We start from the raw sequence: 72,089 nt of genomic DNA on the forward strand, positions 1-72,089 counted from the left end.
TTCCACTCTAATACATAAATGTAAACAGAAAAAGTCGATTTTCTTGAAACTATGTTTCATGGACTTGTTTCCTTCTGCCTTTACACGGCAGAATAGCTTTGACCCCCCGCGGGTTAGGGGGAAGAATTTACCCGATGCTCCACAGCATGTGTGTGTGTGTGTGTCAGTGTGTGTGTGTGTCAGTGTGTGTGTGTGTGTATGTGTGTGTGTGGTGTTATAGTGTGTGTGTGCGTATGTGTGTGTGTTTGCGCGCGCGCGCGCGCGTGTGTGTGTGTGTGTGTGTGTGTGTGTGTGTGCGTGTGTGCAATGCCATTTCCGAAAATCTCAGATCTTCATACAACTTTACATACAAATTCCTCCAGATATTCCCAGATAATCTTTTCATTTCGGCCAACCTATGATTTACAAGTCAATGCAATGTGTTCAGGTTTATTCTGTAAGGACCACAGATTGACTGAATGTATTGATTTTACTGTACATGCAACTTGTTTGGGTTCATACTCGGCGGGAATATTTGTTGCTCTGCCATTCCATAGTCAATGGTTATACTGACCTTACATCATTTCATTACATTCACACAGAGAGTTCCGACCATTCTCCGTTATGAAAGATGATTGATTGATTAATTGGTTGGAATATTAGCCCGTGAACACCGAGCAGGTCCGTTGCAACCACAGGTAGTGAGACATTGCTCTTTCCTACAGTCTGCTCTTGTAAGTCAGAAAACATTCTATCTGTTTGTCTATCCGTCTGTCTATCTGTCTGTCTGTCTGTCTCTCGCTTTGTCTCGCTGTCTGTCTGTTGCCCCTCTCTCGCTCTGTCTCGCTCTCTGTCTGTCACTGTAGCTGTCTGTGTCTGTCTGTCAGTCTGTCTGTCTGTCTGTCTGTCTGTCTGTCTGTTTGTCTGTCTGTCTGTCTGTCTGTTTGTCTGTCTGTCTGTCTGTCGCTCTGTCTTTCTGTCTGTCTGGCTGGCTGTCTGTCGCTCTGTCTGTCGCTCTGTCTTTCTGTCTGTCTGTCTGTCTGGCTGTCTGTCTGTCGCTCTGTCTGTCTGTCTGTCTGTCTCTCTCTCTCTTTCCCCCTCTCCCCCCCTCTCTCTCTCTCTCTTTCTCTTTCTCTCCCCGCCCTCTCTCTCACTTTCACGATGAAAATTAGGATATGTAGGCCGCGTAGCATAGCATTAATCAAAGCCAACGCTGACATAATAGCAGACCTTATCTTCCCGAATGAAAGTGGGGATGAAAGTCTTTGCATTCTCTTGATCATAAAAGTAACAGAGAAGAATAATGTTTCCAACTGAAGTTTGCCAGATAAATTAAATATCCCTGCGTTTCTCTCAGTAGTTTCACCTTCGTCGTTAAAATTCGTATTTATTCCTATTTTATAGTCTTTACGACTTGGCTTATGAAGATCAGAAAGTTGGGTTAGACGCCATTAATAAGCCGCATTTTCATTTTCGTTTTCGGTCAAAACTAAAGTTTCTAAGCATGGAAAGACAAGACATTTATTTCAGTATACCTCACCAGTTGTGCTTCTTTGGCGTGAATCACTCTTGCTCGTTAAAATTAAGAATACAGAAAGAAAATACTTTTCGACACTCCAGTACCTGAAGTTTTCTCTTGCGTGAGTAGAAAAGAAACCGTTTTAAGATTGATCGTATTTTCTTGTCGAACAGGCCCTTCCCTTAAATAGCTTGCTTCTAGCTCTGTGAAAAAAATCATTTCCCGCCTGTCTGAACCTCGATCGATTTTTCACCTGAAAAAAAAAGCTTTTCATCTAAGTTGACCACAGCGACAACAATAGGTGTGAAAGAACCTAGGAAAAGTGCCTTTCTATTAGTCTGCAAATTGTAAAGCAGTATGCATTGTTAGAGGATTTTTTTAGTAGCAGTGTTTAAATGTCGAAGCTGCTTTTCCCAGTTTTACCTAAGAGACCGACTGTATATTGTGTTATTGTATTTGTCAGACTTGATTGTACCAAGTCTCTACACATGTTGTAATGCGCTTAGAGCCAAATATTTTTGTTTTTTGTAAGGGATAGGCGCAATATAAATACACTTTATTATTATTTATTATTACAACCCATGCTTTGAAGGACATTTAATTTGGCACAATCTTTAAACAAAATGTATTCAGAAAATATAGAGTGGCATATAGTGCAATAGAAACAATCGGGACCACACAACAAGCTAGTCTTTGATCATAACGGAATGGTTGTTCATATACTATGCATTGCTTTCTCTTCTTTCTTTGCTGAAGTAATGTCGTAACTAACAATATTGCCAATATATGCCAAATTCATTCTGCCAAAAAAACAACAAATCCCTCTCTACAAAAAAAGCAACCAGACTGTGTTGTTGTAGTTGGTATGTGTGTTAATTGAAGAATGCTTTTTTTCCTATGTCGGTTGTTGGTTTTTAACGTCCCTTCATCCCATTAGGCTATACGGGGAAGTTTTTCCTATGTATAATCCTGGGACAATATAGTGTTTATTAAACCTTTGACAGGAAGAAAGATACCTTAAAGCGTAAGGTCGGTCTGTGGCCTTTTCTTCACCCCTGCATTTTACATTTTTCTACTTCATGCATAAATATGCCAAGATCATTTCCGCATACATAATACGCGTAACATTAATTTCACCATGCAATGTCGTAAATTCGGAGCTAAATGAAGCACACTAGTGCATCTATATATATAAGACTTGTGTCTGTCTGTGTGTGTGTGTGTGTGTGTGTGTCCGCGATGCACGGCCAAGGTTCTCGGTGGATCTTTTTCAAATTTGGAGACCGTATTCAGCTACACCCCGGACACAACCTCATCGATGAGATATTTCAACACGTGCGCTCAGCGCGCAGCGCTGAACCGATTTTGGGTTTTCTCTGGATCCATTCCCAGTAACTCTTTCTTATCTTCTCCAGTGTTTTCAGCCGCGTTTATCTCCCTTCCTCCGTGCGGGTATTCATCTAGTGTTCAAATATGCAGAACTAGTACTGGCGCGAATTTAAAGCTAGCAGATAATGAATCAAATCATTTATTTGGCAAATACACAACCACACACGGCAAAGAAACTTCACTGTGGACAAAAACACACATAAACATACATGGTTGACAGAATCCAAAGTCAAGCCTATTGCTTATGGGCAGAATATACCTGCGCAGTTTCAGCGGCATAGACGACGCACTGCCTGTTATTTATGCCGACGAGTATATCACCCCCTAATAGGAACATTTTCTGTGAGGACGTAAAGGATCCCCTAGTTAGTTTATGACGAGTACTTGGCCTGTTTTCCTTTCGTGCAACGTGTAGCGGGCTGGGATAATATGCAGTGCGTCGTCGGTCTTGCAGAACTTACATATGTGAGCGGAGCCCCTTAGCCTACTTGAGCATATCCCATGACCTCCCTTCTTTGTCTCTGTTACTTCAGTATGGGTATATATGTTGTATTTTTATAGCTCAATAAATACATCATGGACTCAAAAAAATATATGATAGTGCAGATTCCGATTTGGGCGAAGAACTACTTTGCTCCCGACCTTTGACCTCGCGCCGAACAATGTGACACATTTGTATGAAGTTCCAAAATCGTATTGCACGGCTCAGAAAACCATATCAGTTGCACGCAAAAATGAATCTCAGAACTGATCTGATATATGAGATGCAATAAGCAAACGTTTCTTTCATTATGAAAGCAATGCAGGTGGGAAAAAACGAACATTCAACTTACAAGATAATCAGATGCTAGCGAACCAAAACAAAAACACGAGTACCCTCCCCTTGCTTCGTTAGCAGACGACTTTTGAGAATCTGTCAGACCGTCCTTACCTGGCACGGTTGGGCTTCGCTATCATCAGCTGTTTCACGTGTTTTGCGAGCAAGTCTACTCTTTTGCCTGGCTCTGCAGTAAGTCCACATTGGCGATGAAGGTATCTAAGAACTTAACATGTGTGTATTTTTCCGTAATCCAGTCATATTCTTTCAAAATGCAATCAAGCGGCGGTGACAGACTTGGGTCCTGTTTTCCTCGCACCCATACCAGTTTAGGTTCATGCAAACACACTCGCAAAACAGTTTATCATGTAGATACATTTCAAATAGGGAGCAAATGGTTAAATCTACATATGTGTTCCCTAAAATTTGCTTCTCTGTCAATAAGACTAATTGTATAATAATGCGTTCGAAAAAAACAACGTGGAATCGATTCTGAATCGAGTCGAGTAAGCCAAATGGGGGCCAAACCGGTTTCCCCGTTCCGCCGACCTGAAACGCAAAAGAATTGTGCGCTTCAACTAAATGGATTTCTATACGACTTCATTACTTTCTTGCAACTTATGAACCTTTACTTAAAGCTTTTAAATGGTCTGAAAGTAGTGTTACCGCGTACTTATAGATGCACTCATTCGTTTTATTTTTTCAGCGACGGTCACTTAGTTTAAGGTTGCAAAAAGGCCAAGTCTCGCTGAAAACACTGTTTCACACTCCACAGATCGCAACAGTGCCGCTAGTAGTCTACACTTTGTGTTTGATGGTAGAATGGGATATACAGATTACAACACTCGTGGTTTTTTATATGGCTTGTATTTCAGTCAAGACCCAGCGGGAATATCAATCGAGAGCCACTCGCCAAAGGCTCGTGTCTCCCGATGATATTCATCCGCTGGGTCTTGACTGAAATACAAGCCATATAAAAAACCACTCGTGTTGTAACCTATACATACGCAGACTTTTCTTACAGTTTCGCTGTTATTCACATGTCTATACAGTAGCACGTAAACCACAGAAGAACAAAAAGTGGCAGGTAAAAAAGCCTCTTCGATTTTCCCACCAGACGAACGTGACCGCCAATAAATCAAACTCAGCAGGTAAAAAGATCGATTATTAGTCTAAGTTACGAATGGCTGTATTGTTCGCGTTAACCACAGGTACTTGGCAGTGCTACATTTCAGGTTCGTTTGTCACTGGCGCATGCAAAATGTATTGCAAAATATGTATGATATATATTTATCGAAAGTATAAACCGTAATGCAGCACATAGAACAACGACAACTAAACACCCTCGACCCATTGTCCATTGCATAACCTACAGTCCGAAATCAATGAGCAGCCGTATCGTTCTAGCGTGCAAATTCCCCGGCTACGCGTGGTCCGTCCGCAGTCGACCTGTACTGCATTCACTATCGGATTATGGTAGGATGTGGTTGACGTCTTTTTTACATTTAGTCAAGTTTTGACTAAATGTTTTAACGTAGAGGGGGGAATCGAGACGAGGGTCGTGGTGTATGTGCGTGTGTGTGTCTGTCTGTGTGTGTGTGTGTGTGTGTGTGTGTAGAGCGATTCAGACTAAACTACTGGACCGATCTGACCATAGTGGCAGCTGTCCTTGGTCGGTAAGGGAACGGGACCTAGAACGGATGTGTGGAATGCGGGTATGACAACTCAGTGTGTGAGAGCGCTACCGTTGCGTTACCGTTGTTTTAAGTTCCTTTAACGATCCAAGCGTTCCGTTACCGACCCTACCGTTCAAAGCAGTTCCGTTAACGATCAGTTACGTTCATTGCGGTTCTGTCCCGATCCCTCCCGTGCCCGCACCGTTCCTTGGTCGGTATAGTACGGGAACGGGACCTAGAACGGTTGTGTGGAAAGGGGGTATAAGACTCGACCACTTGGCTTATGGTGGAGACAGCTGGAAGATCTCTGGATATAATTGAAGAGGAGTAGTCTTCCTTTTAGAAAATGTGTACTCTGCCTTGCAGATCACAAAATTGTGCTGTCGGGGCTGGGGAAAGGGAGTGGAGGGTAAGGGGGGTGGGGTGGGTGGGTAAGCGAGGGGTAAGAGAGACGAAAGAGAAAACTGGACAGGGAAAAGTCACTGCCTGAAGTATTCAATAAAGCCACACACACACAAAATAAATTACCACATATGCAGGTTTTCAATTCATATTTTTGCAAAGTATCTGCACAAGCATGGGTGCCTCTGTGAGTATGTTCGTGGGTGCCTGTATCCTCAGGAATTTGAGGATTTCTTTTATCTCTCTTTTTCTGACACCGTTGATTTAACGTCATTTTTACAGGACAGTTTTTTTTTCCTTTCAGTTATAAGTTGTAGTAGTTTGACCTTATTGTTTTAGGACAAGTAGAGCTCGTTCACCAGTAGCAAAGATTCACTCAGTCCGTCAGTGTGCCTGAGTGTGTGTGATGGGGGGGGGGGGGGGGGGCTCTCCCGTGACCGGCCACCTGCAATGTACGGACAGGTGTCCGTTCATGAGAGGGACTGCTGTAACAGCAAAACTAGTGTGAAACATAAGTAATCAATTTATCGACTTGACTATATTCACAACAGGGACTTATCACTCTTCTTTGCATGTTTTTATACCTACGGATTTTCAAATACTCTGCAACACATGTAACCCAAATTCAACATGTGCCTGTACAATACCGCTTCTTTTATGAAAACATGGCTTCGGCCATGTTGATTTTAATCAAGCAATTTTCTTGTGTCGGTATTATTTGGACACAATATGTGTGACCCCAAACACGAATTCATGGTTGTGAGTAAACCTTCTTAATAATATGTCTGGTTGCGCAAAGTTAACAGCTTGTACATAAAGGACATATCTTTCACAGATATCCTTTTCAATGCAATTACTCTTTTAAATCCATGTTATTGTTCTCACACATTTCGTATATCTTGTTGTTTAGGGGTTTACCAGATGTCATTGACATGGTTGCTAGCCCTGAGGAGGTGCACATTTTAAATCAACGGGATTTGTATTAATCAATCAATCAATCAATGACGCTTATATCGCGCATATTCCGTGGGTACAGTTCTAGGCGCTCTGCAGTGATGCCGTGTGAGATGAAATTTTATACGGCCAGTAGATTGCAGCCATTTCGGCGCATATTTACCTTTCACGGCCTATTATTCCAAGTCACACGGGTATAGGTAGACAATTATTAACTGTGCCTAAGCAATTTTGCCAGGAAAGACCCTTTTGTCAATCGTGGGATCTTTAACGTGCACACCCAATGTAGTGTACACGGGGGGAGGGTTCGGACACCGAAGAGAGTCTGCACACAAAGTTGACTCTGAAATAAATTTCCGCCGAACCTGGGATCGAACTCACGCTGACAGCGGCCAACTGAATACAAATCCAGCGCGCTACCAACTGAGCTATATCCCCGCCCCTGTATTAGTAACAGAGCTGCGTTTATGTTTGTTTATTAATCATTATTCACACGATCTGTATGCTTTGTAAATGTCATATTTCACTAGCTTGTCCATAGTTGTCTTTTTTTTTCTTTTTTTTTTCTCTTTTTTTTCTCAGTTGCATGCAGGCTGCTTCAACCCTTTCTTTTTTGCCTTTTTGTTTTTTTTGTTTTTTTGTTGTTGTTGTTGTTGTTGTTGGCGGGGAGCATCCTTCTTCATTGATTTTTTTTTTTTATATTTTTTTTTTTAAGTAATGTTTTTTCTTTTACATTAACATTACTATATCTAAATGTATTTTAAGTAACTTTTCTATATAACAATTCCCTCTCAAAAATGCATACAATATCCAGAGGGGAGCCATATCTATAAATACCAACACACATTTTGGCTATCACAATCAAATAATTCACATAACTTATTAGTGCCTTGGAACTTTGTGAATTTTCAAATACGCCCCAAAAAACTTCCTTTACGGTAATTTTAATAATCATATTATATTTACAATTCACTTTATCCTCAACGCATTTCCAAATGGACATAATTTTCGGGCAAAAGTAAAAAAAATGTTCAATATAATCAATTTCGTTCTCACAGTGAGTACAGCAATTACTCACGGAAATGCCTATTTTATACAATAAAATATTTGTGGGGTAAATATTGTGCAATATTTTCCAATGCAACATTCGCAATCTTGTTTCAGTGGTTACTTTGTTTACCATTAACCATTGCTCTTTTCCCGGCCTGAAATCAAATTTATGTTCCCAAAATTTAACTACAACCGGCTCCACATATTTTTCCTTTATAATTAATTTGCGAAATTGACAAGGCTTACTCAGGTTCTTTAAATCGTTGAATCCACATACATTTCCATTTGCAGAGCGTAGTGTTGCTGCTTTAACTGCTGTACAAATCACCCTATATTCAAAGAATCTTGTGGGCTTACATCCAACCTTCTGCTGCATAATATTAAAGGGCACAATCTCATTACCAACATATACATCCTTTACTCGACAAACGCCTGCTTTAATCCAGTCGCTAAAAAACAGGGTTTGGCCGCAATAGATTATATCCTTGCTGTTCCATAAACACGTATCTCTTAATAACATGTCTCCACCTACTGCTCTCTGAATCATGTCCTTATTTTTCAACCAACAAATTAAAACTTGTTTCCAAAATACATTTTTAATTAATCCCAATCCTTTAAATTTTTTTACCGTGGTGTTAGATTGGAAGCAACACAACCTTTCACCAAGCTTCGAGAACATATGTATCGGTATTTGTTTCCAACTTTCCTGCTTTTCGTTCAATAAATTTGCCGCCCAGGACAACAAACAAGAGGACTGCATATCAATGACATCAATCATTTTTAAACCCCCATCAGGAAACTCTTGACACATCACTTTTCTTTTAACTTTCTCAAATGCCTTAGTGTTTGAAAATCGTTTTTTCCAAATAAATCTGTAAAACATAGTATTTATCTCAGTCAATACCTTTTCGGGTATTACCAGTGCTTGCAACGGATAAATAATCTGCGATAACAAAAGAGATTTCACAATGCATATTTTCCCCATGATACTACAATTTCGTTTAAACCATTTTACAATGTTGCGTCGTATATTTTCAATACGGCTTGTCCAGTTTTCTTCAATCTCAGAGACCGATGAGGAGCTACTGAAATAAATTCCCAAAATCTTCACTTTTGTAGTCCACCTTAACCCGCACTCATTTTCATTACCATATTTATTACTGCCCAAGGCCATGATTTCAGTTTTTTGTCTATTCATTGCCAAACCAGAGAATTTGGAAAAATAGGTAACAAGGGTTAATGCGTTTTTTAACTCATCCATATCGTTCAGAAATAGGGTCACATCATCAGCATATAATAATATCTTAAAGAACATATCATAATTATCATTAGTTTCTTTTGGCAGAGGCAGACCCTTAATTGAACCATCATTTCGAATTTTCAAGGCCAACAATTCTAATGCAAGGATGAAGGCCATCGGTGAAAAAGAACAGCCCTGTCTGATACCTGCGTTTAATTCAATACATTCCGATAACCAGCCCATAAAATTGATACAACTTTCCGATTTATACAATAGAATCTCTACCCATCTTACAAAGACGGCACCAAAATTAAATCGTTTAAATGCATACACAATATACTCTTTGGAAATCGTGTCAAATGCAGCTTTATAGTCCAGTGCTACAAGGAACCCAGGTTTATTATATTCGTTTACATACGATACTAAATCGTCTATTTGCCGGATCGCTGAACTAATGGTTCGACCCTTCAAAAAACCATACTGATCTCCATAGTTGTCTTGTGTGTCGTCCTATTTTCTATTTTTTTGGCTTTTTGTGCTAAAAGCATACGCCCAAGAGCATTTACTTGCATTATTAATGAATTCTATGCGGGCGTTATATGAAGCCCGAATATGTTGGTCTTTGCTATAACACATCTTAGGACTAATTTGCATTCGTACAAAGTGTTCATTTCAAAGTCCACACAAAAAGAATATCGCAGACTAGGTGTCTCACTCGAATCGCTCTTTCTGAAAGTAATGTGAAAAGAAATAATCTTACCTGTCATAACCTAATACTGAATAGCTCTTACAGAAAGTAATGTGAAAAGTTATAATCTTACCTTTCATGCCTAATACTGAATAGCTCTTACTGAAAGGAATCTAACAAGTTATAATTTTACCTTTCATGCCTAATAGTAATACTGAATAGCATTAACGCCAAGTAATGTATTGCACTGCATAAGGAATCAATCTGTCTTTGAATTGACATTTGTGTAAGGGCGGCAGTGGCAAGAGCCAAGGCCGAGACAATTAACGTTCAAATCTCCGGTACAGTTTTTGTAGACTTATAATAATAATAATAATAATAATACGAGAATTTATAACTCGCACATATCTCACCACAAGGCGCACTTATGCTTTTGCTTGTATTCCAAGCTCTGTTTCTTTTCTTGTTTGTTTCTATAAAAACGTCGGTTGTTTGTGTTTATGTGAAATACATTATTCTTAACAGATGAACAGCGTACGTTCATTCCCTCCTACGCGTTCGGTGAGAATTTGCATAACTCAATACTGTGAATATTACATTTTGTTTTGTCACAAATTAAACGTTTGAATTGCATATATAACATTCTTTTTTATGTTTAATACTTTGACAGACGCCACTGGAAAGAAATAGTGTTCTCGTTGTTTGATGTTATCAAAGCTAGGTGACGGCCGCAGTGGCGTGGTGGTAAGACGTCGGCCTCCTAATCGGGAGGTCGTGAGTTCGAATCCCGGTCGCTGCCGCCTGGTGGGTTAAGAGAGGAGATTTGTCCGATCTCCCAGGTCAACTTATGTGCAGACCTGCTAGTGACCTAACCCCCTTCGTGTGTACACGCAAGCACAAGACCAAGTGCGCACGGAAAAGATCCTGTAATCCATGTCGGAGTTCGGTGGGTTATGGAAACACGAAAATACCCAGCATGCCTACTCAACGAAAGCAGAGTGAGCTGCCAACGCTCTCAGAGTATAGTGTGGGGAACCCAAATGGGCAAACGAGCTCACACGTAACCAGAAAATTGTGGAACGCTGAAGAAGAAGAAGAAAGCTAGGTACACGGCTTCTCGTGAAAACTGTTTGGCTCACCATTTCAGGTCTGGCCAGGTTTTTACATGGGATAAGACCACCCCTCCACTTGAACAAACACCAACAAAGAATAGCCTGGGTGGGGGGGGGGGGGTCCTGATTTGGCCTATATGGTCCGCTGGACCCAAAACGCAACAACTAACTAACTAACTAATTAACTAACTAACTAACTAACTAACTAACTAACTAACTAACTAACTAACTAACTAACTAACTAACTAACTAACTAACTAACTAACTAACTAACAGCCTGGGTGCTCTCTGTTCACTGTGGTATTTTGAGGGATGACCTAATTTCAATTAGATCAACTTTATAAAAATGCATAATAAAATAAGTTTAAATTAATGTTCTATTTTAAAATGATATAGTCGGTTGTTGTTTTGTTTCCGCCATGTAATTGCCAAATGTATATGGGCAGAACTCGTGCATATCTTCTTTAAAAAAAAAGAAAGAAGGAACTCCTTATTTATTTCACCGGACTACAGACCTGTAAGTTAATTTGTATTTTTGAAACAATTTGCGTTTCTTTCCTTTTGTTGCCAATGTGTGTGTGTATGTGTATGTGTGTGTATGTGTGTGTGTGTCTGTGTGTGTGTTGTGTGTGTGTGTGTTTGTGTGTGTGTTTGTGTGTGTGTGTGTGTGTGTGTGTGTATTTTTCATGTGTGTGTGTGTGTGTGTGTGTGTGTGTGTGAGTTTCTGTCTGTCTCGGCATGGGCGGGGTAGGATGGTGCGTGCGTGTGCGTACGTGTGAGTGTGTGTGTGTGTGTGTGCGCGCGCGCATGTGTGTGTCTGCGTGTGTGTGTGTGTGTCTGCGTGTGTGTGTGTGTGTGTGTGTGTCTGTCTGTCTTTGTGCGCGCGTGTCTTTGAGCCCTTGTTGGTGTGTTTACGCCCCGTTCTGAGAGTTTTGTGCGTCTGAGCCCGTGTGATAAGTGTCACCGTTTGCAGGTGTGTTTAGTTCAATTCTCCAGCTCTCTGTCACTTCGATCCTTTGAAGTCGCTGGCAAGAACACAAACGTCAAAGGAAGATAGTGATTTCATGACTCGCTGCGTGTAAAGAAACCTTCAAAGCCAATGAGTCCCTTTGTGTTGAAAAGATCGTTGGGTGGACTTCTCTTTTCTAGGCGCCAATTTTAGGCGGCGTGGGTTTGCGGACAAGACATTTAGATCTTTTCTTCCATGTGGGTTACGAGGTGGGGGTGGAGATCGTTCGATCGAGGTAATCGTCCAATAGTTTACTGCCAGGAATGCCCATGTAGCGAGTATCAGGGCCTATTTAGTGGGGGTTAAATTGCATCTAGAACGCAAACAGAGAACCTTGGACGTAATTAATTGAGAAAAAAACCCAAACACAGTCTTTATTTATTTTAATCTTTTTAATTTTTATTATTATGATTAATTTTGTTGTTGTTAGGGGGCTGTCTTTCTTTCGTTCTTCCGTTCTTTCAGTATTTCTTTGCACTCACCAGATATACTCGCTAGGTCAGACAGTAGCCCTAGCAATCGCTGTCTTTTGACGTACGTGCTGTCAAACGTATTCGAAACCCAGCTGCAGCAGCATATTTAGATACAACTTTGTGCCGCAGAATGATCTCGTACCTTGTCCGTAAAGATAGTACCCGACACTTAAATCAATAATGATTAATATAAATTGCGACCTTTTGGCAGAAATCCCTTGAGAGTGTGTTTACCCCAAACAGCAACGAAGACTCGAAAGCCACCCCACTCATCCTATCTCCGAATAAAGAAAGTCTTTTTCCCCAGTATAATTGACGTCATGATTTGTGTAAGGCAAACTGTGAATTCTCACAGGTGAAAAGACCACTTTAGCGAAGCACATTTGAAGTGCCACTTTCAATAGTTGCGATACCATGCCTAGTTTAATCTATTTGTTGAAAGCTTACTGAACAAATGGCTATAATGTTTTTTGTGGAAGGTGCTTCCGTGGCAGTGTTTCGGTTTGACGTCTTGTTATTATGTATTCACGCCTGAAAAAGACGACGACGACGACGAAGAAGAAGCCAAAGAAGACATATACAGAAATCGGCTGATATGCTCCTTGTGTCATGGATTGCAATGATATTGTCCAAGCTACAAAATTGAACTACTTGCCTTCACTGGGCGAAAAGTGGCGTTTTGTATCTTACAAAACTACTCAAAATCCCAACAAAACTTCAAGTTTCAATGGGTTTATTAGATTTTGGTGTTTACGACAACGCCAGATTTTGATTGGATTTTGTTGAAGTTATCGCTGCGAAATTGCCTGGAATTTCAGCGCGTTTTGCGATAGTCAAAACATCATGTTAAACCATGTTACAGCATGTCTGTAACATGCAAAAATGCCAAGTTTTGATGGCATTAAAGCTTTGGTTTAACGCCAAGTAACATCATGTTATCGTAGACTTAACTTGCAAAACTGCTTGTTTTGGTGGTGTTACAGCTTGCTTGTAACGTGATTAACATCATGTTATTGCTGGTTTAACATGCAAAACCCCATGTTATGTTGGTGTTAAAGATTGCCCAAATGACTATTAACTCCATGTTATGTTGGTGTTAAAGCTTGCTCAAATGCCTATTAACACCATGTTAGTTGATGTTTGGCTTGATTATTAATGTAAAAAAACACCATGTTATGACGTTCACATAATTGTTTTCACCTGGATGGAATTTTGTGGAAAAGAAAGCATGTTGTTTGGGAATTGTGTGCGGGTTTCATGCTTGGATATTGCACTTTGCTGACTTGTCACAGGTCAATTTACATTTAACAATATTAGTTTTCAAATGCATCATCCTTCACACATTATGTAAACATCTTTAACATTAACACTTTGGTTGTAAAAGTATTGCACTTTATTCAAACAGAACAAAAACAAAAATGCTGATTCACAATGTACAATAGCAAAGGACTATTTTGAGTGGAGACAGTGTTCATCCACACTATAATTGGATAAGCTGAAATAAATTATTTAAATCGGTGAAGGCCACACGAAATGAAAACACACTATCAGTAAATTACTTCCCTTGTGAGTGAGAGGGTCATACCCATAAAAGCCATGTCAGTTTTAGCCCATGTGAGTGTGTGTGGTGAGGGGGGGGGAGGGGGGGGGCAGATGCCCTGTGAAAACATTGGCCATAGATATATATGTGAATTACTTCCCTTGGGTATGAACATTTATGAATGATTTAAATGGGTGAAGAAAGGCTAAACAAAATGAAAATCAGTAGCTTACCGCGAGAGTTAAAAAAATGTAGGTAAAACAAAATATTAAGATATTGTCATTTGTACGGAGGAACCACTCACAAACTTCGCAGATGAAAGATTCTTGAAAGCAGTTTCTCTGATGAAATTAATCCACAAACAAACAAACAAACAAACAAACAAACAAACAAACAAACAAATAAACAAACAAACCCACAAGGAACAACAACCAAGAAAAAGAAAAAAAAAGTACACTAGATAGAACAACAATAACAATAACAATAACAGCACTTTATTGTCCATTAAAATATTACATAAAAATGGAAATTTTTCTTCGGCACACCCTGCCTGCCTGTAAACAAGAGCGATTTTAAACGTCAATACCCCAAGGATAAAAAGCAACCACTATCACAAAAAGCACATTTTGAAAGGCAATTCATATCAGTGTAACCTCCAGCTAAACAAGGCCTGTTCTTTTGTAACACAATCCTGACAGCTCAAATCTCTTCACCACAAATCGATTTCCTAACCCTCTGGAGATCGAGAACTTACACGTATCCCTCACACAGAAAATCACACCTACAATTGTAGGTTGTCGATTGTATCTATATACATCTACCTGAGATCTTTCCCCTGTCCATTTTAATTCCACCTGTGCTATTCACACTCAGTCTAAACAGACCGCGAAAAGTATGCTAATGGTTCAGATCGCACGGAGATAGCAAGTCTTTGACTTTTTGCTCTCTGTGGCGCTCGCATGCATGCCTGGCAGGAGGGCTTGGCAGCTATTGACGACAATTGTTAAAGTTGTCGCCCTTCCAGCGATCACAATTAGACATACCACCACAGACCTGCCAAGGTTTTCACGTGGAATAAGCGTATTTTTTCACATGGACATAATTATACAACAAATCAAAGGTGTGGTTGAACTCTGTTTACGGAGTGGGACATATTTGCTGAATTGATTTTGCAGATTTACATTTAGGTGTAACTTTCCAAATTAATGATATACGATACCGATTCGTGCACATCCTGGCGGTGACCTTGCAAGTAATTTTCTAATGCTGCTATGAAAAAGTCACCGAGACATACTTTGTTCTCGAGATTCTTTGTCATTCTTCCTTTGACATTCAAAAGAAGTGCCAGAGAATGTTAAAGTGACGCCATTCTTCGCATTATGACGTCTTCTCGAGCTTTGTTTATAGAACACTTTTGACATCAGAGATTTTATTTTGGGTTAGATGGTCAAGAAGAGACGCCTTAGTATAGGTTGTTTAGTCGATGTTGTTTCTCATTAATTCAGAAAAAAATGCGAATATGGAAGGAGCCAGGCTGTTATTTTGTGGCATGTTTTTTAAGTTCAAGGATGTCTGTATTCCGTGTAAAAGCCTGAAAAAATGTGTGTTGATGAAAACGATCGCTTACACAAGAAAGTGTGTGCCTTTAAGCTAACGGTAAGGTTAGTCTGCTGTCAAGGCACTCTCAGTTCAAACACACTGTGCCACTGCGTTGACAGTGATACTATGTATTTAAATAGACCATTTATCCTGGATCGCCAACTAGCTCTCTCTCCGCTCTTTCTCTCTATTACGAGGTAGCGGCCTCTCGCATTTAGGAACCTACGCTTACATGGCCTTTCAGAAATCAGGGGGATGTCATATCCGGTGTCGATTGTAAACATGGACGAAGTTGCCGAGGTAAGTTCTGAAAATGCTAAAATAAACTCAGCTAAAGTGCATATGGAACATGTTTTTCGATGAGTTTTGTTAAGTTTAGTTTGGAGTTTTGGAAAATCCAGTTCATTGTCACCTCCCATTGTCACAAATAACTGGAGCGTGCTTTCTTTTCACTGTCTTCGAATCGCTGGCCTTTCAAACCGGACGCTAAGCGCCCCTGAAAGTCGAGCGTCGTAACCTCGAAGGGTCACGTGACGAGAGTTGGCGGTCCAGGCTATTTGGTCTGTGGTATTTACTACATTATGTGAAAGTCACTGAACAGTGAAGTGTCTGTTGTGCTCCGTGTGAAGGTCTGTGTTTTGTTTTGGTTACAGTTTTGTTCCTTTAGTTATTTGTCTGCCTGACCGTTCCGTCCTTCTTTTTGTCTTTGTTCATCTTATTGTTGTTGTTCTTTCTATAATATTTTTTTGTAGGTTGTAAATAGTGTACTTCCAATGTAAATGCTCTGACAACTCATTATTGATTTATTTCTTAAAGGCATATGTACGCGCTCCCGTGTTTACAAAGTGTAGTTTGCCCATAATCGATGTCAAACGCACCATAAGACCATGTAATGACGATATGTCGCCATGCGCGGACCATATACATGCATTACAGCTTGTTTTAGAGTCTCAAAAACTTTGGATGTAAACAAAGACGCGGAGTTATTTCCCTTGCGTCAACGCTACCTCTGTTGGCAAATCTATAAATAGGACGATCCAGATCAAAATGAAAATTAACATATCTCAACATTGAAGGGGTCCTAGACCACAATATTTTGCAGGGAACTTAATTTAGCATGTCTCCAGCTGTTGGAAAAGCAATTAGCGTGTATAGTCATCGAGTACATGTGGCTTTAAATTTCTTCACATTTTTGTTGTTATTTTCCTTCGTTTTTACATTTAGTCAAGTTTTGACTGAATGTTTTAACATAGAGGGGGAATCGAGATGAGGGTCGTGGTGTGTGTGTGTCTGTGTGTGTGTGTGTGTGTGTGTGTGTGTGTGTGTGTGTGTGTGTGTGTGCAGCAATTCAGAGAAAACTACCGGACCGATTTTCATAAAACTGTACATGAGAGTTCCTGAGTATAATATCCCCACGTGTTTTTTCCTTTGTTTGATAAATGTCTTTGATGACGTAATATCCAGCTTTTTGTAAATGTGTGTGTGTGTGTGTGTGTGTGTGTGTGTGTGTGTACGTGCGTGCGTGCGTGTGTGTTTGAGTGTGCACGCGCGTGCGTGCGTTCGTGAGTTCATGCGTGCGTGCGTGCGTGCTAGCCTACGTGCGTTTGGGCGCGCATGCGTTAATAGAGCTGTGCGTTGTTAGCAATGACGCAGTGTGAAAAGTGACACCGACCGACAACAGATTTGTCAGGGATTACAGTCCAACAATTCCATCTAGGCCGTATGTCAAGCTAGCAACAAACGCTGTGAGCTAACGTGCAAACAAGCGCCAAACCCAGTGGTGACATGCAATGTGAAATACATTGAACGATTTCACAGAGCCTGTTTGCGTGCAATTGTTAGCCCACACGTCACTGGGAAAGTTTGTTTTGTGTCATAACGCCATGCTCAATTTACAGTTTGGAGCATTGCACTGTCGGTCTTCTAGACCAAAGGTTTATTATTACATTTATTTATTTATTTCGTGTGTGAAAAAAATAGCACTAAGTTCAAAGTTCAAAGTTGCAGGCACCCAGATGTATGAAGGTTGAAACAATGATCGAGCTCACGTGTCTCTGAATTCCTTATTTCTTAAAAAATAAAACCCCACACAAGTCGCGTGAAGCAAAATTACTACATTTCGTCAATCCGTCGAACTCACAGAATGAAATGAACGCACTGCATTTGTTGCACCAAGACAGTAATAGCTGTGACGACTCCCCGAGACCATGAGCCAAGAAAACTCGTTCAAGAAAAAAGCGTGCAGAAAGTAACAAGCCAGAACACAGGAATAGCGCTGTTTTATCTTCATGAGTTTGTTTTTAATCCAAACATATCATATCTGTATGTTTTTGGACTCAGGAAATGTTAAAGAATAAGATGATTTTTTTTTCTCGATCGATTACTAAACTTTTAATTTTGATTACAATTTTCAGATTTGTAATGACCATACTTATCAATGTTTGATTAATTGCTTTTTAAGCTTCCAAGCTGAAATGCAATCCAATAGTTCGGGCTTCGCCGTCAACCATTTTGATAATCATGTTTTTTTGTTCGTGGGCTGAAACTCCCACACACACCACACACACACACACACACACATGCACTACACACACACACACACACACACACGCACCTGTGCTTGCGTGTACACACGGGGGTGTTCGGACACCGAGGAGAGTCTGCACACAAAGTTGACTCTGAGAAATAAATCTCTCGCCGAACGTGGGGACGAACTCACGCTGACAGCGGCCAACTGGATACAAATCCAACGCGCTACCTACTGAGCTACATCCCCGCCCCGATAATTATGTTAAAACTTGAGTAAAAGTTTTAAGCAGCGTTCTGCCCCCAATATTATACTTGCAACAAACAACACATAAACACACGCACGCACGCACGCACGCACGCACGCACACACACACACACACACACACACACACACACACACGCGCGCACGCGCGATCACACACACACACAAACACACACACACACACACACACACACACACACACACACACACACACACACACGCACCCATGCTCAAATTAATATGCATCTACTTTTACTTTCTGGTACTTGTTTGAAAGATACAGATTTGTTTTGAAACTGCTTTTCACGAATTATCGGTAATCTAAAACTGTTATGTAACTGGGTTGCATTAGGTTTGAGTGCAACAGGCCATGCACATGTGTCGTTTATTATTCACCTGAGAGGAACGTAACACCACCACCACCACCACCACCACAAAGTCCGGCCTTCGTCGAAGATTGCTTGGCCAAAATTTCAATCAATTTGACAGTGCTAGTGCCGCCTCAACTTTTACAAAAAGCCGGGTATGACGCCATCAAAGATATCCAAAAACTGAAAAACACATCTGGGGATATTATAGCCAGGAAGTCTCATGTAAAATTTCATAAAGATCGGTCCAGTAGTTTAGTCTGAATCGCTCTACACACACACACACACACACACACGCACACACACACACACACACACACACACACACACACACACACACACACACACACACACATACACACACACACACACATACACCACGACCCTCGTCTCGATTCCCCGTCGATGTTAAAACATTTAGTCAAAACTTGACTAAATGTAAAAACAACAAACAACAGTATGTTTAAATCAAGGGGTCTGGACGAATGGGCAGATGTTTGCAGTTGCCATCTCTGACGGATTACGCGGTAGATTAAAAGTCCATGTCCTATATAAAACTATATAACACTGTATAGTTGGGTGGCTGGTGTATCATTCTTTTGTGTTGTCTATCATAAGATATCTATATCGCCCGCACAATGGATAATGAACTACTTATCATTTGATCCCCGCGTCCTATTCTCTTCGGGAACAATGGACCACAAAGCTAACACAACTCATAAAAGATTACCGACTTTACTACCTATGTTCAAAGCAAGCGTGAACAGTCCCAAATGTATCATCCATGTCGCTCTTGTAATTGTCTGTGAAACACTTCGATTGCAGACTGAATTAGTGAAGGATGGCATACACTATGGCGGAGAGATTCGCTAATCTAGAGTGACAGCCCAATAGCGGTGAAAGTCAGACAGCGCCGATGTACACAAGAATACCACCAGACAGACATAGTTGAAAACACACACACACACACACGGACGCACGGACGCTCGTACGCACGCACGAACGCACGCACGCTCGCACGCACGCACGCACGCACGCACACAATCGCCTGCTCGACCACCCGTCCGCCAGACCACACACACACACACACACACACACTCCAGGATGTAGCTTACTCTTAGTGCGTCAATCAACGCGAAGTCGGTCAAAGAGTCCCAGAAACAAAAGAGAATGGCAAAGGAGAGATTGTAGGGTCAACAGCCTACCACAACTTAAGACGATCCGATGCGATTACTCTGATAGCACGTCTCGCGAACAAGTGCGCAAACCAAATGTCTTCGATCAATATTGTATTTTCCTTCTTGTCATTGCTAGTGTTTTGCTGGCTCGACAATATGCGAATGAATGCATTCCATGATGGTGTAGAGACATAGGAACTCGGATGACACGTGCACAGGTGAGCAGGAGACAGTGCCTTATACCGCTATACGCATGTAAAGTGTTTCAGAACAAAGTATAAAATCATATTTTTTCGAAGACTGCTGTCTAACAATTTCATCGTCTGATTTCAAGCATTTTCTAAAACGTTTTACCGTCTTTTCTAAAATATCTATTATGAAGCAATTTTTGAGACACTGATGCCAAGCCTTTCAAAAGCCTTTTCTAAATCACTACTGTCAAGCCTATTTCTGAATAAAAATACTAATGTCAAGCATCTTCTAAAATATCACTGCCAAACCTTTTCTGAAAATACCACTGTAAATCCTTTTCCAAAAAGACAACTGACAACAGCCGTTTTTAAAAAGACTACTTTAAGGCCTTGTCTGTCAAGACTATTGCTTTTTGTAAAAAGACTATTGTTAACCATTTTCGAAAAGACTGCGAATACACTACTGCCAAGCCTTTTCCATAAACAAATATTGTCCAGTTTTTTTCTCATCTAAAACAACCACTGCCAGGCCGCTTCTGAAAAGACTATACTCTCGAGCTGTTTCTAAAAAGACTACCATCAAGTCTTTTGGGGGGAGAAAATACAACAGCTACTGTCAAGAATTATTTTAAACCGCTGATGTGAAGCCTTTTCAAAACTAACGACTGTCAAGCATTTTCTGAAAATAATACATCCGTGGTTTTCGCACAGAAATAGCCTACATTGAATAGATGATTTGCACAAACGTTGTTTGAGTGCTCAGTTTATGTGTCTTTCTGTTCCAGCGCTATGCTGAAACAATGCCGACTCGGCTGACAGAATGCTGCTCCGTTTGACATAGACATTTTCAATGCACAGCTCCAGCGCACCATAACACCTTACCTCCTGTTCTCCACTCCTTTTGCCAACACGATGCTCGAAATAGAGGTAGTCGGAGAGAGATGCAGGCGGAAGAACGAACCGAGACCGTCACGTGGTGATGGCGACGATGGCAACGACGTCATACCGTCGAGGCCCCCGGCGACTCCCGAAGACGCGATCATCCGCTCCGTAGGCAAAAAAAGGCGTCCAGTGTCTACCAATGGAAGCAGAGCATACCTCACCTCTGCCTCATCGTGGAGACACAAGCAGTTCTACAGACAAGGGAACGCTTTCAGCGGACCTTTGGGCTACGAGAGAGACGCCGTATCGCGAGGAGAGACAGGAATGAGAGTCAAGATTTCCTACGTTGACCGCAAGGGCCGAATCAGAGCCACACCCACCACTAGCCATACAGACAGACCGGTATCTTCCCCTCCGGCCTCCTACAGGGAGCAAGAGAGCCCCATAGCCCAGGACTATCCAGAACTCAGCGAAGCAAACGATCTGTGTGGATGGAGATCCACCTCACCTAACTTCTCGGACCGACTGTACAGACCTCAGAGAAGTCCTTCGGCAAAAGACCGAGCTTTCAGCGCGGTTCTAAGCAGGTCCACGAAAAAGCTAGAAATCCACGGAATCTCTAGCTTTCGTGGCCCTGACTCTGCCAAAGAAGAGAAGGAGGTACCACCAAAGATCGGTTCTCCCGCCTCCATGCTCTCGCTAAGACACTCAAGCGGCCCCACGAACAGAGCAAGATCTGCAACAAGGTCGGGAGCAGTTGAAACAAATGGCTCAGATCGTTCACATTCTGGTGCTAATATTCATACAGTATCGGACACCTCAAAGCCTGGCGAGACGTATACCACGGAAATGGTGACCCTAGGTTCTGATAAGGAAAACCTTGCAAAGCTTCATGAGAAAAGTGTGCCAGGTGGTCAGTGGGGAATTCCAATGATGAGCGAACTTGTCGGTACAATGGCCACTCGCCCTGACTCCAAAGGTGGCTGTTCACCAGAACCCAGACACGTCACTTTTAGTGAAGACTTAACGGATCGCAAACAGCCAACATCTTTCAGCAGCATAGCGAGCACCAGCAGTCACATGCATGAAGTGTCCGAAAACTCATACGTCCACGCTCCCACTGCCCCAGAGATTTCAAACGGACACATTTTTACACCATCTATGGACTTTCACAGCCAGGTTCGAACTGCCTCGGCTTGTTCAAACGGACACCTTCCAACAGCGTCTATGGACTTGCACAGCCAGGTTCGGACTGCCTCGGCAAGTTCAAACGGACACATTCTAACAGCAGCCATTAACTTGAACAACCAAGTTATTACTTCTTCCGCGATCCAAAACGGGCACGTTCAAACACCTTCACCACACTCCAGCGTTCCGACTCCATCGTCCTCACTAAGCTCGAGCGGTCCACTCCGAACGCCTTCCTCAAACGACACACGATGGTTTGACCTCACTGACGGTCCCTCTCGGACATCCATGAACGTTAACGGTCGCCTTCCAACCGTTGCAGCGATTCCAAACGGACACATTCCATCACCCTCACCGCACTCCAGTGGACCAAAACGTACGTCTTTCTTAAAATCAGGTGGCACACTTCGAACATCTTCCGCAGACTCCAACAGTCATCGCCAAGCTGCCGCAGCGATATCCAACGGACACATTGCAACACATTCACCACACGCCACCCGTCCGACTCCAACGTCTTCACTGAGCTCAAGCGGCCCGCTTCGAACACCTTCCACGAGCGCCAAATCCACTTCAGTCCTAACATCGAAGTCGCACGGTGGCAGATTCCATCAAACCCGACATCGCCAACAGTCTTCACAACGACTTCCCAACGTTCGCCCCTTCTCCACCACCGCCTCAGCAGAAAGACGTCTGAATGCTAGAATTCCGGCTTGTGTCAAGGAGAGACTTCGCAGTTTGTGGTACAGCAGTTCGCGCAGGCGGGCCAACTCTGCTACTACTGAACGGTGGAAATGGGCGGCTGGTATGGGGGATGGGGCTCGTGATGAGAAGGTGGTGCGAGATGAGAACGCCCCGCCTTCGGAATCAAAGGTGAGTAACAACAAAATGTCTCTTCCACTATAAATGTGTGTGTGTGTGTGTGTGTGTGTGTGTATGTGTGTGTGTGTGTGTGTGTGTGTGTGTGAGAGAGAGAGAGAGAGAGAGAGAGAGAGACAGAGAGAGAGAGAGAGAGAGAGAGAGAGAGAGAGAGAGAGAGAGAGAGAGAGAGAGAGAGAGAGAGAGAGAGAGAGAGAGAGAGAGAGAGAGAGAGAGAGAGAGATCTTTTTCGGAAAGTTATGATTATTATGAATCGTGAAACAATATGAGTGTGATTCGCGCCAAGAGTTTACAATCATGTTTACAGTTATGAAACTGTACACGTTATTATTATTTTTTTTAATGTTTTATGTTGTTCCATGCTAGTATGTTATATAAACCAGAACCGAACTTCTAATATGAGGTAATACCGTCTTCTGTGTGTATGACTATGTCGGAGCGATTGTGATCTGAGGAGTGTGGTGTTAATAGACGATGTTCGGAAATAACTCTGTCGGGTTTGTATGGGCTGTGAAAGAGTGAGTGCCTTTACTTTTTCGGGGACAAATAAATCTTCTTCTTCTTCTTCTTCTTCTGCGTTCGTGGGCTGAAACTCCCACGTACACTCGTGTTTTTGCACGAGTGGAATTTTACGTGTATGACCGTTTTTACCCCGCCATTTAGGCAGCCATACGCCGCTTTCGGAGGAAGCATGCTGGGTATTTTCGTGTTTCTATAACCCACCGAACTCTGACATGGATTTCAGGATCTTTTCCGTGCGCACTTGGTCTTGTGCTTGCGTGTACACACGAAGGGGGATAAGCCACTAGCAGGTCTGCACATAAGTTGACCTGGGAGATTGGAAAAATCTCCACACTTAACCCACCAGGCGGCCGCAGCCGGGATTCGAACCCTCGACCTTCCGATTAAGAGGCCGACGTCTTACCACCCCGCCACAGCGCCCGTCGACAAATAAATCAACACGTGCTCCTTGTCCGCGTGTTTGAGACACAACACCTCGTTGGTGATTGTCCCGTGAAATATTTGTCCCCCTAAAAGTAAAGGTACTCACTCTGTCACAACCCACACAAACCCTACAGAGTTACTTCCGAAAACATCGTCCATTAACGGCACACTCCTCAGATCACAATCACACCATTATAGACATAGAGATACACAACAAGGTATAGAAGAGTTATTTTCGGAATTCGCCCATAATCAACGAAGTGTGTCACGACAGATGTATCGCAAGTTCCGCTTGGTTGGTTGGCTGACGCTGACCCTAATACGGCTGAAGGCGGCCATCGTCATCAACAGTCAGGACAGGACGGAGCGGTCAGCAGCGGAGATCCAGTGGCGGACACTGTTCGGGGAACAAGGCACGGAGAAACTCGCCTTCGACAAATCTCGATTCTCCAGAGAGAAGGTGAGCATTATACTTAATTATGTGACGGATATGAGATTGTATTATAAGTCTTTATATTGAACAAAAACCCAGAAAATTCCCAAACCATTCAAACGAAACAACTTGTGACAGTAAAACAACAGAGAACAACAACAACAACAACAGCAACAACAACAACAACGACAACAACGACGACGACAACAACAACAACTACATAACCGCCTCCCCCACCCCCACCAACAACAACAACAACACCCACACAAAAACAAGAACACTCACACAAAAACAAGAACACCCACTCAAAATCAACAACACCCACACAAAAACAACAACACCCACAGAAAAACAACAACACCCACACAAAAACAACAACACTCACACAAAAACAACAACACCCACACAAAAATAACAACACCCACACAAAAACAACAACACCCACACAAAAACAACAACACCCACACAAAAACAACAACACCCACACAAAAACAACAACACCCACACAAAAACAACACCCTCACAAAAACAACAACACCCACACAAAAACAACAACACCCACACAAAAACAACACCCTCACAAAAACAACAACACCCACACAAAAACAACAACACCCACACAAAAACAACAACACCCACACACAAACAACAACACTCACACAAAAACAAGAACACTCACACAAAAACAACAACACCCACACAAAAACAACAACACCCACACAAAAACAACAACACCCACACACAAACAACAACACCCACACAAAATCAACAACACCCACACAAAAACAACAACACCCACACACAAACAACAACACCCACACAAAAACAACACCCTCACAAAAACAACACCCACACAAAATCAACAACACCCACACAAAAACAACAACACCCACACACAAACAACAACATCCACGAGTATATTAGTAGCATTATACAACAATGCTTGTTGACCTCACATGAACGTTTCACAAAGAGTTTACGAAGGCCGTCTGAACGATTTTTACCTTTACACAGTTAGTAGCACATTATTTAGCCTATTTGTGAACGGCTTTTACAGGCGTCTTGATCAAATGTTGTTAACAATAGATGTCTGGTTGGCGACTTGACTCTCTAGCGTTTTGTCTTGGAACATGAGATACGTGGAGCGATTCTATTGGATATAATAATAATAATAATAATAATGAGAGTTTATATAGCGCGAACCACAGTGAACTGTGCTCTCCGCGCTTTACATATTAACTATGAATAAAAATCATACTATTTAAACATCAAATATATATACATTCTAACAAAAATAACGTAATAATAAACTTACAGCAACACATTCTCCCCTTATGGACAATACCATGCAAGAAGAAACCAAACTCAGCTACCAGGGAATAAGTACAGTGTTGCGCTGCGAAAATGTGTAAAAAAGACGCTGAAAAGTGTTTGCGAGTTCTGTTTTTCTCTCCCCATTTCAGTGTCTAGGCAATGTCAAGCATTTTATACGGCAAGAAGTCTAAGAGGGTGTATTACTCTCGACCGGTCTTTTCTATTTTGGTGCCAGAGTCAATATTCATCCAAGTGTCTGTGGCAATGTAATCCGCTGCCAGGAGGGTACAGAGAGGTCGAAAGAGGCAAGGGACTTTATTTAGGCGAGTCTTCTTTCCTCCCAATAAGACTGAACATCTGTATGTTTGCATACTGGTCTGGTGTCAGAGGGGATGCAATGGAGAGCACTGTTTGTGTAGGATCAAATGTAGAAGTGTTGCCTCGCAAAAAAATCTAGCTTCTGCAGGAAAATCAGAGATTCCCGTCTGACGCAGCCATCATGGAATCCTACAAGACCATGGTCACCTGGAACGCTTACAAGGTCAAGGTCCTCGGTGACGTCATCAGGTCACGAGACCTGCGCAGTGCACCTCTCTACCGTGGACCCGAAAGAGAAACCGTCGTTGACCCCACTGGCAGGTTGTCGCCAGACAGAAATCAGCCTCCCAGTCGCCCTGTAACAGCTAGAGATCGAAAAATCGAGGACAAGAAGAAGAAAGCTAATGTTCTCCCAATACAAGACGAAAAAGACGATGACAAGACAGGAAAAAAAGCAGAAGACAAGGATGTTGTTTCAGACGTTCAGGAGCAGGAAGTCGACAACATGTCAGAAGGATCCAGTGGCGGAGAAACACGAGAAGAAAAGTTGGCAGACGACAACGAAGAGAGGACTGTTTCAGTTCCACCAACCGCAACACAAGAGAAGCCTCCCGCCATCTTCCCCGTCGTTGAAGTAGACACGACCACATATCCGCCAAGCCCAAGAATCGAACCTCCGCTCGCTGACACAATAACAGCAGAGTATGAAGTGTGTCCTCATATAGCACCTGTCTACGGGATAGGGCCCGCCCCTACCGCCGTCATCATTCACAGACAGTTTACCACGCCGGGTGTGTACAGACCTTACACGACGCCAGAAACCAAGTTATTCACCCATAAGGAAAAGGACAAGCCTGCTAAATCACGTGCCGCACAGACGACTAGGTTTCTCCTGACAACAGACGTGAACAATCGCTCTAGTACTAGCAAATGATAACTGTGTATGTCTTTGGACCGTAGACGGTATGTAATGAGGGTCGCTCTTTGCGTCTAAATCACGCGCACAGACGACCAGTTTACTCCTGACAACAGACCTGAACAATCACTCTAGTTCTAGCAAATGATATCGTTTTGTATTTTTGAAGGGTAGATCGTATGTAATGAGGTATGTCCTTCACGTCAGATGATGATTGGTACCATGTGACTTTGATGCACGTACGGGCTCTGTAGTTCTAGCCTGGACACGCCAAAGAACTGACCATGACTGGCACGCTGGAATTCTCGTGGACTCTTTAGTGGATGGTGCTTGGTAACACTAACCCCACGCAGTAGTAACTTTACTTTGATGTTTTATGTTTTTGCAAGGTTAGCTTGATTAGATGTGGTCAAGTAGATGACATCAATCTTTCACTGGCAATGATAGGGCTTGATCTCTCTATAACTGCCAACATCACGAACATGACTTTGTATAACGGACTTGGATACAGATCTTTGCGGTCGACATCGTTCAAAGGCTGCAGGTGAACTTCATGTAAGTTTGTTGAGATTTTGATTTACGATACCGGTACCTACACAGCCTGACGTTGAGGAGAGTCACTTTTTACTGCTGATATGACAAAGTTACCAAGACAATTTGGTTCTCGACATATATTTTTAGTCTCTCGGTAGACATGCAGAAAAAGTGACAGAATGTTTACGTGACACCGTCATTCGAAGTAGGACGTCTTCTCAAACTTTTTGTCGCTTTTGAAATTGAGATTTGTTTCTGTTTGTTGCATTCAGACAATAAAGTTTTATTGAATTAAATTGAATTGAATTGAAGATTCCACCTATGGAGGGACGGTCTAGAAGAAACGTCTTGGTTTGTGTAGTCGGTTTCGCAGGGACCTTTTACATTTCTGCTTACACTGCCTAGCTGTTACGATTGGGACAGCATTGCATGGTTCTCCACAACAATTGACGAAGTTCAGAACTCCGCGGTTGAACATGGAGAAAACAAACAAATTACGAACATTAAAAGTGTTAAGAACATTTTTTTCAGTGGCTATTCAGACACGGTTGCACACAGTTTTGCAGGTAGCTCTGTGATTAGTATGACATACTAAAAAACAAGAAATTCCTCCGAGGTAGGAAAAACACCCCCGTCCTTACCAGAAGTCAGAAGTCAGAAGAGAGAAAGTCAGAAGTCAGAAGTCAGAAGTCAAAAGTCAAAAGTCAAAAGTCAGAAGTCAGAAGTCAGAAGTCAGAAGTCAAAAGTCAAAAGTCAGAAGTCAAAAGTCAAAAGTCAGAAGTCAAAAGTCAAAAGTCAGAAGTCAGAAGTCAAAAGTCAAAAGTCAAAAGTCAAAAGTCAAAAGTCAAAAGTCAGAAGTCAAAAGTCAAAAGTCAGAAGTCAAAAGTCAAAAGTCAGAAGTCAGAAGTCAGAAGTCAAAAGTCAGGGAAATAACCATTCTCACTGCCAACAACTGAGAAGGTTATTTCCCTTTGACCATTAATATGTCACTCTTAATCTTAATCCACCAATAACTCCCTAACCGTGTGTTTGACGGGTCCCAATTTTTGTAAGGACCGTCTCAGGAATGTATAGAACCTGTTCACCAAGTTTGGTGACGATCGGTCCGTTCATTCTTGAGATCTATATGCGAACACAAACACACAAACAAACACATCCAGTGAAACCTATACACACCCCTATACCAGGGGTGTAAAAAAGAGCCTCAGATCGAGTAACTGCTGAACAATAAGGAGGGTTCCATGGTTTCCATCTTGTCCCCAATACTGTAGATGTGATCTGTTATTGTCCATATTAAACATCTTTTGTGCTGGACAATATCCTACTGTGGTTAGTTACACAGAGCATATACGTCTTCCCCGTCATTATTTCATTGTTCTTGGTCGAACAGATCGCGAGTCTGACAGGATGCACGTGCTGTTATTCCAACTATTCCATTGGATGGTGCTTTTCTTAATTCTTATTAAAAATTCGGGCTTAATACGCTTTGTGTTTAAAGCGTGTACAATGAAAGACTGTGTATTTATATTATAAGATTACATAAAAGCGCCTTACTTAGAAGAAAAACAGATGACAGTGATTTTTTTCCCCATCATCGTTTTTTCCCCCTTTTATTATTGAAACTTTACGTAAAGAAAATAATATGTATATCATGTTCCGTTTAAAATGGTAGTTAGGAGATAGTTTGTTTAAATTACAGTGACAGTATAAATGTTGTTTGCATCAGAGTACTTGAGATGCAAAAACACCTTTCACTCTAAATTCCTGTTGACTGATGTGTTGTATATGGAGGACAAACAACGTGTGTGTGTGTGTGTATGTGTGTGAGGCAGAGAGAGAGAGAGAGAGAGAGAGAGAGAGAGAGAGAGAGAGAGAGAGAGAGAGAGAGAGAGAGAGAGAGAGAGAGAGAGAGAGGGAGAACAAAAGAGTGTGATCGTGAGAGAGAGAGAGAGGGAGTGTGTGTGTGTGAGAGAGAAAGAGAGATCGCGAGAGAGAGAGAGAGAGAGAGAGAGAGAGAGAGAGAGAGAGAGAGAGAGAGATTTAATTATGCCTGGCACATAACACTTAAAAGGAAAATTAATCAAAGGCAGCAGACGCAAACATGTACTCTCTCTCATCTCATGCACAACGATCACATGCTTAAACCTTTTCACATTGCTCACAACCGCACGCACCACTACGGTATACAGAGTAAGTAATCACTCGCCACATCTAACAATTGTGACATCAGTTTTATTACATCTTTATACATGATTCACACTCGGAAATATTCAAGACCACACAGAGCCTATCACTTACAATATTGCATCCCTTGTATATTAACCACCAGAAGCTTAAATACACACACACACACACACACACACACACACACAAACGCACACACACAAATGCACATACACACACGCACACACACACACTCAAACGCACACATACTCAAACGCAGACACACACACACACACACATCAGCAATAAATAATGTATACTGTTTGATTATGGATGTTTCAACATGCATAATTATAATAATTCCAGTATTCATATTTGTGCAAACCCTACAATATTTCTAAGTGTCTCAATTTGTTTCATATCTAAATATATACATGAGATTAATTTTCTAATCAAACATCCTTTCTTATTCTCACAAGCTTTAAGCCGTACTTAACAACACTAAAACATAACCAGTAGAAATACAACACCATTCACAATTCTAATTCAATGATTGTAATACAAGGTATACACTTAATACTGCAGTGTCTGTTTACATTTTAATAGGTAAATATGTACTGTATTTTGTAATCAACTTCTCTTAGACAACAAACTACATTACATTTTCAGCAGTCTTGTGAATTTTTTGTTTAACCACAAATGAAACTTTTGAATAACTAACCTTGTTTGTTGTTTTCAAACATTCTTCATTATTACAGAACTTGTTGCAGTGCTAGCTTAATATTCGATCAAGAGAATGTTACACATGTGGTAAAAATGAATAAACAATTAACAAAAACATAACGTGGTAGGCACTTGTATTGGCATTCTTTACAGAGAGGATGAAGGAGGAAGTCTTTGTTGAAGCAAATCCCATGCTTTCTGGATCTGAGGAAGTAGAAGAATTAAATTACTCAAAACCTTCTAAATCAAAGTTTTTCGCATTTGGTTTTATGAATCCCAGTCTGACTGACTGTCAACTAATGCATCCCTAAGCACACACACACACACACACACACACACACACACACACACACACAATTTTAAACATCTTTACCTTTTTCATTCTCTTTCTCCCATGCAGTCTCCACCCATACATTCTTTTTTTTATTCAGACAGTGACATCTCTTTTTTTTCAAGAGGAACACCAGTCTACAAACAATACATATCATCACCACCAACGCAATAGACGAATTTGTGAAATACCTCTGCCAGGTTTGAATGTGTTGTGAAATACCTCTGCCAGGTTTGAATGTGTTGTGAAATACCTCTGCCAGGTTTGAATGTGTTGTGAAATACCTCTGCCAGGTTTGAATGTGTTGTGAAATACCTCTGCCAGGTTTGAATGTGTTGTGGAAGAGTGAAAACTCTTGGAAAATATGAGGCACACTTTCCAGCGTGGCATTATAGGCCAATCACTAGCGAACGAACGAAATGTCAAGTCTCCACACTTCATTGGCCTATAAATGTCATGCAGGAAAGCGTGCCTCATATTTTCCAAGAGTATTCATTCTTTCACAACCGATACAAACCTGACACAAGTTATTTCTGAACATCATCTATTCTCCTACTCCATCTCCCCAATCCACACTCTTCACGCTGGCAAATATAAGATTCAGAATTAAAACCAGACAACCGTTATACCTGTTTCCTTGTGTACTCAAACTCCCAGAGGGGACATATGACAACATTTGACTTTGCAATGCGCTCTTTATTGGCAAGCTGGGAATCCAGTCGTTTGGCAGCCTCTTCCTCTGAAAGCTGGTTCCGTTTCAGCACACGCTGGATGGCCTGTTCAACAAATAAGCATCTATCTTTTTATACTCATTTTTTGTTGCAAAATCAGCAAGAATTATGCTTGCTCTCACAATCTGATGAATGAGCGCTTCTGGGGTGATAACGCGAGACAACTCCTGTGATCTTGCCGCGAGGTTCCGCCTGTTACCCGGCCCTTGTCTTTTTACCGTATAAAATGCACGACTTACACATGAACTGCTACCAAAGCAACATGCTATTTGGGACCAATGCACGTTTTTTTCCCTTTCTCGTGTGATCTTGCCGCGAGGTTCCGCCTGTTACCAGCCGAAAGAAAGAAGGGGCATAACCTCACCAGAACCGCCCATTGATATTTCCTCACTGACTTTGCTTGGCATTACTTAGAATAAGAAGAAAAGAAAGGGAAGAAAAAACAACAACGTGAGGCCAGGTCTAAAGCAGAAAGAGTGAACTGCATGATATAATGCAGGTGCACCAGCAGTTTGCTTGATAATTGATGAACAAATTGTGTACAAGTCATCCACACACATGTACACACACACACGCACGCACACATACACAAACACAAAGTGTAGCTATGCAGAACTGTGCAGCCTAAACTTCACTATTCACGACAAAAGAATTATCCTACAAATCTTGTGCTCATTAGGTAATACCTATAGCTTACCTCTTCTCTTGGGACAAACGTTGTCCACACCTCATGTACAGACTTGTCCCAGCCAGCCTCAAACAGTACTGCAGCCTCCAGCACCACCACTGTCACACCATCTGAGAAGATATTGAATGTCAGTTACAGTGGAACCTCCCTTGTAAGACCTCCAAAAAGCTGAGAAAATTGGGCCGGCATTTACATAAAAGGCTCCCATGCAGCAGGCAAATTAAAATGGTATATGTCACAGAGCGCAGGTATACAAGACAACGTAATTTATTCTCATTGAACTAGAAGCAGAATTTTATGTGTCATCTAAACTAAACTTGCTCATTTCTAAAATTTGATCGAAACATGGCCTGAACTTGGGTACAAATAGGCTGAAAACAACATACAACCAGCCATGTAATCCAGCTCGGTACCTGCGATGAAAGGACAGCCTTGGGACCAGCAAAAGTTGTCCCTACATTGCAGGTGGCCTGTCATGACAGGTATATTTTGGTAGTGATAATAGACAAAGGGACCTCTGAATGTGTCCTTTTAAGGGAGGTGTCCACTCATCAGAAGGACCACACATCGCAGGTTACCACTGTATTGAAACGGACTTTACCAAGTGAGAAAACATCATGACTTTGATGATTATCAGTTAGTGATCATGTTATATCGTTCTATGCCAGGGCCTGAATGCATAGCCCCTCCATACTTTTAGGATTTCATAGCGCTGTGGAGCGCATAGCTATGAAACGCACTATATAACTCAGCGGTCCGCATGCATGAGGTCAAAGAGTGCCTGCAATAACTAAGACCGGCTCTATTTTTAACACGTAGATAGTGGAAGGGATTCCCCGTCATCCTGTGTCTCTGCGCATGCGTCAAGCTTTGTGATGATCCGGTTGCTTCTCAAATTTTTTCTCATCCTGAATCGGCATGAAAGCAGCCGCCATTTTAAACGCTCCAATAGCCGCTTCCATAACTCTTATTGGAAGGAGGGGCCTGCTATAACTTTATGGATGGCATAAGGCTCTATGCGCGGTCCATGCATAGAAATATGTAAGAGACTTTATGGAGTCCACAGACTTTATTGCAGTGACGTCATCAATTTAGGCTCCTATGAAGGGGCTATGCATTCCGGTCCAGAATTGTCAGCCTGTTAGTCACTCGCGCAGTTTTTCTTACCTACAGCAAGTTGCTTCATCTCTTTCTCTGCGAGTTTCATGATCTCAGGCCAAACAATGCTATTCAATTTCTCCAGCTTGCTCTGCAAAGGAACAGTATGGTATAGTAAAACCCTTAGTTATAACTCAAGCACCTTTTGCATAATCTACTGCTATCGATCATTCCATAATGTTTGAGAAAATTACAAATGGTTGCTTAAAAATTATTACTTACTCATTTCAAAATGACAAAACCATTATTCTGATGATTCTCGTCAAAAATAATTTCCACAGAAATTCCCCACTACCCCCATTTCACACACACATAATACCCACCCACATACAAACAAACAAACACATGCATAAGAGAGCATGAACAGTATTGGCGTTAACCGGTAATTACCGGTATTTTAGTTTTACCGGTTGAACTTGAAATGAGAAAATACCGGAAAATAATTGGCTCCCGGTATAACATGATTTTTACAACTACCGTTTTTTTCGCTGGTAAGACAACAAAACCAGTACTCTGAGTTGGATTCTTACTGGTTCCAATGACCAGCCTACCTTTTATTTCCTGGATAGTTTTCATCATTAAAGTTTGTGTACCGGTTTGAAAAAATATTAGCGCCATCTCTGATGAAACACACACACACACTCACACACACTTAGAGAGCTTAGAGCTTGAGACATATGAACACACACACACACACACACACACACACACACAAAGCGAGAGTGATAGACTTACACACACATGCACCCAGACACCTATATACCCCCCCCTTTACCGGCACGGTTGGCCTAGTGGTAAGGCGTCCGCCCCGTAATCGGGAGGTCGTGGGTTCGAACCCCGGCCGGGTCATACCTAAGACTTTAAAATTGGCAATCTAGTTGCTGCTCCGCCTGGCGTCTGGCATTATGGGGTTAGTGCCAGGACTGGTTGGTCCGGTGTCAGAATAATGTGACTGGGTGAGACATGAAGCCTGTGCTGCGACTTCTGTCTTGTGTGTGGCGCACGTTATATGTCAAAGCAGCACCGCCCTGATATGGCCCTTCGTGGTCGGCTGGGCGTTAAGCGAACAAACAAACAAACAAACAAACAACCCCCCCCCCCCCCTTTCCCCTCCCTCTCCACCAAGATAATGACCTTGTCAGAGAAGACAATGGAGCCAAGTTTCTTCCTGTCAACATCCCCCTTCTCTGTGATGAGGTCATCTCCAAACTCAGACACCACAGCCTTGAAGCCCTCTGTGCCCGGCTCGTAGGCCTTGTGCCCTGCACATGACAGAATAAAAAGAAAAGAAGAATTTTTTAATATTTCGAACGTTTATTCAATCATGACAAAACAAAGCTTTTGCAAGAATTTCGACCTATTGACTATTAAAGTAGACAAACAGGAGACATAACAGACAAAAATAATTGATGCTGTGATCGACTGATCTTAGCATGTCCCCAAGATGGTTGTAACAATGACGCAGAAAGGAAAAAATGACGTCTGCGTCAAAATTATTGTATGAGCGTTTTTACATACAAGACGTGCGTGTAGTGAACAGGAAAGTTACAAAAAAGGGTTATAATTAAAATTGGAATTTGGATTCATGAAAGGCAGGATTGAGACTTACATAGCGTTACTTCACAGGTGGCAAGTAAAAGAGGGAGTCCTGTGATGAAATGATTAAAGCTTATTCAGCCCTGGCACAATATACTCTCTATTATATTCTTATAATGTTCCCAAATCACCGCTTCAAGGCCATGCCCATTTCCTTCCAGCAACTAGCTAACTTATTCCCTAGCTCCTAAAGCCAGTTTCAGTCTTATTTTCTGCTATAATTATATTGACTCTTTCCAGAGGATGTCAGAAGATTGTTACCCAGCAAATCACAGTTCACCACACCAGCACCCAGTGTGGCCAGTTCCTTGCACATGTTAGACTTGCCACTAGCAATGCCCCCTGTCAGGCCGATCCTGTAAGGTCTTGGAGGCACATCAGGCTTGGGCTGTGGGCAGAAAGAACATTCAAAAGTATTCCTCCCCCGGCAACAGAGTATGCAAGGCTGCCTATAAATGGCGCGGGAAACAATTTTCATACCGATAAAAGCCCACTCATGCAAAACACTAGTGCACATGGGAGTGTTAGCCCACGAACGCAGAATAATAATAAATCTGTTCTGAAGTCGTTCTAGCTGCAGAAACTGTGTCCAACAAAGCCTATTAACTTACTTTGAGAAAAAAACCAACAACATTACAATGATATTCCTGAGCCAATTAGTGAGAAGATGCATGCTAAAAAAATCATTAATTCGTGTATTTATTTTTCTGACCTTTCTAAATGAACATTTTTGTACTTCCTGGCTGCACTGTTAACATATTTCTATCAAATGTCATACTGTGATTACATGCAGGCGCTTGGACAGAAAGAAAGGTTTACTACTTACCAATCAAGGAATCTGAGAGAATGGAAGGGTGATTAGTTCATGACTAAAATCCCTTCAATATAAGCTCCATTGTACAAGGGAAGCAACTCACCACAGGTGGTCGAAGAAGGGTTCCCAGCAGACGTCTGCGCTGGGATGACGAGCTGACTTTCTCCTCTTCCTCTGGAGCACGGCATGTGTCCTCCACCAAGTCTATCGTCACCAACTCCAGTTGTTTCAAGCCCTGTATTGGAACAAGTGTGCTGGCATTGAAAACACTATAACCACACATATTTCAGTACAAAATACCCTGAAAGTTGTGTATGAAGATGTTCATATGTGACCCTCCACCACGAAATGAGTCGCATGTCACCTCACGCGGTTGTGCGCTAGGCTTAATAAAAGTCCGGGGAGTGTCTGGTAACAGTGTGATGGTCACCTTAGTCACAGGCTTATAACTCAAACAGTTTTTGCTCTTTTCTAAAACGGTTTTCACCACTGGATAGAGCATAAAAAACTCTTTAGAAAATGTAAAAATATGAAAATCATGCAAAGGTGACATGCGACTCATTCCGTGGTGGAGGGTCACATATATAACCAACAAGATTTTTAACTTTTAGAAGGAGACTGCACAGTTTAAAGAGGACATAGATTTACCCTTGATAACAGATTGGTGCTTAAAAAAACACCCACTTTTTGGACTGTGATATATCATGGCTTACTACAGGCATGCATGACTGACCAGTACAGGGTTGTGCAAGCCTAAAAAGTAAACAAATCAATTACCATGTAACAGACACACAGACCCACAAACTTGATCTAACAAAAACCTTACATTCTTCCCTCTCTGTTTGTTAATCATATTGCAAATCTAGCTGTTCATTGACGGCGCAAATACTGGTAAAAGTCTGCTTGGCACTTATTATTTCTTCTCTCTATCTGTTGATCATACTTGCAGGTCTGTCTAATATGCTTTCATTCTTCTCTCTCTATTTGTTGAAAATACTGGAAGTCTGTCCAATGCTTTCATTAACTCGATCTTCTCTCTCCGTTTGTTGATCAATACTGCAAGTCTGTCTAATGCTTTCATTCTTCTCTCTCTATTTGTTGATCATACTGCAAGTCTGTCCAATGCTTTCTTTAACTCAATCTTCTCTCTCAGTTTGTTGATCAATGCTGCAAGTCTGTCTAATGCTTTCATTCTTCTCTCTCTATTTGTTGATCAATATACTGCAGGTCTGTCCAATGCTTTTATTAACTTTTCTCTCTCCGTTTGTTGATCATATACTGCAAGTCTGTCTAATGGTTTCATTCTTCTCTCTCTGTTCATTGATGGTCCTTTAATAATAATAAGTCTAGCTGGGACTTACTGTCTTTTCTCTCTGTTCGTTGACCATGCTACCGCCTTTGGTCGTTTCCTGGCTCAGAACCATGCACTCAAACTCGGCACGATGGATCGTCGGACCGTAGACATCATTGATGCTGACAATGTCTGGCTTTATGTTGGGCTTGATGTCAGCGATGAACTCTCTCACACCTGCCATGCGTTCCTCTTGTGGTAGAATCAGTTCCCTGAGTGTCTTCTCTGTCAATTGAAACAAAAACAACAATTATAGAGCACTGCGTGGTGATGGAAATATTTCCACCAGAAAATCAAATGACAGCTCCTATCATTACCTCCAATCAATAAGTCAGGTCTCTATTTGAAACAATGTTTTCTTGTATCATTATCATGACCTCATATGAAAACAAAAGTTCCAGTACCACACATTATTTGAGGACAGAACACTTAATTAACATGGCTTAACATCAAACTTAGAAGCACAGCTCAATTAAATGGACACTGTTAAGCCTAAAACCACCGGACAAAAAGGTATAAATGCATCTATAGTAACCTTCCAACATAATTTATTGACAAAATATATATATCTTCAAAATCACCAATTCTTGTCCCAAATAGAAATATTTTCTGAGAGGACGTTAACTCCCCCCTTTTAGTTTTTTTAGTCCTTGCATGTGTGTGCAACTACAACACACAAACGCACACATGCATGCGCGCACGCATACACACACACACACCTTAACACCCCACTTAAGTACACAAGTCTTACTTCAAACTTGAAACTTACTGGCATTCATATCTTCACTGGTGACCCCTACTGTAACTTCCTTCTCACAGAGAAGACAACTGCGACTGAGCAGCAAGTTGTGACCCAAATGCAAGCGGTCAAATGTTCCTCCCAACACGACGTAGTCATAGGTGGTCAGCGTGGCACCTTCTTTGTGTGGGGAGTTGTCCGCAGCATTCGTATCCAGTCTCTGAACTGTCATGTCCGCGTGAATCCTGTTTAAAAAAAAAAGAAGTAAATTACAGAACAATTAGATTATTATGTTCAGGTGTGCAACGTTCATTCTTTTATGTATTTGATCAGGGTTTGGATGCTTTACATAGAACAGATTAAGAAAGATTAGGAAAAAGTACAGCCAACGTCATAAGTACAACATAACAAAACCATAAACAAAACAAAAAACAAGCAAAAATCCGGGCAAACTGAAACTGGGAACAAATTCTCAGTCTCTGTTTTATTATCATTATTTTATGTATACACTGCCACAAAAAAAAGTGTTTAGTTTCATGCAGTAAAAAGACTCAGTTAAAAAATTGTTTCTTTTAAAAATGCATTATTTCTTTAGCACTCACCCTTCAGAGAATGTCTCTTGAAGCAGCTGCACAATAGATGCCCGGTCAAAATTCCAGCTGTCTACTAGGGAAGGAGCATCTGACATTAACACACTGAGGGGTTTCTTCAGTCTGTACTTGGGTGCAGATACCTGCTGTCTGTTTGTAATGTGTGCCAACAAAATCCTTATGTCCAGGTTTTGACACCTTGTGGAGCTTAACCCATAAACATCAGAAATAAATGTCTCAACGTCAGCGGTGCAAGCCAAGGGAGATAACAGGGATGTGTGAAGGGACCCAGAGGTTCGGAGAGCGGGCTGCAGGTGAATGTAGACTGTGTCAGAGATGACGGACGAGACCTGCTCCAACAGACGAGGAATCTGACTTCTCAGGGCTGACACCGGCTGCGTCAGAATCACCAGTCCATTTGGAAACATCTTGTTCTGGGATCTAAAGTGACAAAACAAAAACAGTTCAGAATGTTTCAAGTGAAGCTTTTGTTAACAGGTTTGCAAACCTGATCAACCCAGTATGATCTACTACTATGATAGTGATGTTCAAATTTATAGGCACAGAGGACAATGGGTCTGATTCAGCAACACTGAATAAATGCATGAGTGTGGGTGTGTGTGTTCTGTGTCTGCCAGCTCATGGGTATAATGGCAGTTGAATTCATTATGAAATATATATTGCCCATGTGGCGTTTGCCTGAAACATGATTCTTCAGAGCTATGTCTCTCCAGTTATACATTATAATTGTGATATAGATATATATCATTATATGTGTCAATGTGAGTGAGAACAAAACATGTTTCCCCAAAACCTAATTAAACTTCCATTTATTTCATCCATCAGCTGGTGAGATTATTGTTAATTAGTTCTTCATGGTACGGACTGTCCTTAAATCTGAAACATAAGGTTTCCTTTTCCAAGCCTATGAAAATGTTTTGTGAATATATATATACATAGGTCTAACTCGTGATTTTTCAATGCTGTGTATATTCGCTATCCATGAATGAAGGCATCCAATGAAGTCTGTATTGACAGCTCAATTGTTTAGAAGACCTGCTGGCAATGACAGTTAGCACGATCGAGTTGCATAGCAGAAAGGCACGATCGAGGCAGGTAGAGTCACAGGTGGCAACAAAGCTGATTGCATTTTTAATTTGACTTGTTTTGGAAGCCTGGGAAAGGCCCGGGGACACATCATTAAAAGACTGTTTTTGTAAAGAGATAGTATAATTAAAGAGAGCTAGTTTGGGATTGAAGAAAATGTAAAAAACATCAACTATGTATACTTTTGATGAACTGGGTTAATTCTTACCAGTATCTGATATCAAAATGTGTGTAGATTGCAAGATCTAAAAACTTGTATCAGGCTAACCTCTCTCTCTCTCTCTCTCTCTCTCTCTCTCTCTCTCTCTCTCTCTCTCTATCTCTCTCTCTCTCGCATCATGCACAAATATTCCGATGTATGTCGTATGAAACGTTGTTAGCGTTAGTGTTACTGCATGTTAGTGTTACTCTTACGACTACGAGTCTTAGACAGAGTTACTAGACACATGTATTGCAAACCATCTCTGAGTGCGTGCAGAACTTTTGTAAACATCAGAACTGCCTCTACGACGCGACATGATACGATATGATTCAATATGTAAAGTAATCTATAGTACTAGTAGTAGTAGCAGCTCCTACCTTATTTTGGTCCCCCTGTCACAACTACATCCAGCAAGCACTCATGTTCAGCAAACGAATCAGAACAAAGTCTTCGTTTCTCCAAACAGATTGTTTCTTAATCGGCTTGGAAAAACGCGGTAGTTATTTTTTCCGAAATGTAGCGAAATGTAGCAAAAAGTAGCGAAATGTAGCGAAAAGTAGCAAAATGTAGCGAAAAGTAGCGAAAAGTAGCGAAATGGAACATGATAAAAACGAACATTTGGAGCTCCAACAATTTTCGTAGTTATCGATTCAGACTTTATCAAGTTGTAATACTGAACACTTGACTTTCATGCCCAGGTAAGTGATAAGGCTTAAATCCAAAGTGTAAAATATGGAGTTGACACATAGAGATTACACAACGTCATCGAGTGAGGGACCGAAATATATTGAAACTCGAGGATAGGTCTCGGTTGATACCACACAAAAAAATCATCCGAGAGTTTCAATATTTTTTGGTCCCTCACAAGATGACGTTTGTGTAATTTGTGTATACAATGATAAATTGATTGTATACAATGATCAATCTCTATACCTTCCTGTCACTGGAAGCAGCAACACTTGAAAGCATAAGTTCCCTTGACAAACGTCATTTATGATTGGCGTCATCTATGAATGACGTCACTGTCTAGACAAGACAAGTGCCGGTATCGGCAAACCTTGTCGCGGCAAAGGGCTATGACCCGTGCCTTGATACCATTGAGATCATAGGAGATGCACAGCAGTGCCGATACCAGGTTTCTTTAGCTTCACTTTAAAATGATATCAGAACGATAGTTATTCACTTGAAAGTGAACACAGGAGAGTTGTATACATTTAAATCACAGACAGAGACTGAGAGACTGATACTGTTTATTGTGTAGTTCAAAAGGATGGAAGTTGATTAGTCGTATATCATATGTGACTCTGCATAAGACCATAAAAGTATGGCTTACAACTTGTCCCTATCACCGTTCCAATAGTATAGTAATAATTGATCGGAGTACATAATACATGCAGAGAGAGAGAGACAGAGAGAGAGAAAGAGACAGAGAGAGACAGAGAGAGACAGAGACAGAGAGAGACAGGGAAAGACAGAGAGGGACACAGACAGAGAGAGCGAAAGAGACAGAGAGACACAGACAGAGAGATTTAAACTCAGATTTAGAAGCACATTTTTTATTGACAAATCCAAAAATCACAAAAGGTAAGGATCATGATCCAAGAAATTACTGTGTGCTTGTGGTTTTGGCACATTGTTTCCGTTTAACTTGACCTGGCTTCTTGCCTTTATGTGTTGGTGCACGGGATGTTCTGCATCCGTCTGTGCTCCTGACTACTTGTTCGTCTGTCAGTACCAATGCAGACATGAACTTTTTGAAACGCTTGCTCCTTTTGCCCTGATCTTCAAACAACCAAATGTCCCGCGAGACAACAAATCTGTCAAACTGTGGCGTCAAAGAAAACTCCCTAACATTTATGAACGACCTTTTTTACTTCGCGGTATTGTTGGCGAACAACCGCATGCAGTTTATTCACCAACTCAACAAGTTTGAGAGACTTCCAGCTAACAGCCTGTTTGAGCACATGGTTGATGCTCTCGCAGTTGTTTGTCCAGCGAACGTTTGCCAAGAGTAGGTTTTTCATTCCTGTCTATGCAGCAACATTCTGCAAAAACATTTTGTCCACATACTTCTGAACACCCGAGTCTGAGGGAGAAACCATGCATAAACTGTCTTCAGGTTCGACCTGGTCATCAGCCGACGCCAGGATTCCATTGCGCCCGAAAATCAAATTTTCGAAGTGCTGCCTTTGTGACTTCGGCAACCCACTTTGTCTTTCAATGACGCAGAGAAGTTTTTCTGCAGGTGAAGCGAACAACACATAAGCAGAGATCCGGGGAACGCCATCCCCATTGCTTTTCTCATCGCAGTTTCCTCATCACTGCCAAGAACAGGTAACTTTTTACAATCTGCTAAAAGGCCTGCCAGATGCTGGAAAAAGACACTGAATGTGGCAGTGTCACTATTCCCGTGTAAAAATAAAGGCCCGCAAAATAGAGGATGGTCTCCCGTCTTGCGGTTCATTAATGCCAGGTTTTTGTACACAAGAACAGTGACGTGGACGCTCCCGAGATTAAAAGTTTTGTCCACACCCAAAACTGTCGCTTGTACAGAGCAGGGTGGACAACAGAAGCGTCGTAGATCACTGATTTGTTCTTCTGTGTACAAAACTATGCACGGCACTTTGCCACGTTGGCGAACAACCAGTTTAATGAAAGGTAAGACATGTTGTAGTTCTTCGACACCAGCTACTTGGTCAGAGAAATTGTCGTTGTGTGCATGGGGTTGATTTTCTTTTCTCATCCTAGCCTTCGCGTTATATATGCAGCGTTTATTTCTCGGTCCTTCAAAGCCCTCCGTGTCACTTTCAGAATTGCCTGCATACACTTCAGATGGTCGTTTGCTCAAAAGATCAGTCTTTATTTTATGCATCTGTTTGGGGTGAATTCTAACGTAAGGGCCTTTGTACTCGTGGACAGCTATTGTTGGTACATTACCTGACAGTCATGATACCCGCTTCTTGTATGTCTTGTGTTTTACGTAGTATCTGTGTAGTGTGACTACTGTTTCTGGTGCTGGTTGGGGTACAAGGGGGATATACTCTCTCTTCTTCTGCACTGTCTTTTCACGACAATACATGCCATTTTTGAAGCTCACGTGCTTTAAAGTACCATCAGTTTGCACACAAACACTTATGCTGGTTGGGCCACTACCCCAAGCACCTCTGTCATCGACACTTGAAATTGAGAAGGTTTGTTTTGGGCCCTCCTGGTCACATTGTCTGCATTATCAACAATGAAGAAGACATTTTCTTTCGGACCAGGGGGGACGTTTTCAACTCTGTCTGACATTGCCGTGTTCTGGAGTACATGAATCAACTTTGCAATTTCAAGAAATTTGCCATTTGGCAAAACATTCATGTGATTGGGCATTACCGTGTTTTCATGGAAATCATCATCATCATCATCATCATCATCATCATCATCATCATCATCATCATCATCATCATCAAGTTTAGCACAACATTCATGGAATTGGGCATTACATTGTTTTCATGGAAATCATCATCATCATCATCATCATCATCATCATCATCATCCTCCTCCTCCTCCTCCTCCTTTGGCACAACATTCATGGATTACAACTTGATAATCTGAATCGATAACTACGAAAATTGTTGGAGCTCCAAATGTTCCAAAAGTTCGTTTTTATCATGTTTCATTTCGCTACATTTCGCTACATTTCGCTACTTTTCGCTACTTTTTGCTACATTTCGCTACTTTTTGCTACATTTCGCTACATTTCGGAAAAAATCACTACCCGAAAAACGCACTTCGTCTGCTTTACGTTCTATGTTGAGATTTGCCTGTTTTTGCATGCTTGCCCTCCTGTCTGTGCGTATTTTTGTTTGTCACACAGATACAGACACAAACATACCCATGAAATATCAACAGAAATGAATTTCAATGTGTATAATTGTTTCGTTTATTCTCAGCAATCCTAGTTCTCATTTGGAGCAGCTTCTTGTGGACACTTGAGCTTGTGCCTGATGGGCGAAAGAGAAACTACTTGCTGATGAGATGACGTGATTGTATTTGAAAGATTCCAGACGATCAGCTGCCGCAGATTGCCACTTGTAATTATTTTTTTTATATTGTTCAAAAGGAAGTTGAAGTGGAAAGTCGCTAACAGGTAATCCAGATAGCTTTTTATCGGCCTGCAGGTTGAATGAAATCGTGGTTTATAAATTTTATAGCCTAAGGCTGGTTCATTGTCAATGTCAGCGGTGGCCCAAACTGTCATGTACTGATGTAGACAGTTAATCACCAATTTTTCCGTTTGATCTGTCACACACTGTTTTGAAGGAAAGCTTAAAATTAACTGAGAGTTTGTTTTGTAGCCAGAAGTGTGTCAAATGTGTTGACATGTGTACATCGCACTAGAAGTAGAACTATAGGTGCGGACATGTTAATTATCTTCTCTGGTCTTGGTTATTGTAACGTCAATTAATATAGAAAACCATGCAGTGATATACATTTCAGTTCACACAAAAGCACACACACACACACACACACACACACACACACACACACACACACACACACACACACATCTCATCGCATATATAGTCAACTTGGCTCCTGCGACGTACCATACCAGAACACACACAAATGCTTGACTCACTGAAACACATGTCACACACATCCACACACATGTATGCATGCCAAATATTTTGAGAATGACGTTACTGTCTATTTATTAGGAAGGGTGTTATTTGTCACGATGGATACATTTAAACTTCTCTGTTTGATAGAGGTGTGTAATTATGCTAAAGATGCTTTTACTTTTGTTTCCTCTGAAGCTTTCTTATATTATTCAACCTTGCATGATATTTCAGAAATCATAGGAAACTATGGAGAAGGACACAGAAACCAAGCCTGGCAGTTTGAAACCAGAATCAAGACTGGATGCAGATTCAAAAGACACTGAAACGAAAGACAGTGAAAAAACAAGTTTGAATCCACAATCTGACATTCGGTTGGCTTCTCCCCCTGACAACAACCAAAGCAAAGAGCATCCTGTTGGCCAAGGAGGGGACTTTAGCAGAAAGGATAAAGGGCAAGGGGATAAAACTAATACTGAAAGTCTGGTGGACAGGTTAATCAGCATGGCTGTTGAAGGTGAATACGGAAGTGAGGAAGAAGAGGAGGGCGACTTTCTCTCGGCGTCAGAAGGGGACAGCAGTGATGAGGAAAAAATTCAGGAGTGGGGAGACACTCTTTCAGAACCTGTTGACACTTTGCATTCTTCAACACAATTTAACACTGCTGCTGCTGCTGACAAAAAGTGCAATACTGTTGGTGATGGTGTCTCTGAAGTGAAAGACAGTGACGAGGAAGATGCTGCTGCTGCAGAAACAGCAGCTGGGGATGTTGAAGAAGGAGAAGGTGGTGGTGACACAGAGGAGAAAGACGCTGATGAAAAGGAAGAGGATGCCAAAAAGAAGGAGGAGGAGGAGAGGGAGCGAAAAAGACAGGAAACGGAGGATGCCTTGACTGAAGAGGAGAGACAGGTAAGTGGGTAGGAATTCAGGGCTGGACCTAGTTTGTGAGAGCGGGGAGCTTCCTTCTTCTTCTTCGTTCATGGGCTGAGACTCCAACTTTCACTCATGTTTTTGCATGAGTGGAATTTTACGTGCATGACCGTTTTTACCCCATCATTTAGGCAGCCATGCGCCACCTTCGGAGGATGCATGCTTGGTATTTTTGTGTTTCTATAAACCACCAAACTCTGACAATTGACATGGATTACAGGATCTTTTTCGTGTGCACTTGGTCTCATGCAGTTGTGTTTGTGTGTACACACGAAGGGGGATAAGGCACCAGCAAGTCTGCACGTAAGTTGACCTGGGAGATCGGAAAAATCTCCACCCTTAAACCCTCAAGTGCGGCCGGGATTCGAACCCAGAACCTTCCGCTTGGGAAGCCGGTGTCTTATCCACTATATAGGCCATTGGGCCCGTCAGGGGGGCTTGGTAAATGAGGCAATGCCAGCTGTTGAAATTTTACATAATTAAATTAAAAGGGGCCATTTGGGTCTCTCCTTACCAACCCTCGAAGTTTAAACCTGGATAAATTTGTTGATGTGCTCTGATCATTGTTTGTACTGCTAGACCTCACAACCTCGTTGTTGGAAGAACATTGGGGAGGCAGATTGTGACTATTGTGGATAATTATAAAATCCTGTGTCAGAGATTTGTATATGTTTACATCCCCCTCTTCCCTTCACACCTTGTTCATGCCAAACATGCACGTGGACAAGTGGATGCATGCTTTCTCTTTTTTCCCCTCCTCTTTCTGTCTGTCCTAATGCTAGTATCATGCCCACATGGCATGTGCATGCATGCACAGACATACGATACACACACAGATGGGCAGATAAGCAGGCATACAAATATATCCACGTTCACGTACGCACAACATAGACAAATACACGCATGCAAAATACACACAAATAGGCAGAAGGTACAACATTTTTCAACACTTGCATTATTTGACTGCATGAGTGGTGAATAACACCTGTGAGGTGACAAGTTAAACACTGAGAACTTTTCCTAACAAAAAATGTATGCTTCTCATCGTAAAACCCCATCTTTGTGTTAATTTACAGAGTCGCCTGGCAGAAGCAGTCAAGGTGAAGACCACAGGCAACGAAGTGTTCAAGCAAAGCCAGTTCACAGAGGCCGTTGAGCTTTACTCCCAAGGCCTGGAGTTGTGTCCCCTCAAGTATGTGCAGCAACGATCCATCATGCTGTCAAACCGTGCTGCTTGTTACATGAAAGAGGTAGGTCCTTAGAGATCATGAAAAATTCAGTGTTGGGGCTGGTCTGTGTCAGTGTGTACGGAATGAGAAGAAAAGCCACTCGTTTGAGTATGGGGAGCAACTCCTGTACATTGTATTTGTATGGTTAAGGTTATTAGAAAGAGTTGTCTCTCTTCAGTAAGCTTCTGTAGGTTGTGCTACTGTTGCTTGGATGCACAGCTAAACCAACACCTGCATTCTGTCAGGGAAATGTACTCTTTTAAACATAAATCTTTTAATGACCCCCCAAAAAGTGGTAGTGTCAATTGAAACTTAATTACCACCACCCCCTGGGTGGCCGAGTGGTAACGCACTTGCGCTCGGAAGCGAGAGGTTGCGTGTTCAGGCCTGGGTCAGGCCGCAATTTTCTCCCCCCTTTCCTAACCTAGGTGGTGGGTTCAAGTGCTAGTCTTTCGGATGAGACGAAAAACCGAGGTCCCTTCGTGTACACTACATTGGGGTGTGCACGTTAAAGATCCCACGATTGACAAAAGGGTCTTTCCTGGCAAAATTGTATAGGCATAGATAAAAATGTCCATCAAATACCCGTGGGACTTGGAATAAAGTAAAACAATTCCATCTCACACGGCATTAAGTCTCAGGAAACATGAATACACGCATGCAGGAAAAAAAAATATGGGTAGCGCCGTATGTATGGTAGCTCGCTTTCCCCTGGAGAAAGCAGCCCGAATTTCCATGAGGGTAACCTCACTAGACTGTAAATCTTATCCATCCTATCCTATCCCCACCCCCTCCCAAGAAAACCAGCAAAGATATCCCTATTCTGAAAGATTCTTAGTTCAAACTCTTAAATTTCACAGCTTTTGCTTGACTAACTTTACTGCGTTCCCTTCAGGAAAAGTATGATGAAGCTGTCAAGGATTGCAGTAAGGCTATTGACCTTCAACCAACCTACATCAAGGCCATCAACAGACGTGCAGACGCCTTTGAGAAACTGGAAAAGCTGGAAGAGGCGCTCAAGGATCATCAGAAAATTCTGGAACTGGATCGAACGCAGGCCAACTCCTATCATACTTGCATGGTGAGAAAGCATATTTCTCACTTCTCTTCTGAGTTTGTTTTGTGTTTGTTTCATTCTGCCTTTGGATCAAGCTGTTTATACGATGTAAACGTCAGTTGTTGTCTCTCTCTGTGCCTTAATATAGCTGTAAGGCCCCCCCCAAAAAATAGTCTGTTTACGGTAACCTGACCGACCCTATTTTTTTCGTGCGACCCTAGACTTTTTTTTGGCATTTGGGGGAAGGAAAAAAAAACCCAAATAACGTAAAAATATGGTTTTTTGGAGAAAAAAAAAAAAATCCCGACCTACCAACCCTATTTTTTTGGCCTATGTTACCGTAAACAGACCTTTTTTTTTTGGCCTAAGTATTCTGATGATTTGAGCAGAAGGTATCATCTGGTGTCAAGCTGAAAACAATGGGATCTGTGTGTATGTATTGATTGTACTGCAGATTTCAAATTCAAAACAAACTCTGTGTTTGTGGTTTGTGTGTGTGTGTTTGCATTTGATTGAATACGATGAAGAATTGGGATTGAAGGATGCTGTTGTTACCAGCACAAAGATGTTCACCTTCAGCGAGAAGAAGATGGCATCATTCATCTTGCTGTCCAGGCTGACGATATGAGAAGTGTGATTGACAAGAAGAAGAAGTGACAAATACATGTATGGGGAATAGTAAAGAGTGGAGGAGAGACTAAAGTCAAGATAACTAGATCTATAGAATTACTGCAACATTTTTGAAGTGATCACACCAGAATGTTTTAAATATGTATTTAAATGGAGGACAGTTGATGCCATGATGGTTACAATTACTATACAATTGTTACACACATATGTAAAATGACAATCTATGTATATTTGTTTACAGAGACTGGAAAGTGAGATCAAAGAGAGGAATGAAAAGATGAAAGATGAAATGATTGGCAAGTATACTTTGATCATTTGTTATACAGCAGTCCCTCTCATGAACGTCACCCTTGGGCCATAGCAAAACTGTCCGTACATTGCAGGTGTCCGGTCACGGGAGGGGTGACCACACCACCCCCTCCCCCATACACTCACACAGAGACACACAAACAACAGGATTGAGTCTATGCTAATCACTTCTTGTGGCTACTAAACAATAACAATAAACTCCTAATACTTCTTTAAACGTTCTGTAAAAAGGATTTGTATGAAAAGTGTTGAAAAGAAGAGATAAAATAAATCCTCAAGGCAGTGAACACACTCACCATGCACTGACATAGAAAGCAGCCACACAAACACAGCACAGAGGAGCGTGTGCAGATGCTTTGCAAGAATAAGCTTGAAAACCAGTTTGAATAAATAGCAGCAGATAGAGCTGCATGTCATAATCAAGTAATTTATTTGTTTCTTGTCTGGCTTTATTGACTGCATGCCGATCATGTGGCATGGCAGTGACTTTTCACTCTTCAGTCGGAAATACACTGTACATAACACAGCTCCCACTCTCCCTCACTAATGCCTACCCCAAGCCGTGACAACTGATGCTTGGAAATTGTGTGGAAGAGTACACCTCTCTATTTCTCTCCAATGCTCTTCCTGCTGACATGCGGTGACACCGGACACCCCACAGAGTTTAGCCAGCTAACCCTCCACCCCCCCCCCCCCCCTTTCTCTCTCTCACTCCCTCCAGCCATGTACTGTACGTTGGGGGCTGTGGCCAGAGAGGCCAGCTGCACTGTTCACTCAGAGCAAAACCAGTTGACTGTGTCGTAACTTTTGACAAAGCAAGACAACTGAAGGGTTCATAGATTAGGCAACCGACTCACTGGTCAAGGCTGAGGGGAAACAAGAGTATCTTGTCAATGAAAGAGGTTACACACAGACACACGATGGGTACACGTGCACTCAAGTTATCAGTGACTGTCATCACACCATTGCGGCTGTGATCTTTGTACCAAGAGCCGGACTGCTCTGTTATCGATTTTGTTGTGGTGAAAATTTGACGATGGTCTGTCCGTACATTGGAGGTATGACCTGCTGTTGGGACCGAAAATGAGTGTCCGCGTCCACGTTTTGCAGGTGTCCGTTTAAGGGGGGGCAAATATAGAAGGAAAACACTCCGTGCCGAGCAAATGTGTCCGTACATGTCATGTGTCCGCTCACGCCGGGGGCCGTACATTGCAGGGACTGCTGTATGTAATATTTTTTAACTTGTGACGGACCCTTACATTTTTATGTCTGGTTGACCTGTGCAGTGGCGTGATGGTAAGACGTCAGCCTCCTAATCCGAAGGTCGTGAGTTCGAATCCCGGTCGCTGCCGCCTGGTGGGTTAAGAGTGGAGATTTTTCCGATCTCCCAGGTCAACTTATGTGCAGACCTGCTAGTGACTTAACCCCCTTCGTGTGTACACGCAAGCACAAGACCAAGTGGCGAAGTGCGCACGGAAAAGATCCTGCAATCCATGTCGGCGTTCGGTGGGTTATGGAAACACGAAAATACCGAGCATGCCTACTCAACGAAAGCGGAGTGAGCTGACTATGTTGCCAGAGTATAGTGTGGGGAACCCAAATGGGCAAACGAGCTCACACGTAACCAGACAATTCTGGAACGCTGAAGAAGAAGAAGATGTCTGGTTTAATTGTTGATAACCTTTCTGATATAAACAAGATTTTCTATTCTTGCACACAGTTTTCAAGCAAGTGTTGCTCAAATTGTTGTCACCTATTGTGTGTCATCAAAAACTCACCACAGCAAGCAGTCAGGGTGTTGTTTTTTGGTGTGTGTCATCAAAAACTCACCACAGCAAGCAGTCAGGGTGTTGTTTTTTGGTGTGTGTCATCAAAAACTCACCACAGCAAGCAGTCAGGGTGTTGATTTTTGGTGTGTGTCCAAGTGGAGGGGTGTTTTCATCCCATTTAAAAGCCTGTACAGCAGATATTATTGGTCTTCTTCTTCTGCGTTCGTGGGCTGAAACTCTCACGTACACTCGTGTTTTTTGCCCGAGTGGAATTTTACCTGTACGACCGTTTTTTACCCCGCCATTTAGGCAGCCATACGCCGTTTTCGGAGGAAGCATGCTGGGTATTTTCGTGTTTCTATAACCCACCGAACTCTGACATGGATTGCAGGATCTTTTCCGTGCGCACTTGGTCTTGTGCTTGCGTGTACACACGGGGGGTGTTCGGACACCGAGGAGAGTCTGCACACAAAGTTGACTCTGAGAAATAAATCTCTCGCTGTACGTGGGGACGAACTCACGCTGACAGCGGCCAACTGGATACAAATCCAGCGCGCTACCGACTGAGCTACATCCCCACCCAGATATTATTGGTCGATCCGAACTATTTTCAGGGGAAGGACTCGGTGCCTTTAACTGACTGTCATATATCTGATGATTTTATTTCTGTGTGTGTGTGCAGGCAAGCTGAAGGACTTAGGCAACCTGGTTCTGCGCCCCTTTGGTCTTTCTACCAACAACTTTCAGCTGAATCAAGATCCAAACTCGGGAGGCTACTCCGTTCAGTTTGTGCAAAGCCCACCGAGTAACGGACATTAGCATAAGCTACTCATTGCGTGTACATATATAACGTACGTATGACAAAGGTACATTTTTTTTGGAAAAAAGTAGATTGATTCCATTTTGTGAGATTGCTGAATATTATTTGGATGTCATGCTTTTAGTGATGTGGTGGATGTTTCTTTTTTGAGACTTTGTGTGTGTGTACAGTGGGTTCAAGCAGTTTACATGAGATAATTAAGACGTGCAAATCTGCTTTATACATGAGGAGCAGTTTCTTCCCTGCTTGTATAGAAATTGTACTGTGGAAAACAAAACAATAACTAATTATGCTAAGGTAAAATATGATGTGAAATAAAACGATTTTTTTGAAAGTTTATTTGTTTATAGATTTCATCGCAAAAGACTGCTGGCTTAAAATAAAAACATGCTTAATAATACTAACAGGATAATTCATTGCACAGAAAAAAATGTGATGGTTCATAGCAAATCTTTTTATGTTTAATGATTCTTCACAGCCTGACATTTTTTATGTCTGGTTACCTCTTTTTTCTTTTTTTGGGGGTGTAGTTTGTATGGGGGCATGTGTGTATCTGTTACTTATGAACTTCTCAAGATTGTCAAAGGAAATAAAAGCCAAGCTTGTTAAATGATATCAGGATAGTTTGGCATACTTACATTTTGTGCATTAATATTTTCACCCATATCTTGCTTATTGATATTTTGTTGTGGTATAAATTGTACTACATGTATAATATGAGTATTATTTAGCCTTTATCAGATCATGCTTTTGACTGGATGATGTGGGTCATGTATGTTCCATACTTTCTAAAAAGAATAATCCTTTGAAAAGGAATTGTTAGGAAGGTCCTATTGTGGTTGAGGATTACATAAGGTCTCAAGCAAAAACTCCAAATAGTATTAAAGATACAAACACATGGCAAAGGTTAAACAAATTGTGCAATTTCTGTTAAGATACAAGATACAAGATACAAGAAATTTTATTGTCCTCATCAATACAAGGAAATTTGGCATGTGTGTGGCAAGACATAATACACTGATACATAGACATTTACAAAGCAACAACTGAAGTTCAATATCAACACACCCTTACGCACACATACCCACTACTTCAGACACACAGGCTACATGTGCCCCTCGGACGTACGCAACCCACAATTCACCCAGCCATACAACTCCACATGCACTTACTCATTCATGCAGCACTCTAGCGCCCGGCCATGCACAACTCACACACTGGAACCCTCGTACGGCTACATATGACACCCGCACAAACATTACAGCCTCAAACATCGTACTAGATGTTATGAGAGATATGAACATTTGAAATACAATGTAGCGATCAATGTGTGTCGGTGTTAATGTATTGTTGTAGATGTTTATGTTCTTTTTATTTGTAGTACATGTACAGTAGCCCCCGCGAGTTAGGGGGAAGAATTTACCCGATGCTCCCCAGCATGTCGTAAGAGGCGACTAAGGGATTCTGTTTCTCCTTTTACCCTTGTTAAGTGTTTCTTGTATAGAATATATAGTCAATGTTTGTAAAGATTTTAGTCAAGCAGTATGTAAGAAATGTTAAGTCCTTTGTACTAGAAACTTGCATTCTCCCAGTAAGGTCATATATTGTACTACGTTGCAAGCCCCTGGAGCAAATTTTTGATTAGTGCTTTTGTGAACAAGAAACAATTGACAAGTGGCTCTATCCCATCTCCCCCCTTTCCCCGTCGCGATATAACCTTCGTGGTTGAATACGACGTTAAACACCAAATAAAGAAAGACATGTACAGTGGAACCTCCTTTCTAAGACACCATACATTTAAGAAAATCAGGTCTTTAAAAGGAGGGAGTAAGAAAATGGGGGTACTTTTACAGAGGTTATGAACAGAAAATCTGAGAAACCAGGGTTTTACAAGGGTGGAAGTGATAAATCGGGGGGGGGGGGGGGGGTGTTTCCACTGCACTTTTTTTAAGAGTGGGCTTACTTTCACTTTGAGAATAGAGATTATGCACTGAGCAAATGTGTGGGTGTTTTCCTCTTGGACACAGACACACAGAGAGAAAGACACACATACAAACATAGACTCACACATACACAAACAGAGACACACACACATACAAACAGAAACATACAGAGACACTCACACATGCGCAATCAGAGACTCGCGTGCACACACACGCACACACACACACACACACACACACAAACCCGCACAGAGTTTTAAATTATGTTTGGACACTCCAATCCTTCCTCCTGTGGGCAGGGGATTGTAGGACTGCAATGCCGAAACAACAACAAATACAAGAAACAATGAAGACTTGTAACATTGGTTTATTTGAGCCTTGTTTTTATTGTGAACTGGACTCCTTACTTCATTCCATGTTGTGATCAGTTAACATGAACATTGGTCACAGTAAGTGGTGCAACGGAAGACTCCCTCCCCCCCTCCCCCTTTTAAGACCCTGTTTTGTCAGACTTTCTATTCTTTTAAGGTCTGTAAATTTACCCCAGCTTTAAGATCCCCTGTTCATTTTCTCATATGTGACCCTCCACCACGGAATGAGTCGCATGTCACCTTGGCATGATTTTCATATTTTTACATTTTCCCAAAGAGTTTTGTATGCTCTATCCAGTGGTGAAAACCGTTTTTAGAAAAAAGCGAAAACTGTTTGAGTTATAAGCCTGTGACTAAGGTGACCCTCACACTGTTACCAGACACTCCCCTAGCCATAGACCAAATAGATAAATTGTCTATGGCCTAGCGCAGAACCGCGCGAGGTGACATGCGACTCATTCGTGGTGGAGGGTCACATATTTTCGTGGGGTTTCACTGTAACGAGTCAATGAACAAGTATTTCTTCAAAGATAGTTCATTTTGAAAAGACAATGGACCATAAGTCATTCATGCAGTTACAGTACAATGCCAGTTTATTTACAATGCAAGCAAAATATACGAATACGTTGAATACATGAGGCTTCATAGTTGTTCTTATACATAACAAATACTCTCTCTCTCTCTCTCTCTCTCTCTCTCTCTCTCTCTCTCTCTCTCTCTCTCTCTTTCTCTCTCACACACACACACACACACAAACAAAACACACTTTACACGTACACACTGTCACACCCACAAACACATCACATGCAAACATACAGCTGATTTTCCTACAGCGCTGCCGTTTTTATGATGCTACTGGTGAACAGCTCATGACAGGTTTATGAAGATGACAAACAAGGGAAGGAAAGAAATAGTTTGGTAAGTTAATAGATAAATGGACAATATAAAGTCATATCTGGCGGGAGGGGCCTCGCATCGCAGGCACCGTCCACAGTAGTCGCTTGCTGCAAAATGTCTGACTTCTGATGCAGAAAATGCAGAAGACGTGTACGTGGGTACGGCCGACACGACAGAGAGCTTGTACGTGCGTCTATGACAGTCTGGGCATTTAGTCTTCAGTTATGGTTTGTCCTTCATTTTGCTGCTAAATTAATTCTTCAAGTCGATTTACAACGTTGCATGATCTCTTCGTGTTTGTCACATATATATATATATATCAAACTGTGCCAACCGTTAGGGTTCAAATCGTGCTTTTTTGATACAGTGGTACCTGGGATGAAAGGACAGCCTTGGGACCAGCCACAAGTGTCCTTACATTGCAGGTGGCCTTCCATGGCAGGTATACTTTGATAGAGATAATATAAAAAGGGAAAAGAGAAGGTGTCCTTTTAAGGGAGGTGTCCTCCCATGGGAGGGTCCACACCGCGTCGCAGGCGTACTGCTGTACTAACACACACACAGCACACATGCGTGTGCAAAATCACAAACAAGCAGATAGACATTGAAACGCACACACAAAAACAGCGGATGTACAGAAGAAAGAAAACACGTTTGGAGAAAAAACTACGCAATGAATTATGCCCTACATTGCTCCTCTCTTCCAAACCTCTACCTGTATTCAAATTAATATCACCGCGTACAGACAGAGACTTGCACGCACGTATTTATCCTTCGTTCACTCAGTCTCCCCCCCCCCCCCACACACACTATCTATCCGTCTCTCTCTCTCTCTCTCTCTCTCTCTCTCTCTCTCTCTCTCTCTCTCTCTCTCTCTCCGGCTCTCTCTGACACACAGACACACACACAAGCTATCTCCCTCGTCTCTTTCTCTCTTGCTATTTACACACACACTCGCCATTTACACATTCACACCCACACACACACACAAATCGCTGTTCGCACACATTTTCACTCACAGAAGCATTAACAATACTGACATCACCAGAGTTTGCAAAAATAACACACAATATATTCTGCTCAAAACAAGTTATCTCCAAAAGTTACTTTCACACTATCAGATCCACACGTTTCCACCTGTTTACTGGTCAAAGTCTGGGTCCATGGCGTGCAAATGATCTAGGACCAAGGCTCACGTCGAGTAACCCCAGTAAGTTGTATGGGCATTTGCGTCATCATATCACTATATTAACACAAGCTAGTAAGTAATCATGATTTGGACTCAAGTGACGTAATCAATGCATGTAACTCCAGTAAGCTGTTTGCGCAATTGCGACACTAATTGACACCATCAGCGCAAGTCATGCAGTAATTAACACCCAGAGACATGACGTCATTAGTCAGTTTTGCACACTTAGTGCTGACGTCAACATCTTGACCATCAGTACGTCACGGCACTGTCTTCAAGTTTTGGTCACTTTTAGTACTTTTGGGTCAAATCATAATATCACGATGAATTGATAACTTACTTGAGCATTGACATTTTCTACAGTCCTCTTGACCCTTGATCTTAAACGTACCACACAGTTCATAACAACATTGGAAACGAGATTACACTTCACCGGTCCGTTTTTTTTTTTTACCACATCAACACAGTTACACCCTAGTGACCTCAGCGTCACACATCACCCCGTGAACAACCATGACGTCACAAGGACGACATGACTGATGATCATCGTCGACACCCACGTCATCATCACACTCTTTGACGTCATCGTTCAAGACGGTTACGGCCGCACGGCCGTTAGAATCACCGCCCTCATCGGTGTAATACTCCGGACGATTCCTCTGCTCTATACTACACACCTGAGAGCCGCTGTTATCACGACTCAAACTGACGTTCAAAGGAGCCGTTTCTTCCGAAATCGGGCTGAGATGTCCGTTGATTTTATCGCCAGCATCTCCGTTGTGATTGCGGGGATGGCCGCGGTCTGTGACGGAATGCGTGGTGTCGGACTGCGAGTGTTTGAGACTGTGCGAGCCGTTGTGATCCCGATGATGCATGCTGCGTCGCAGGAAGGAGCCGATGGATGGCTGGGAACGCCAACTTCCGCTCCTGCGTAGACCCAGCCGCTTCCACTTCTTGCGGATTTCATTTTGAACCTGTGTTGGAGTGGAGGGAGAACAGACGAGAATGTCAGTACGTACTTCTGTTTTCAGGAAGATTGTGTTCTAATCTGCCTAAATGAAGATATTCGCAATGAGCCCTAATTGATAATGGTGATGTAGCGCAACAAACAAAGAACTAAAAACTACAACGAGATATACGTCCATGGGAAAAGTTCTGTCAACACCCAGATCAGAAGTAACACGAACACAACTAGTTACACACAGTCCCCCCCCCCCCCCCCGAATACACACAGACGGTTTCACCCAACCATTAACCATCCGTTCGTTCATCACCCTACCGCCCCCCCCCCCCCCCCTCGCTAAAGGCTGTCCTTAATTGAGCCCCAAGTCGACTTTGCAAAGACTGCGCGGAGTCTTTTTAACGAGAACTCAGTGCTTAAAGGCCGCACAGTAAGCCTCCCGTAAACCATCACAGATACTGGCAGGCTTTTACACACAGTACAAATACCAAACGGGAACATCCTAGGTGCCCTACGTAAAGAGCGAGCAATTTTCAAAGAATTAATTTTGCGGAGAGAGTGTCAGAGACAATCGGACCGTGGTGCGTTTTGGCGCTAGACCTAACTTTTAAAATCTAAATAATAAATTGACAGCTTGTTACACAAACATTCTTAAATCATAAAATAATTCTTTTTTCATCAAGACAAGATCAGTACAATTCGAAGTTTTGAAAGTTTGAAAAAAGAAAAGCCCGGAAGCAGGGTCACGCAAGGTCGTGGTTCTCGTTGCAGACGACGGTTTATACCTATCGTCAGTTTCTCTGAACAGTCAAAAGCCATCGCTAGAGTTCTTGTGAACCACAGCCGTTTGTTTCGTGCATAGACAGAGATACTTAATAACGTGCTATTGCAGATAAGCTCACACCGAGTCGCATTCAAATTACTAACTGACGACTACACTGTGAAAAAGGGAAACACGGGTTCACGATGGCTCAGGGGTAAGATAAACCACGCAAAAATAAATTCTTTGAAAATTGCTCGCTCTTTACGGAGGGCACCTAGGATGTTCCCGTTTGGTGAGCGTTCAAATGGAAGGGTGTTTGTACTGTGTGTAAAAGCCTGACAGTATCTGTGATGGTTTACGGGAGGCTTACTGTGCCTTTAAGGTTCGTGCAGCAAGCAACTTCGCGTAGTCGACTTCACCCAATTTGGCAATTAATGACAGGCTTAAACCCTCCCCCTGTATTGACGAGCCAAACCGACCTCCTGATTGAGGAAGCAGAAGAGGAGGGCGACGAGGAAACCCTGGAAGGAGTTGAAGAGCATCTCCACGTACATCTTGAAGACCTCGGAGGTGGGACTGATGTCGTCAGGCAGCCAGATGAAGCCCATGTAGTACACGGCGAACAGCGGGATCAGGATCAGCGTAGACTTGGCCAGTTTTCTGTTGGAAGAGACATTATCAACAAGGTTAAAGAGGGTACCCACTGACACTCAACCTAAAGGGTCTCGGGACCCCAGGTTTTCTGTTGGAAGAGACATTATCAACAAGGTTAAAGAGGGTACCCACTGACACTCAACCTAAAGGGTCTCGGGACCCCAGGTTTTCTGTTGGAAGAGACATTATCAACAAGGTTGAAGAGGGTACCCACTGACACTCAACCTAAAGGGTCTCGGGACCCCAGGTTTTTTGTTGGAAGAGACATTTTGAATAAGGTTGAAGAGGGTCCCCACTGACACTCTACCTAAAGGGTCTCGAGACCCCAGGTTTTTTGTTGGAAGAGACATTTTCAATAAGGTTGAAGAGGGTATCCACTGACACTCAACCTAAAGGGTCCGGGACCCCAGGTTTTCTGTTGGAAGAGACATTTTGAACAAGGTTGAAGAGAACCCCCCACCGACAATCTTCCCAGAGGATCCCGGGACCCCCAGGTTTTCTGTTGGAAGAGACATTATCAACAAGGTTGAAGAGGGTACCCACTGACACTCAACCTAAAGGGTCTCGGGACCCCAGGTTTTTTGTTGGAAGAGACATTTTCAACAAGGTTGAAGAGGGCTCCCCATGAGGTACACAGTGAATATTACGAGCCAAGACATTCCTGACTCCCTCAAACCTGATGTTGTTCAAATCCCTCACATAAGAATGAAAGTCGCTTGTTATAATTAATTTCAATTCTTGTCATTCTCTCAGGTACCAGGAGAACGGTTCCGAATAACTCTCACTAACTCTATTACATAATCATGTCGTATGCATTATGGAGCGCTTACTTCCCTTTGTTTAGCGGATCCCTCAATTCTTGTGTTGTTCGTTATTGTGGAATATTTATTTCTCTGTGCCTTATCCCCCTCTACATAGAGAGTCCCGAGACCCCCTATTTTTATTTTTAGGGAGTCAAAGGACCTCTTCAGCGAAACTTTAGAAGGTCCGCAGGGCCGGACCCAAGGGGGGGGGGGGGGGGGGGGTCCAGGGGTTCCGGAACCCCACCCCTGGAAAAAGCATGTACCTTGCTTTGAGTGGGTTTTTTTTAAAATAAATTCGCTGATTTGCCCCCCAAAAAAAGGAGGACCCCCCCCCCCCCCCCCTTACAACTCATTTGGTCCGGCCCTGGTCCGGGCCAAGACCAGAAGGTCTTCTGTGAGACCTTCCGAAAGAGAGAGAGAGAGAGAGAGAGAGAGAGAGAGAGAGAGAGAGAGAGAGAGAGAGAGAGAGAGAGAGAGAGAGAGCCATTGATAGCATGATTGTTTACTGCGTTATCTCATGCAGTGTTGTGGTTTCCTGTCATAATGGTTTAGCAGCGGGAAGAGTGTGTAAGACGACACTTGAGGCTAAAGAAATTACAGTGCAAATCCGTGGGAGCAAATTGCTGTATTACATGGCCCAATGACATGCTAATGCCCGAACAACTTGTATCTTCTTCCTCCCTCTCTCTGTCTCTCTCTACCACACTTCTTTGTTTTCCAGTGTGTGTGTGCGTGCGTGTGCGCTTACTGTGATGTGTGTGTTAGTGTTAGTGTGTGTTAGTGTTAGTGTGTGTGTTAGTGTGTGTGTTAGTGTGTGTGTTAGTGTGTGTGTGTGTGTGGTTGAGTGTGTGGGTGCTGCGCGCGCGCGCGCGCGTGTGTGTGTGTGTGTGTGTGTGCTTGCGTGCGTGTGTCAGTGCGTGCGTGCGTACGTGTATTTGTGCGTACGTGTGCGCCTTCAGAAAGTTATTGCAATCTCGTGAAAATGAGATTGTCCAAATGCCTGTGCATTATTTGTTCAAAATTTCACCTTCATTTTCATAAACATTTGTGTGTGTGGGCAAAACCTGTACCTGTAACGCACTTTCTTGGACTCGGGGCAATTGACCGCCGTCAGTTTCGTGAACAGCGTTCTTACAATGTTGATAAAGAAGAGAAAATTCACCTGCAAAATAAAAATCTCACAATGGTAAATGTTCTCATGACAGTCAGGTTGTATTTTTGATTTCTCTCTCTCTGTCTCTGTCTCTCTCTCCATTGATCTCTCTCTCTCTCTCTCTCTCTCTCTCTCTCTCTCTCTCTCTCTCTCTCTCTCGCATCCTCTCTCGCATCCTCTCTCGCATCCTCTCTCACTCTCGCTCTCGTTTTATTTATTTATTTATTTCTCTCTCTCTCTCTCTCTCTCTCTCTCTCTCTCTCTCTCTCTCTCTCTCTCTCTCTCTCTTGCTGGATCATCATCATCATCATCATCATCATCATCATCATCATCATCATCATCATCATCATCGTCATCATCATCATCGTCATCGTCATTGTCGTTCTTTTCCTACTCCTCTTTCTCCTCCTCGTCCTCGTTATTATCATTGACAATGTTGAAATACTGACCGCTACAGAGGCGAACATCGGTCCTCGAATGATCCAGTAGAACTCGTCCCGCACATGAACATTCCAACACCTGCATCAAACGGACACCTTTTAGTGACAGTATAATTATACAGAAAGCAGAAGAAGAAGAGAAAAGGGGTTTGGGTGGGTAGGGGGGGGGGAGGGGGGGGGGAGGGGGGGGAGAATAAACAGATAAACAGATAAACCAATCAACCAATCAACCAACCGACTAACAATAGGGCTGTGAAAATAGAGTTCTGAATGAATGAACTAAAGAAAATTAAAACATTGTGTAAAATTATCCCAAATCTATAATTAATCACACAGAGAGAAACAACAACCCCAAAATAGAAAGCATACTCACAGCATGTCGTCATACAATGTTCGGCAGGTGACCCAGGGTATTACGAATAATAGCGGTAATACTGAAAGGAAAAGAGAAAAAATAAATCAATTATGTGTCACAAAATCTGTCTAACGTCAGTTTAGCTCGTATTTGTATTTGTTTTTATGCGACAACATTGTTGTATTGTATTCTGATAGCGCTTTCTAAGCGGGACTCATTTTCTAGGCTTCTTATTTGCTCTAATTTGTAAGGTTTCACTTTTCGTGATCCAAACAATCAGACTCAATATCTTCACTTTCAGACAACTTGGTCAAAAGACATCTTACATAATTTGCAGGCCAAAATCATAACGCTCAGCACTTAACATATTCTCCACGGTGAATTCTTACTCAAATAATTCATATTATAAAGCTCAAAACCCTCCCTATCCTCCCAAGTTTTCTTAGCCTTATGTAACTCAGTCCCAAAAAAGCCTTACATAATTTGCAGGCCAAAATCATAACGCTCAGCACTTAACATATTCTCCACGGTGAATTCTTACTCAAATAATTCATATTATAAAGCTCAAAACCCTCCCTATCCTCCCAAGTTTTCTTAGCCTTATGTAACTCAGTCCAAAAAAAGCCTTACATAATTTGCAGGCCAAAATCCACAACGCTCAGCACTTAAAATATTCTCGGCTAATTGTCTGGTGAATTTGTACTAGACTAATTCATCTTATAAAGCTCGAAACCCTCCCTATCCTCCTCAGTTTTCTTGGCCTTATGTAACTCAATCACACACACACACACACACACACACACACACACACACACACACACACACACACACACACACACGCACACACACACACACACACACACACACACACACACACACACACACACACACACACACACACACACACACAACCAAAAAACCCCAACACATTCCGTTATTTGCAGGCCAAAATCATAAACACTTATATAAAAAATATTCTCCGCTGCTGAAAACACTCACCCCAGCCCAGGGCACAGAACCACCACATCTTGGTTTTATCGGCGAAGACGGATACGGAGAGGATGAGGACGAGGTAGAGACCCTCGTTGAACAACCACATGAGGCTGGTCAAGAGGATGTACATGAACAGCGTGAAGAACAGCTTACACGGCCAGTGCTGTCAGACATATAGAACATATACTCCGTCACGGCGGAGGGCTGACCGTGCACCCAAAAGCGGACTCTACCAAATGGGTATTTTTTGAAAGCTTGGGACCTGCCGAACATAAAAATCGATGTTAACAAGAAATATTCAAGGGCGCACTTTCTCTTCTCAGTCAAAATTCAACTATACCCTGAAGAGTGATGCACAAGCAATGTACATCACAAGCAATATTTTTTGATATTTCCAAAGCGTTCGATAGAGTATGGCATCGTGGTCTGATTTATAAATTATACGCAATAGGTATAAGAGATATGTTATTAGAATGGATTAAAGATTATTTGTCTGATAGAACTCAAGCTGTAGTTATAAAAGGTTGCATGTCAAATTACCGCTGTGTTCATTCTGGTGTCCCTCAAGGGTCAGTCTTGGGGCCACTTCTGTTTCTTGTTTATATTAATGACATTGTTGTTGATATTAAATCAATAATTAAATTATTTGCCGACGACACGAGTATGTACGTGTCCCTCGATAATACACTTGAACGCACTGAAATTTTGAATTCTGATGCACAACAGATAATGCAATGGGCAAAAAATTGGAAAGTTAATTTTAATCAGTCCAAAACTGAATTATTGACTGTCTCTTCTAGAAGACAACCGGAAACATTGCCGCTAAAATTTGGCGAAGAGATATTAATTGAAACCACTGTTCATAAACATTTGGGCGTGTATCTGCAAAATGACTGTAAATGGAATCATCATGTACACTCTATAGTTGTTAAAGCTCGTATTTTAGTTGCATGTTTGCGTTCCTATAAATATCGGCTCAGTCGCAAGGCACTAGAAATGATGTATAAGGCTTTTATTCTTCCTCATTTTGACTATGCAGATGTAATATGGGATAATTGCAATGCAATGTTGGCAGTTGAACTTGAAAAAATGCACCTAGATGCTATTAGAACTATTATCGGAGCTGTTCGTGGAACAAGCCATCAAAAACTTTACAATGAGTCAGGTTTTACAACACTGCAAGAACGGCGCAGAAAACATAAATTGATCGTTTATTTTAAATTAGTTAATGGTCTAGCGCCAGTGTACTTACTTGATTACTTACCATCTCTCATTTCAGCAGTAAATCCGTACCACCGACGCAAACCATATGATAGGCAAATGTTTCGATGTAGAACTGAATTATATAAGCATTCCTTTTTTCCTTCTGCAACATCTTTATGGAATGAATTACCTGATCATATAAAACAAACGAATTCAATTGGTTGTTTTAAAAGATTTTTGTCCAGAGATGACCCTCTAATTCCCCCGTATGTCTACTCTAAAGTTCGAAAAGCAGAAATCATTCATTGTAAATTAAGATTAGAGATAAGCGATTTAAATGCAGATATGTTTAAAAGACATTTGACAAATGATGTTTTCTGCAGGTGTGGTTTTCATGTTGAAAATTGTGAACACTTTTTATTTGACTGTCCATTGTACACGAATGTTAGAGCAACCACTATTGATACTCTACCAGATAATAATAATATTACTGTTTTGTGTGCTATGTACGGTAATAGTGACAAGTCCTTGGCTGAAAACACAGCGCTGTTTTATCAGATTCAGAAATGTATATTAGACAGCAATTGTTTTTGTTTATACGATATGTTTAGCGATTTTATTATAGAGCATTGAATTGATCTGTAGTGGATGCACTCTCTCTCTCTCTCTCTCTCTCTCTCTCTCTCTCTCTCTCTCTCTCTCTCTCTCTCTCTCTCTCTCTGTATCTGATTGTCCTCTGTGTCTCTATGTGTGTGTCTCTATGTGTGTGTGTGTGTGTGTGTGTGTGTGTGTGTGTGTGTGTGTGTGTGTGTGTGTGTGTGTTTTTTTGTGTGTGTGCACGTGTGTGTGTGCACGTGTGTGTGTGTGAGTGTGCGTTGTGTGTGTGTGAGATTTCCGTACCACTGTTGCTATAGTTATCGTTGTTGTTGTTTTTGTTTTCATTTGTTTAAATATCATGCATTTACAATATTGTCCGCCACATTACTCGTTTGTTTCTAAGAGCACATTTATAAGTTTATCTTGTTGTGCTCCCTTAATTACAATTTTCAATAACGGCTTTGTATTTATGCAACTGAATAAAACTGTTTAAACCAAGAGTGATGCACGAGCATTTCAGACGCTTGCCTCTGAAAAAAGACGTTCTCAGCCAAATTACGAACTCAAACTGGTACGTTTTACATATAAATGTGTTAGTTGGTATCTTTTGATTATCACAAAACAATTTGCGACTGCTTTGGCCGAGGATGCTGGTGACAGTATCATTATTATGAACCCTACCCTAAATCCAGGAAAGACGTCGTCCAAAATGTAGGTAAGTTTTGATTAAAAATAAATTCACACAAGACTAGTATTGTTGTTTGGCTTCAATGGATATATTTTCGTCAAGTATGATGTCTTTACATAATATCTGTATAATATGAATGGATTTGAACCATATACTATGTCATTATGACATTCCAATCTTCCTTACCCCCAGCCCAGTAAAGCGTGCGAGACGTTTCCTGAAAAAATGTCGCTTTGTGGTGCGAGTTCAGTGTGACATGATTAGTTTCCAGAACCCCATTTCTGACTTTCAAAGTTTATCTACATACATTTAGCAATGCACGAGCAAAATATGACAACTTAATGGTGCCTTTTGGTTTAATGCTATGGTAAAATTGCTAGTGATAGTGTTTACAGCTTGAAACAAAACATAACAGATGGGAATAGTCTTCCTCAATCTGGTTCAGAGCATAATGTATTTCTATTTTCAGAGGTAGCATTATTTCTGATAAGAGCTAGAGCCAATATAATGATGCTGAATATTTGAAAAATGAACTTTGTGACTCATCTGAGTAGCAAGAGAGCCTTCGTGATCGTCAGCGTAAGGCTTGCTGTCTTCAAGGCAATTCCTAGATGAACAACTTAACACTGCGTTCGATTATTCGCCCGTTTCTTAAGCTAGAGCTTTGAGACTTTACACGCGTCTAGGGCTACATGTACGCTTTACAATACGTAAAATATAGTTGACTCTCGCGTTATTTAAAGGTCACAACAAGGTCATTACCAGGCAAAAACGAGGGAAAACCGAGGGAAAGTACCATTTTCTGCAACTGTTTGCAAGAAAAAGATTTCAAATTCAATTGTTTCCTGGGATTAACGCATCTCTAGACATGACAATCATCCGATTATCAGACATCAATTGTGGAGGTCACGACAAGGTCATTACCGGGTAAAAACGAGGGAAACCCGAGGGAAAATACCTTTTTCTGCAACTTGTGTGTAAGTAAAAGCTTTCAAACTCCATCTTCTTCTGGTATTGGCGCATCTCTAGGCATGACAATCATCTGATTAACAGTCCTCAATTTTCAAGGTCACAACAAGGTCATTACCAGATAGAACCGAGAGAAAACCGAGGGAAAATACCATTTTCTATAACTTTTTTGTAAGTAAGAGCTTATAAACTCCATCTTCTTCTGGGATTAGCGCTGATTTCAATGACCCTGAAGTCCGAGGAAAGTTTTCTTGACCCATGCCTACTTTGAAGGTCATGACAAGGTCAAATTTACACGTTTTCTATTTGGGAATATATTTTACGGTCAAATAAAATACTTTCTGGACGTCAGCTATTTTCGAAGCTAAAGCTTAATTACAACTTTACACACGTCTTGGGATTTATGAGACATAACGCAAATATTGTTGACTCTCGTAATATTTAAAGGTCACACAACAAGGTCATCACCAGGTAAAACCGAAGAAAAACCGAGGGAAAGTACCATTTTCTGCAACTGTTTGTAAGAATGAACTTTCTAATTCAATTGTTTCCTGGGATTAGCGCATCTCTAGACATGACAATCATCTGATTAACAGTCATGAATTGTGGAGGTCATGACAAGGTCATTACCGGGGAAAACCGAGGGAAAATGCCATTTCCTGCAACTTGTGTGTAAGTAAATGCTTTCAAACTCCATCTTCTTCTGGTATTGGCGCATCTCTAGACATGACAATCATCTGATTAACAGTCCTCAATTTTCAAGGTCACAACAAGGTCATTACCAGATAAAACCGATGGAAAACCGAGGGAAAATACCATTTTCTGCAACTTTTTTGTAAGTAAGAGCTTATAAACTCCATCTTCTTCTAGGATTAGCGCTGATTTCAATGACCCTGAAGTCTTTGGAAAGTTTTCTTGACCCATGCAATGTTTGAAGGTCATGACAAGGATGGGATTTTACACACGTCTAGGGCATTATAAGACATGAAACAAATATTGTTGACTCTCGTAATATTTAAAGGTCACACAACAAGGTCATTACTGGGTAAAACGACGGAAAATATATCAACTTTATGACTCGTCTGAGTGCCAGGACAGCCGGTGTGATCCTCAGAGTCAGGCTTGCAGACCGCAAGGCTATCGGTAGATGAACACCTTAACATTGACTTTTTCTTCTCTCTCCCCTTCTCTTCTACCCCTATTACATCCAGCCCCGCCCACCCCCCTAGAGCCCCTGTGGGCGAAGGAAGATGTCATGAATCTGCCTCAACAGCTTTAGCTTAGAAAATAGCCGAACACAAATAGAAAACGTGTAAACTTGACCTTGTCATGACCTTCAAACTAGGCATGGGCCAAGAAAACTTTCCTCGGACTTCAGGGTCATAGAAATCAGCGCTAATCCCAGAAGAAGATGGAGTTTATAAGCTCTTACTTACAAAAAAGTTATAGAAAATGGTATTTTTCTCGGTTTTCTCTCGGTTCTATCTGGTAATGACCTGGTTGTGACCTTGAAAATTGAGGACTGTTAATCAGATGATTGTCATGCCTAGAGATGCGCCAATACCAGAAGAAGATGGAGTTTGAAAGCTTTTACTTTCACACAAGTTGCAGAAAATGGTATTTTCCCTCGGTTTTCCCTCGTTTTTGCCTGGTAATGACCTTGTCGTGACCTCCACAATTGATGTCTGATAATCGGATGATTGTCATGTCTAGAGATGCGTTAATCCCCCAAAAATAATTGAATTTGAAAGCTTTTTCTAACAAACAGTTGCAGAAAATGGTACTTTCCGTCGGTTTTCCCTCGTTTTAGCCTGGTAATGACCTTGTTGTGACCTTTAAATAACGCGAGAGTCAACTATATTGTATGTATTGTAAAGCGTTCATGTAGCCCTAGACGCGTGTAAAGTTTCAAAGCTCTAGCTTAAGAAACGGGCGAATAATCGAACGCAGTGTTAAGTTGTTCATCTAGGAATTGCCTTGAAGACAGCCAGCCTTACGCTGACGATCACGAAGGCTCTTCTGCTACTCAGATGAGTCACAAAGTTCATTTTTCAAATATTCAGCATCATTATATTGGCTCTAGCTCTTATCAGAAATAATGCTACCTCTGAAAATAGAAATACATTATGCTCTGAAACAGATTGAGGAAGACTACTCCCCTCTGTTATGTTTTGTTTCAAGCTGTAAACACTATCACTAGGATTTTTTACCATAGCATTAAACCAAAAGGCACCATTAAGTTGTCATATTTTGCTCGTGCATTGCTAAATGTATGTAGATAAACTTCGAAAGTCAGAAATGGGGTTCTGGAAACTAATCATGTCACACTGAACTCGCACCACAAAGCGACATTTTTTCAGGAAACGTCTCGCACGCTTTACTGGGCTGGGGGTTAGGAAGATTGGAAGGTCATAGTGACATAGTATATGGTTCAAATCCATTCATATTTTACAGATATTATGTAAAGACATCATACTTGACGAAAATATATCCATTGAAGCCAAACAACAATACTAGTCTTGTGTGAATTTATTTTTAATCAAAACTTACCTACATTTTGGACGACGTCTTTCCTGGATTTAGGGTAGGGTTCATAATAATGATACTGTCACCAGCATCCTCGGCCAAAGCAGTCGCAAATTGTTTTGTGATAATCAAAAGATACCAACTAACACATTTATATGTAAAACGTACCAGTTTGAGTTCGTAATTTGGCTGAGAACTTCTTTTTTCAGAGGCAAGCGTCTGAAATGCTCGTGCATCACTCTTCAGGGTATAGTTGAATTTTGACTGAGAAGAGAAAGTGCGCCCTTGAATATTTCTTGTTAACATCGATTTTTATGTTCGGCAGGTCCCAAGCTTTCGAAAAATACCCATTTGGTTGAGTCCGCTTTTGGGTGCACGCTTTCCTTCTTTGCCACTACTAAAGCAAACGTGTGCAAGATTGTATGTTACACGCTTTGGAGCATGTGCAAGAACGGATTCAAACTCGAAATTGTCCCTCCAAAAGCCCCAAAATGCACACACGACTTTTATTTCTCCTGCTGTTGTCGTGTCTTCTCTTTACAAATTCTTCAACGCTGAGAATACTGAAAACGGCATCCCAGACTACAGTACTGTTTCCATACGCGAGTTTAGCTTCCCTTGGAAAGTGGCTCGCTCAGGAGGCCTGTTAGTCTGAAACTAGAAGGACAGAGTTCTGAACATAGATGACAAAGACCCCGGAAAGAACAAACATTTCGCGGATGCAGACACAGAAAGACGTCATGAAGAATGGAATGCTTCAAAAGATACAGACTGTGACGATGACTGTGACGTCATTCACATATACCGAGACGTCATTCATAGTTGTTCGTTCACTTTCGTCAAAAAGTAGATCTCTCCACAATGGCTGCTCCTGTGTTTAGGTTTATCAAGCGTGAGTACGCAAAACGTGTTTGTTCTCTCCTCTGTTGAAGCTGTGAGACATAATCGCCATTACGAGCTAGTCGTGTGACAGAGAGTTTTCTTGCACACTCGACTGCTGCTGTTTCACTCCGGCTAAAGCCGTCGTGAAACATCTACAGTCTCGTGTGCAAGAAAACTCTCTGTCACACGACTAGCTCGTAATAGCGGGTAATACCAGCTACGCGAGTCTGGTCAAGAGGATGTACATGAACAACGTGAAGAAGAGCTTACACGGCCAGTGCTTTTAGACGTATAGAACATACGACAACAGGTTAAATATGCATGTATTTTTCTTCCAGTATGCTGGGTTGTAATTGCTCAGTAGAGTCAAACAGTAAAAGGCAAGAAGAAGATGTACGTGAACAATAAGAACAGCCTGCACGGTCAGTGCTGTGGGACATATAGAACACACGACAACCGGTTAGAATTGTGGTCATTTCTGCAACTTTGGGCATTGCTAACTGAAGTCTCTGACTAGTGAAACGCGGGGTCAAAATGTAAACTAACTTTACGGTGCTCACTGACTTCCATTACATAATGAATTTCTAGAAAGTTCCAGGAAGTATCGACCATAGCCCACTGTAAATGAGATGAAACGTAGTAGAAAACAGTCTCTGGATGCTATTATAACAATAGTGTTGACCACAGTGACCCCTTTGGCAGAAATGGCCACACATATGCATGTACTTTTCTTCCAGTATGCTGGGTTATGATTGCAACTGACCGTTCCTTCCTTGAAGACCATGTCCTCACCAGCGCTGTTGACATCGTCAGGGAAACCCAGGTCTTGGACAAGCAGGATGTTCTTCAGCAGGGAGAAGCCTGCCCGGAACAAGAAGGCGAAGAACATGTGCAGGTGGATCAGGTTGCGCTGGCAGTGCAACCGTCTGCAACAGGAGAAAATGAGGTGATGAATTACAAATAAGTTCAAAATCAGAATAAAACTGGGCAGGATACGAAACAAACCCAGCAGTTAAGTAAGACGGCAGAGAGTAAGAGTTAACAGGACGGCAAAGAACATGTCGTCACGCTCATAAGATAATTGCCTATGTCATTGTTTGATGTTTTGAGAAAAACGCAAAAAACTTTCTTTGGTTTCTGAACAATCTGCCTATCACATTTTAGTTATAAGTTTCAAATTGCCTATCTGGAGCTGTTACGTGAGATAAAGAGCTGAAAGCAAAATTTTCAATCAGCAAAACTGCATAACAACCCACAAAGAGCTTTTGCATACCGTCACATTATCAAAACAAGTCTTCCAGTATCATAAAGAAAAAGTGCCTATCTCAAAAAACGAGATCGGCAGTTTTGCTTTCGTTACCGTGGCAATGGTTTTCGTTGGTCTGAGAGTTTGTACTCTCTAACACATGATAGATACCCTTCCAGTAGCTTCCCCTGTAGTTTCACTACAGACATGCCTAACACTGAGATAGGTATTTTTCTTATGAGCGTGACGATGTGGAGATGGATCAGGTTGCGCTGGCAGTGCAACCGTCTGCAACGTGGCCCAGGAGACGATTGTAAGTTTGCTTTGTCAAGACATCATCATAAGCCGTAGGCTTGTTGTTGTAGGGGAGACCGGGGCTAGTCCGCCTACTTTTATGCTTTTGGTAGCATAACTGGCGAGTTTGATGAACTAGAAGACTGATTTTTTTTATTTTACATCAAGACAAATGTGTAGCTGATATCAATGTGCAGACAGTTTTTCTGTGCGCATGAACATGTGTTGTACATACTGCTTTAAGTAGACCTACCCTATCGTAGGCGAACTTGCCCCAAGTCGGGGTAAGTCCGCCTACAGGGTGGGGCAAGTCCGCCGCTCTCATCCCATAGTAGGTACAAGACTAGTAGTGGGCAAGCTTTAGTGGGAAAGCTTTTTTAATTCCCTTCAATATTTAGGTTCAAAAATGCCAATGACAAAATACGAAAAAAATGTAACACAAAATTACGTTAGGGGAGACCGGGGCTAGTCCGCCTACTTTTATACTACTTTTATGCTTTTGGTAGCATAGGCCTAACTGGCGAGTTTGATGAACAAGAAGACTGATTTTTTTTATTTTACATCAAGACAAATGTGTAGCTGATATCAATGTGCAGACAGTTTTTATGTGCGCATGAACATTTGTTGTACATACTGCTTACGGTGAACATGCCCCATGACAAATAGGCGGACTTGCCCCTGCACGGGCAGGCAACTCTAGTGCCAGATAAGGAGCACAACATGGGAAGGAGGAAGCAAAACTTTCGTCAGAACTCGACCTTAATTAACGCACTTTCACTCGACACCAAGACTAAGTATTTGTTCTCAGAGGTAATGCATCAAAACCTAAGTCAACTCCTATGCATTCATGTTACAAAAATGAAGAAAAACACTTTTTGTGATCTGTACTCACGATATATGGGCGCGCAACCTCTGAACTTCTGCAGGATATGGCGGGAAGAAGGGACACCACTCCCACATGGTGTGAATGACTAAAAGGTGGCAAACGTAAGAATAAACAGACAAAGACGGATGTGCCCCGGCGGCGGACTAGCCCCGGTCTCCCCTAATATTTATACATTTTTGGAAATTTCATGAATATGTAAACAGGAATAAAATGTAAAAAAAACCCACCAAAAACTAACAACAACCAAGGGGCAGATGAAAGTAAGTGCAAAATCAGAACAAAACTGGACGACAGAGAGTAGGAGTGAAAACGAAGGCAGAGAAAGAAAGTACCAGTTAGTTTGTGAGGAAGCGCGCCCAAGACTGCGAGGGAGGTCCGGGGGCATGACCCGCCCCCCCCCCCCCCCCAACACAAATATTTTGTCCGATGAAGCAAAATGGTGCTATCTGGTGCCATCCGAGCTTATACATTGCCGCGGAACTTGATATTTTTTCTATCTCTTTATTTTAAGTTTTTAATTTTTTTTACAGCTGGAGGGGGAACGTTGCACTTGCACCCGGACCCCCCCCCCCCCCCCAACCTCGTCCACCCCTGCTATAAGATACGACCCTACCTGAAGTAGATCATGATGGTGACGGCCATGATGAGGGCAGCCAGTGACATGGAGTAGCCTATGGTGTACAGCAGTTTGATGTTAGGCATGTGTAGCTGAAATGGAAGAGAGGACTTGACAACAAGAAAAAAGAGAGAGAGAGAGAGAGAGAGAGAGAGAGAGAGAGAGAGAGAGAGAGAGAGAGAGAGAGAGAGAGAGAGAGAGAGAGAGAGGTAGACGGACAGGTAGGCGGACAGGTAGGCGGACAGACAGACAGACAGAGATGCAAAGACGAACACAAAGACAGAGAAGAAAAGAAACAAGTCGCGAAAGGCGAAAATACAATATTTAGTCAAGTAGCTGTCGAACTCACAGAATGAAACTGAACGCAATGCCATTTAGCGCGGTAGTGGTTACGCTATGCTGCATAGCACGCTTTTCTGTACATCTCTTCGCTTTAGCTTTCTGAGCGTGTTTTTAATCCAAACATATCATATCTATATGTTTTTGGAATCAGGAACCGACAAGGAATAAGATGAAAGTGTTTTTAAATTGATTTCGACAATTTAATTTTGATAATAATTTTTATATATTTAATTTTCAGAGCTTGTTTTTAATCCGAATATAACATATTTATATGTTTTTGGAATCAGCAAATGATGGAGAATAAGATAAACGTAAATTTAGATCGTTTTATAAATTTTTATTTTTTTTTACAATTTTCAGATTTTTAATGACCAAAGTCATTAATTAATTTTTAAG

General features: G+C 41.9%; 4 protein-coding genes across 7 annotated transcripts in view; 2 read left to right on the forward strand and 2 right to left on the reverse strand.

The window, feature by feature from the left end:
- Positions 1 to 15,591: 15,591 nt before the first annotated feature.
- Positions 15,592 to 26,865, forward strand: LOC138981234 (uncharacterized). Its single transcript, XM_070354076.1, has 4 exons — positions 15,592 to 16,076; positions 20,761 to 22,915; positions 24,141 to 24,326; positions 26,071 to 26,865. Exons 2-4 carry the CDS (start codon positions 20,888 to 20,890, stop codon positions 26,863 to 26,865), a joined length of 3,009 nt encoding a protein of 1,002 aa, XP_070210177.1. The 5' UTR covers positions 15,592 to 16,076; positions 20,761 to 20,887.
- A 2,728-nt stretch (positions 26,866 to 29,593) lies between these two features.
- LOC138981492 (bifunctional coenzyme A synthase-like) lies at positions 29,594 to 40,041 on the reverse strand. Its single transcript, XM_070354432.1, has 11 exons — positions 39,952 to 40,041; positions 38,278 to 38,706; positions 37,706 to 37,920; positions 36,947 to 37,161; positions 35,689 to 35,820; positions 35,033 to 35,159; positions 34,310 to 34,437; positions 33,185 to 33,266; positions 32,027 to 32,127; positions 31,228 to 31,374; positions 29,594 to 30,471 (listed from the first exon to the last, which is right to left on the reverse strand). The coding sequence occupies exons 2-11, from the start codon at positions 38,691 to 38,693 to the stop codon at positions 30,415 to 30,417; spliced, it is 1,620 nt and encodes a 539-aa protein (XP_070210533.1). The 5' UTR covers positions 38,694 to 38,706; positions 39,952 to 40,041; the 3' UTR covers positions 29,594 to 30,414.
- A 3,311-nt stretch (positions 40,042 to 43,352) lies between these two features.
- LOC138981496 (tetratricopeptide repeat protein 1-like) lies at positions 43,353 to 51,533 on the forward strand. Of its 2 annotated transcripts, none has more exons than XM_070354440.1 (6): positions 43,353 to 43,650; positions 44,413 to 45,087; positions 46,185 to 46,358; positions 47,233 to 47,418; positions 48,266 to 48,320; positions 50,785 to 51,533. In XM_070354440.1, exons 2-6 carry the CDS (start codon positions 44,428 to 44,430, stop codon positions 50,919 to 50,921), a joined length of 1,212 nt encoding a protein of 403 aa, XP_070210541.1. In that variant the 5' UTR covers positions 43,353 to 43,650; positions 44,413 to 44,427; the 3' UTR covers positions 50,922 to 51,533. The 2 variants fall into 2 exon arrangements, with proteins under 2 accessions (XP_070210541.1, XP_070210540.1); XM_070354439.1 differs by having other exon boundaries at positions 43,354 to 43,706.
- A 1,698-nt stretch (positions 51,534 to 53,231) lies between these two features.
- Positions 53,232 to 72,089, reverse strand: part of LOC138981495 (vasoactive intestinal polypeptide receptor 1-like) — a 229,091-nt gene continuing 210,233 nt past the window's right edge. For all 3 annotated transcript variants that reach the window (XM_070354436.1, XM_070354438.1, XM_070354437.1), the window contains 8 exons: positions 71,349 to 71,443; positions 69,073 to 69,235; positions 61,451 to 61,607; positions 60,470 to 60,530; positions 60,106 to 60,175; positions 59,574 to 59,665; positions 57,526 to 57,706; positions 53,232 to 56,296 (listed from right to left, as the gene is read on the reverse strand). In XM_070354436.1, the coding sequence (XP_070210537.1) occupies positions 55,790 to 56,296; positions 57,526 to 57,706; positions 59,574 to 59,665; positions 60,106 to 60,175; positions 60,470 to 60,530; positions 61,451 to 61,607; positions 69,073 to 69,235; positions 71,349 to 71,443 (1,326 nt within the window). In that variant the 3' untranslated portion in view covers positions 53,232 to 55,789. The remainder of the gene's footprint in view (positions 56,297 to 57,525; positions 57,707 to 59,573; positions 59,666 to 60,105; positions 60,176 to 60,469; positions 60,531 to 61,450; positions 61,608 to 69,072; positions 69,236 to 71,348; positions 71,444 to 72,089) is intronic.

Source organism: Littorina saxatilis, linkage group LG12 (assembly GCF_037325665.1).
Source record: "Littorina saxatilis isolate snail1 linkage group LG12, US_GU_Lsax_2.0, whole genome shotgun sequence".
In the NCBI taxonomy this organism is placed as follows: domain Eukaryota; kingdom Metazoa; phylum Mollusca; class Gastropoda; order Littorinimorpha; family Littorinidae; genus Littorina; species Littorina saxatilis.

Excerpts from the sequence above, each read along its gene's own strand:
- LOC138981234 (XM_070354076.1), top strand. The coding sequence starts at position 20,888 with ATGCTCGAAATAGAGGTAGTCGGAGAGAGATGCAGGCGGAAGAACGAA. Across the intron at positions 22,916-24,140 it reads CCCCGCCTTCGGAATCAAAG|ATGTATCGCAAGTTCCGCTT; the intron begins GTGAGTAACAAC and ends GTGTCACGACAG. Across the intron at positions 24,327-26,070 it reads CTCGATTCTCCAGAGAGAAG|CTTCTGCAGGAAAATCAGAG; the intron begins GTGAGCATTATA and ends AAAAAAATCTAG.
- LOC138981492 (XM_070354432.1), bottom strand. The coding sequence starts at position 38,693 with ATGTTTCCAAATGGACTGGTGATTCTGACGCAGCCGGTGTCAGCCCTG. Across the intron at positions 35,160-35,688 it reads CCCTTCTTCGACCACCTGTG|CCCAAGCCTGATGTGCCTCC; the intron begins GTGAGTTGCTTC and ends TTCTGCCCACAG. Across the intron at positions 33,267-34,309 it reads CCATTGTCTTCTCTGACAAG|AGCAAGCTGGAGAAATTGAA; the intron begins GTCATTATCTTG and ends GTTCCTTTGCAG.
- LOC138981496 (XM_070354440.1), top strand. The coding sequence starts at position 44,428 with ATGGAGAAGGACACAGAAACCAAGCCTGGCAGTTTGAAACCAGAATCA. Across the intron at positions 45,088-46,184 it reads TGACTGAAGAGGAGAGACAG|AGTCGCCTGGCAGAAGCAGT; the intron begins GTAAGTGGGTAG and ends GTTAATTTACAG. Across the intron at positions 48,321-50,784 it reads GATGAAAGATGAAATGATTG|GCAAGCTGAAGGACTTAGGC; the intron begins GCAAGTATACTT and ends GTGTGTGTGCAG.